The sequence below is a fragment of the Coffea eugenioides genome, chromosome 3 (genome assembly GCF_003713205.1).
Source record: "Coffea eugenioides isolate CCC68of chromosome 3, Ceug_1.0, whole genome shotgun sequence".
NCBI lineage: Eukaryota > Viridiplantae > Streptophyta > Magnoliopsida > Gentianales > Rubiaceae > Coffea > Coffea eugenioides.
The window spans coordinates 48,214,483-48,286,571 of record NC_040037.1 but is presented as its reverse complement, the minus strand read 5'-3'; the positions used below and the strand labels follow the sequence as shown (position 1 = coordinate 48,286,571).

General features: G+C 38.5%; 3 protein-coding genes and 1 non-coding gene across 4 annotated transcripts; 1 reads left to right on the top strand and 3 right to left on the bottom strand.

Annotated features, from left to right (window-relative positions):
* Positions 1-16,548: 16,548 nt before the first annotated feature.
* LOC113767185 lies at positions 16,549-16,655 on the bottom strand. The gene has a single exon (XR_003467905.1). It is a non-coding gene; the product is annotated as a small nucleolar RNA R71 (small nucleolar RNA).
* Positions 16,656-36,368: 19,713 nt separating this feature from the next.
* On the bottom strand, positions 36,369-38,056 carry LOC113766797 (receptor kinase-like protein Xa21). Its single transcript, XM_027310947.1, has 4 exons — positions 37,560-38,056; positions 37,248-37,501; positions 36,577-36,876; positions 36,369-36,469 (listed from the first exon to the last, which is right to left on the bottom strand). Exons 1-4 carry the CDS (start codon positions 38,054-38,056, stop codon positions 36,369-36,371), a joined length of 1,152 nt encoding a protein of 383 aa, XP_027166748.1.
* Positions 38,057-43,987: 5,931 nt separating this feature from the next.
* LOC113766796 (disease resistance protein RPM1-like) lies at positions 43,988-46,866 on the bottom strand. Its single transcript, XM_027310946.1, has 3 exons — positions 46,272-46,866; positions 44,938-46,155; positions 43,988-44,847 (listed from the first exon to the last, which is right to left on the bottom strand). Exons 1-3 carry the CDS (start codon positions 46,864-46,866, stop codon positions 43,988-43,990), a joined length of 2,673 nt encoding a protein of 890 aa, XP_027166747.1.
* Positions 46,867-58,587: 11,721 nt separating this feature from the next.
* On the top strand, positions 58,588-59,100 carry LOC113766795 (S-norcoclaurine synthase 1-like). The gene is made up of 2 exons (XM_027310945.1): positions 58,588-58,785; positions 58,867-59,100. The coding sequence occupies exons 1-2, from the start codon at positions 58,588-58,590 to the stop codon at positions 59,098-59,100; spliced, it is 432 nt and encodes a 143-aa protein (XP_027166746.1).
* Positions 59,101-72,089: the final 12,989 nt, after the last annotated feature.

Genomic DNA, 72,089 nt, shown 5'->3' with positions numbered 1-72,089 from the left:
ATTTTGTTTTTATTCAATGCTTTCTTGAAAGAAAAATGAAAATGAAAAATCATAAAAAATGAAAAAAAAGAGGAAAAAGAGGAAAAATTCAAAAAAAATAGGCTTTAGTTGGGTTGGAAAAATGAAAAAAGAGGAAAAGGAAAAAGGGAAATTTGTTCACAAAAATATGTTTATTTCTTTAAATTCAATCGTTGGGCACTTTAGTTATTTTATTAAGTTATTTTGAGAAAAAGAAAATGATGAAAAATGCAAAATTGGAAAAAATTAAAAATGGCCATTTTTGTTTAGTTTTTGGTTAAAGTTATTTTTGTTTTCTTCTTATTATTATTATTACTTGGTTTTTGTTAATTTGTTATTATTATTATTATTTATATTTTATCATTTATGTATTTATTAAGTTGAAAGTAAAAAAAAAAAAAAAAAAAAAAAAAAGGAAAATTGTTGCCGCAGCATGAAAGCTGCGGACTTGCGCCGTTTGCAAAAAAAAAATCTGGGACGGCTCCTGAAGCTGCAAAATACAGAAAAAGGACAGAGGTTCTTAGGGTTGAACTGGGGATATAAAAGCTAAAGGAAATGGTAGCCGCAAAAAAGGAGAAAAAGAGCTTCATCGTGGGGAGAGTTTTGCAGCTAACGGGAGCGGAAAGAAAAGACGGGAGCAAAACTGGACAGAGGGGAGGATACGGGGATAGAGCATGACGGCTGGAAGTATAGAAAGAAAACGGCCAACAGAGAAGAGAGGGTGGCGGCTGGGTCTTTCGGATAGGGAAAGGGTAGCTTTGAGGGAGTGGCTAGAAAAGAGGGAGGCGGTGAGGAGAACCAAAACCGAGGGAAATCTGTGAGAGAAATCTGGAGAGGGCTAGAAAACAGAAAGGCCGAAAGAGAGTGACGGAAAGAGAAAGGAAAACCAGGAGCGCCGAGAAGGGTTTTAGAGAAAAGGGAGCTTTGTGAGGCAGGGGAAAAGAAAGCCGAACAATCGCTACTCATAACCACCTCCCGCGAACCTCCCACCACCAGTCCGTATTTGTTGCTGCTGCTGTCCGTCGACCACCACCAGCACCACCACCACTCCAGATTCAAGATAGCTTCAGAAACCGAGAAGCATTGTAAGTTTTCTCCTTAAAATTCAGTTCCTGTCAAGCTTTTGAAGCATGTCTTCCGTGATTTTGCTTATGGCTACGTTTCTGTTGGGGTACTCATTCTCTTGGGCTGGGTTAAATAGCTTTAAGGGCTAGAGTTGCAGGTCTGAAAGTTGGGAATGTTTGCTGTTTTGCTGGAAATTTTAGTCTATGCTGGAGTTTAATGTTCGCTGGAAATTCTTAGTTATGCTTAGCAAAGAACTTACATACTTGCACCAAATAACCCAGCGCATGAAGAACAGCTGCTGTTTTGCTTTCCTGTTTGCTCACCTTACGTTGTCCATGCTAGTTCCATAAGCCACTAACCAGATGCGTGAACTGTCAAAACATTTCTGGTTTGATGTTTGAGATCGTAACTTTGCTGTTTGGCTGGAATTTGGCCATGTTTTACATCTGATGATGAACATCATAAGCATAGCTAATCATAGCTGGGAAATTGCAGCAGGCTTCCTCTAGTTTGCTGCATTGGTGTGGAAAAGAAAGTTCTTTATGAATTTGTTTATTTCTTTCTGCATTTGCATTCGGTGGATGTAGAAGCTAGGGGGGTCGTTGCTAGTTCCATGTCTGCATGCTAGGTTCGTGCATTGTAAGTTTCACTTGTTTGGAGTCCAAAAATTACTTGAATCTGGATTGAATGCTTGCCGAAAACATTTTTTCGATTGCTTAAGGAAATTGCAGCAAGCTTCATTCATTGTTGCTGAAAATCCTTTTGTTTGCTGGAATGGTTTTGTACCAGATTTGCATAGAGATCATCTTTGTTTTGGCTCGTGCGCGCATGATAAGTTTGGTAGGAACTTGAAGTTGGGTTTGATTTGAGAGTCTTAGTTTTGTTTTTTTAAAAATCTGTCATGCAAAGTTGTAAAGGCTTCAAAGCCTAAGAAAATATTTGCAGAAGTCTTCTTCACGTGAGGTTGCATGGTTTTGCATGGAAAATAACTTCCAAAAATTGCACTCCAACCCTTTGACTTCCATCTAATGCTGCTATGACCCAATTAATTGAATAATCCCCTCAATTTTGTCCTTGGTAGTTTTAATTCTACAACTTCATTGCTTGTTTTTTTAATTAATCACTATGCTCTGTTTCAATTTCACTCAAGTCATGACTTTAGGGGCTTTACGATTAAGTGAGCTTGTGATTGCCTATTTCCTTTAATTTTTCCCAAATAAATTGGTACCTTGACCTTTTCTTTGATTTTGGAGGATAAATAAACAATTTCATTCCATTAGGGCCCCGACTCAAGGGAGGTACACTCTATCCCTCATTTGCACTACATTTGACCTTACGTGCTCCTACGTGTTATGTGAATATGCATGTCTACTTCGCTTTCCTTGCCCTTCTTTAATTCCTTGCATTTATTTCATTTACTTTACTTTTATTTAAGTTATTCATTATGGGGTATGTGTACACCTCTTGGCTTGTAATAGATAGGGCTCGGAGAGCATCTGGTCCATTTACCCTTTCCCCTTTATGTTTTATGGGGTATGTGTACACCTCTTGGCTTGTAATAGATAGCGCTCGGAGAGCACCTGGTCCATTTCCCCTTCCCCTTGCTTGCTTGTTTTTGTTGCTACATGTTTAATTGCTTTATTAGGCTCTTGCATCTAGTCGAGCATGCTAAGTGCTACATGCTATGTGTTTACGAGTATTTTGGCATGTCTACTTGCTTTCATAGCCATGAATGAATGGAATGGATGAATGTACGTTTCCGCTAGTCCAACGCTAGTCGGAATTCATAGAATGGGCTAGTCCAACGCTAGACCCTTAGGGATTTCCCCTCATTAGCATATCATTTGCTTGTTCACCACATATCATGCATTTTTCTTAGTTTTATCACTTGGCATGCTCCTCGAACCCCCTTTCCCTTCATTTTAGGATTTTTGCATATCATGATAGTTGTAGGGTCCATTTGCTTGAGGGTCCCCTTCTGATAAGGGAAACGAGCGAGTGTGGCTACTCGATAGCCTTAGCACGCTAGTTTTGCCTTCTAATCAAAGGGAAAATCGAAGTCGACAAGTTAGGAGTCATTCCCATACCCGACCTGATGCATTCCCTTAGGTTCATTCATTCTCATTTATCACTCACTCATTCTTTTCAATTCACATTTTCCTTTCCTTATTGTTCATTTTGATTTCTACTTCACAAAATTGCATTTAATTACACCTATATGCACTTATCACTATATTTCATACACTTGCACACAAACACTTGGAATTTTCATACAATTGCACACGTGCACCTTTTCATACACTTGCACACAAACACTTGGATTTTTAATTTCTTTCATACACTTCCACACTTGCACATTTGAGTCTCATTTGCATTAAATCGACCTCTATGGGGGTTTTCCTTTGTTGGCCGCCACAATTCATGTGGTTTGGGACCAAAAGCCTCACGAGAGACATCGTAGAATTTAGGATTGCATTTTCCTTTCCGTTTTGCATTCATATAGTCATATCCAACGTGCGAACATACATTGGGTAGAAAAATTAGGAAAATTGGTTTAAGTCACGCAACTAGCCTTGGCTAGGTCGAAGGGGTGCCTTGGATTTTTATCCTTGCCTTCCCCTTCGTCAAATGTGACCCCCGATCCCTCTTTTGGTTACGCAGACCCAAAAGTTCTCAAAAAGGGTTTATTTACTTTTTTTTTATTCAAAAACAAAAATCATTTTTGGGTGACTTGGTACACCCTAACTCTATACCAAGTGGCGACTCCATTTTTTGATACCAAAACCCTTTTGAACTTCACTTGGCCAAATCGTCGCATTCTAAGTCCCATGGCCTTTTACTTTTCATTCCGCACACGTTCACATGTATATCACACACACTCACACACCATCACACATTCAATCATTTCGAAAAGTGGGGCGCGACAGTTGGCGACTCCACTGGGGACTTCCTAAGTGGGTCCAAGCATTTGATTTAGCCATTCTTTTCCTTTTTCTACCCCTTTTATGTATAGCATGTGGATATTAGGGTTGCATTTCTCATTTTAGGGCTTTTTGTCCTCTTATGTACGTAATCAAACCAATCCCTCGACTCACGAATGTATGTTTGAATGAATGTTTACTTGTTATCTCGCGCTTGCATTGCATTTTGGGAGGTATGGGTCACCCTAGAACCTCGCGTTGGTTCTTGACCCTTCCCCTCCAAACGAGCACTAGCATACGAGCATACGGTTTACTTCTTTTATCCCTTTTATTTTTCTTTAGTGGCTTGTCACGCCACTCCACCCTATTAGGATTAAGTGACTCACTTGGACATGTGATCACGACACGATGTGTGTGTAGCATGTTCCAATGGGTCACTCAATCTTCCGCTTAAAGCTATTGGTTGATAGCCTTTAGCTTTTGGTCGAAGATTGAGGTTTTGATAGATTCACTCAAACACGTAGCCGTGACACGATGTGTGCGTAGCGGTGTTTGGGGAATCGCTCGAGCCACCGACAAAGAATCTTGGGATTGATGACCCTTGATTTCTAAGTCTGAAGGCTCGGGGACCTGAGCTTATCGAGTCTAGATGCATTAGCGAACCCCAACCTCATGCATCCATAGTAGAATTGCCTAAGGTAGAGTCTGCCTTATCCTGTTAGGGACACTATTCACGAGGGGAGGGGTCCAACCCCTTTTTCCTTTTTATTGCTTTGTTTCTTTGATTGCTTTATCTTGTTGTTATAATGTGTTATGTGTACTATCAATTGCACTAACCATTTTTTTTGTTTTCTTGGCCTGCATTCATGTGCCATAGCAATAAGGGGCCTCTTTGGCACTCTTTTAGTGACTCATCCACTAGATAGCTCACATGTCTAAATTTCAGTCTTTGCACTTACCTTTCAGTAAATACATTTCATGTTTAGACCTTTTCCCCCGTTGCATTATTTATATCCTTTAGGCCATATTTGTCACATATTTATATCGCTTTAATAAACTGGCATCACGCATAAACCCTAGAAAGGGAATGCCATTTAGGGGATCCCGTGTTAGGAATAAACCACCCCATGTCTCGGATATATAATCCAAAATGAGACTTGCACGTTTACCTTTCTTGTACCATCCGAAGGGGTAGTGCACAAGGTAAGGTAAAGATCCGATCATTTTCATGAAGCAATTTTTGGAATATGAGCATCTAATAATCACTTTTTGGCCATTTTCTCAAAATTGGTAAAATTCCCTTGCGTAAAAGGACATTAATTCGAAGAAAATTCACAAATGATTCCTCATTGTTGAGACGATAAATATAGAGGCCAAATTTTGATTTTAGAGGCTCATAGACCAAGGCATTTTAATGATTTCTTGAAACCACCCAGTGGGCGAATAATTCAATCGATTTTTGAACAAATCATCCATCTTATCCAATCCATTTTTTCCAATTCATTCAATTTTGGTTCAATCTAATCATTTTTGAATAAATTCATTTCATCCAATTCATTTGACCAATTTACCCTTTTTAGGGTCGCCTGGTCGATTTTTGAATAAATCATCAATTCATTTGACCAATTTACCCTTTTTAGGGTCATTCGGTCGATTTTGAATAAATCGTCAATTCAATTGACCAATTTACCCTTTTTAGGGTCCTTTGACCAATTTACCCTTTTTAGGGTCATTCGGTCGCTTTTGAATAAATTATCAATTTAATTGACCAAATTACCCTTTTTAGGGTCTTTTGACCAATTTACCCTTTTTAGGGTCATTCGGCTGATTTTTGAATAAATCCCTAATTCAATTTCATTCATTTGACCAATTTACCCATTTTTAGGGCAACCGAGCCGATTTTGAATAAATCAAGTTTCGTTCAATCTATTTGATCAATTTACCCTTTTTAGGGTGATCTGATTAATTTTGGATAAATTTCATTCAATTCATTTGACCTGTTTCCCTTTTTAGGGTAATTTGGTCGATTTTAAAGAAATTGTCAATTTCATTCAACCCATTTGCCCTATTAGGGTTTCATTGTCAAATTCCAAATTGGAAAATCTAGTCAATTTTGAAGAAAACCGTCCATTGCATCTAACCACTTGATCAATTAGGGTTTTGACCCGTAATTCGCTGAGAAATTTTATCAACGAATTCCAATCTTTTCGATAGGAAGTTCGTCAAGGTCAAACCCGTGCGTTTTTGCAAATTCTTGTACCGATCAAAAGTGATCCATCCATTCGGACGTTGACCTCATTTTGATAAATATCTCTCGTCACCCTAATTGACCAAATTCTTTCAAAATTATTTTTCGCTCAATGAGTTGATCAGATCCATCAGGTATGGTATGGTGCCTACCTTAGAGGATTGCATTTTCATGCTAGGCCTACCCTTGGCATAAAAAGGGTTCCCCCCATAGGACATGCATACCGATTTTGCAGTTTTGTCTACTAACTCGGGGTATTTTTCTTTTGTTTCCCCCCTCCCTTGCATTCATAAAAATATTTCAATAAGACGAAAATGTTCTTCTATATCTGATGATAATTTTAATCCAATAAAGTTTGAAGATTACAAGTGTTATTTGATTCTTGGGCGGATCCTACGATGAAAACCCTCTGAGAGATGTTGTAATTGTTTTCCAAAGGGAAATTTTGTATATTTGAAAAGGAGACAAAAGTGTATATGTGGAGCTCTTTACAAGTTTCTCCCTTCTCACTTGTATCGTAATTGAATGAGAAAATTTGTTTCAAACTTTTTCAGCAATAAACTGTTTGGACAATCATTGTTTTGTGTATATTTATGTACATTTCATTCTTTATTCTTATTCATTGGAGATTTCATGATGAATTTTAAGAAATAAGACTAAATTGGGATTTTTTTCAACCTCCGACCTGAAAATTCACAATAAGAGTGTTCAGAATTAAAAGAGGTCATTCAGAAGGCCCAATGAGATATCTTTTTTCCTTCACTGAACCCCAAAATAAAATCAGTCACATTGATTGATAAATCGCAAATTGGGGCCATCTTTGCTTGAAAATATCCATTGTGTTTAATCGATTCAATTCACATCTAAGTGAAAGCAAAAATGTGCATTATTCTTGTTTGTTTTGAAAATTTGGAATGATACTTCGAGCATTCTTTTCTCTACCTATACAGATTTTTATCACTTGCTCTCCCATTTGAGCCTATGAAAAGAATAATTTCGTTTCAGATAAGAGCCCTAATGATCACTACCCTATATTGGAAAATTTTCAAATATCAAATAGGGGAATGGATTTTCAATAACCGTTTCGTTACTTTGGTTGTCATGAGGTGTAAGAATGATGCTTTGGCCGTCGTTTCTACAACCTAAACACTGATCACCCCTTGCATCCCCATTTTGAGCTAAAATTGGTGGTTCTTTTCTAATGCACTCATGGTCGTACCCCACATTGGGGAGGGAGATTGGAGAATTTTCAAAAAAAAACAAAAAAAGAAAAAAGGAAAAAGGGAAAAAGCAAAAATGCTAGAATAAGGAGGGAACTGCAAATTGGGGAAATTTGATTCCACTTGGGTTCCAAGTTTGAAAAAAGAAAAGGAAGGGTTTTTGTCCATGTGAATCGCCTATGTTTCACAAATATGGATGAGCAAGGGTCTTCCTCAGTCAATTAATTCAGATACACGCAAAAAATTTCGCATTAACGAAAGTTTCCTTTCAGAGTTGTTGTAAGGAATGGAATACAAGTCAGGCCATCTTCTTTTCCAATCAAACACTTTATCCCTAGTTATCCCTTTTGAGCCATCAGAATAAATTATTTCGTTTGGCAACCCCTGAGAATCGCAAACCCCACACTGGGGGCGAGTTTGAGTTGAAAAGAAAATTTCAAGAAGTGAAAAGTGAAAAGCAACAAGATCAAAAACAAAGGAAGAAAAGAGAACCTCAGTTCAAAAATAAACTGGGGCAAATTTTATGAAAGTTCAAAAGAATGGCAAAAGGCCGAAAAGTCAAAAGGAAAAAGGAAATGAAAGTGAAAAGCCTCAATTGAGCAAAAACCGAGGCAAATTCTGATTTTACCCTAAAATAGGGTTTGGCGCAACAATGCGATCTCAGATTCTTCAAACCACTTTTGAAATCCGTTTTCAGGCCTTAACTTTTCTAAGCACCCCACCTGACCCCATTACAAAGCCGAAAGTCCTGACTCTTGTTCTTTGCAATGGCCCTGTCAAGAAAATTTCTGATGCCGGAAAATTTTAGCTGTATTCTGAATTGATTAGGTGTGAGGTTGACACTGCTCTTCATGTGAAACCCCGCGAAGGGGGAAAAAGAAAAGAAAAATGAGCGAAATGAATGCAAAAGAAAGGTGCAAAAAGATTTGATGCTGAAAGACCCTGTTGGGTGATGATAAAAAGTTAAACAAAGTCCAAGAATTTGGAGTCCAGATGAGGGCAGTGTTGAAAAATGCGATCTTCGGTGCAATATCCTTTGGAAATTATTTCTTTAGCTGTCGTCTTCAATCCACATTACAAGCTAATAAAGTCCATCGTTGACTTATTCCTTCATGACAATCCAAAGTGAGGATTATGCTCATAAAAACCCATCGATCACTCATGATCATGAGGGTATAACCAGTTTCCACATGTTTAGCTATCACTTCTGTCCATACGTTACAAGCCTAGAAAGCTTGTATGTTGACTAAGTTTTCTTGAAAATAAGGGTAACAAACTCTTTGCTTTCACTAAGATGTGACATTGAATGGATTACATACAACTGGGGCACAAAAATGAGACAGATTCTTATCTCCCATTTCCTTAGCCATTTCAAAAATAAAGTCGCTTGATTGGTCCTGAAAAGATGAGTCAACCAGAAGTGGTGACCCGTTACCCTAAGCACCAATGCTAAAAGTAAGGAAGAAATCTTCTTCTTAAATTTGGTGTTATTTCGAGGAATTCATCATGAAATTTCTGCATGAGTTCAAACTTGACGATTAAAGTTTCTTCACAATATTGTATATGTGCACTCTTTTCTAAATTTTAGAAAGTGCGGTTTTTCTTTGTTCAAGTAAATGGGAAATCATCTAAACCAATTTTTGCAATCAAATGGGCCCAAACTGGGGCAAAATTTTTATTTGCAAAATTTCGCAAAATAAGCCCACACAGGGGCAAATATTTTTGTAGTCCAATTGAGGATTTCGTCCAAGAATCAAAATAATGCATTTTTTCAAATCAGTCACGCTTATTTGAGTGCATGTAAGCCCTGTGCAGGTATTCATAGTTGAAATCGACGAAAGAGCGTCTGGTGATATGGAAGGCCGATGCCGAAGAAAGAGAGGAGAAAGAAGGGAGAAGGGCCCTACACTGGGGCAAATTATTTGTGAAAAAGATTCTCTCGAAAAATCAGAAAAATTCAAAAAAATCAAAAAAAACAAGTTCAAAATATTGTTTCTTGGAAAATCAAATTTAATTTTTTGTATTTTGACGAATCAAATTCAATTTCTTCACCAATTGGATGGCAGGATTGGGTCTTATCTCACTGACCATTCTAAAAATCACGTTGGGCCTGGATTTTGTGCCGCCAACATTCCAAAGATCCCGTGGGTCTATCCCAATTTTAAATCATTTTCGGGTCAGTCCCAGGATCAAAAGCATTTTCGGGTCAGTCCCACGATCAAAAAGCTTATTCGGGTCAGTCCCACGATCAAAAGCTTATTCGGGTCAGTCCCACGATCAAAAGCTTATTCGGGTCAGCATGATCAAAATTCGGGTCAGTCCCGCGATTAAAATATTTCGGGTCAGTCCCATGATCAAAAGCACGATCAAAAGCTTATTCGGGTCAGTCCCACGATCAAAAGCCTGTTCGGGTCAGTCCCGCGATTAAAATCATTTCCGGGTCAGTCCCATGATCAAAAGCATATTCGGGCCAGTCCCACGATCAAAAGCATTTTCGGGTCAGTCCCACGATCAAAAGCATTTTCGGGTCAGTCCCATGATCAAAAGCATTCGGGTCAGTCCCACGATCAAAAGCATTTTCGGGTCAGTCCCGATTTTCGGGTCCAGATCATTTTCGGGTCAGTCCCATGATCAAAAGCTTATTCGGGTCAGTCCCACGATCAAGAGCATTTCGGGTCAGTCCCATGATCAAAAGCATTTTCGGGTCAGTCCATGATCAAAGGTTATTCGGGTCAGTCCCATGATCAAAACTTATTCGGGTCAGTCCCGCGATTCAAAGCCTGTTCGGGTCAGTCCCGCGATTCAAATCTTTTCGGGTCAGTCCCACGATCAAAAGCATTTTCGGGTCAGTCCCATGATCAAAAGCTCATTCGGGTCAGTCCCACGATCAAGAGCATTTTCGGGTCAGTCCCACAATCAAGAGCATTTTTCGGGTCAGTCCCATGATCAAAAGCATTTTCGGGTCAGTCCCGTGATTAAAGCTTGTTCGGGCCAGTCCCATGATTTGAATTTCCTATCTCTAGTCAATCCCACTTTTGTCCGGGTCTATCCCGTGGGTCTATCCCAATTTTACATTTTTGTCCGGGTCTATCCCGTGGGTCTATCCCAATTTTACATTCCTGTTTGGGTCAGTCCCGATTTCAAAATTCCTGTTCGGGTCAGTCCCGTTTTAAAATTTCTGTTCGGGTCAGTCCCGTTTTATTTTTCATGTTCGGGTCTATCCCATTTTTTACATTCATGTTCGGGTCAGTCCCGTTTTTTTAGAATTCCTGTTCGTTGGAATCTGTTGCAGCCCAATAACACAGGTAAGTTTTGGTGTGTACTTTCTTTGTCTCAAGTTTTTTCAAAACTCAGACAAAGAGGGGCAAACTGTAGACACCAAATTTTGAATAATTTGTATGTGGCATCTACTTCATGATTTTTATTTTAGATCGCTTGCATTTAGTTCATTGTTGTGTGTTTTGCATTTCTAGTTGTTATTTTATTTTAGTTTTATTCATTTTGCCCTTTTAGTTTGTCTATTCATTTTTATTTTGTCATTTTAGGTTTTTAATCACTTTTAAGTTTTAGATTTTAGTTTCTAGTTTTTAGTTTTTAGTTTTTTTTAGTTTTTAAGTTTATAGAGTTTTTAGAAAGAAAAGAAAAATCATTTTAGTCATTTTTGTTTTTATTCAATGCTTTCTTGAAAGAAAAATGAAAATGAAAAATCATAAAAAATGAAAAAAAGAGGAAAAAGAGGAAAAATTCAAAAAAAATAGGCTTTAGTTGGGTTGGAAAAATGAAAAAAAGAGGAAAAGGAAAAAGGGAAATTTGTTCACAAAAATATGTTTATTTCTTTAAATTCAATCGTTGGGCACTTTAGTTATTTTATTAAGTTATTTTGAGAAAAAGAAAATGATGAAAAATGCAAAATTGGAAAAAATTAAAAATGGCCATTTTTGTTTAGTTTTTGGTTAAAGTTATTTTTGTTTTCTTCTTATTATTATTATTACTTGGTTTTTGTTAATTTGTTATTATTATTATTATTTATATTTTATCATTTATGTATTTATTAAGTTGAAAGTAAAAAAAAAAAAAAAAAAAAAAAAAGGAAAATTGTTGCCGCAGCATGAAAGCTGCGGACTTGCGCCGTTTGCAAAAAAAAAATCTGGGACGGCTCCTGAAGCTGCAAAATACAGAAAAAGGACAGAGGTTCTTAGGGTTGAACTGGGGATATAAAAGCTAAAGGAAATGGTAGCCGCAAAAAAGGAGAAAAAGAGCTTCATCGTGGGGAGAGTTTTGCAGCTAACGGGAGCGGAAAGAAAAGACGGGAGCAAAACTGGACAGAGGGGAGGATACGGGGATAGAGCATGACGGCTGGAAGTATAGAAAGAAAACGGCCAACAGAGAAGAGAGGGTGGCGGCTGGGTCTTTCGGATAGGGAAAGGGTAGCTTTGAGGGAGTGGCTAGAAAAGAGGGAGGCGGTGAGGAGAACCAAAACCGAGGGAAATCTGTGAGAGAAATCTGGAGAGGGCTAGAAAACAGAAAGGCCGAAAGAGAGTGACGGAAAGAGAAAGGAAAACCAGGAGCGCCGAGAAGGGTTTTAGAGAAAAGGGAGCTTTGTGAGGCAGGGGAAAAGAAAGCCGAACAATCGCTACTCATAACCACCTCCCGCGAACCTCCCACCACCAGTCCGTATTTGTTGCTGCTGCTGTCCGTCGACCACCACCAGCACCACCACCACTCCAGATTCAAGATAGCTTCAGAAACCGAGAAGCATTGTAAGTTTTCTCCTTAAAATTCAGTTCCTGTCAAGCTTTTGAAGCATGTCTTCCGTGATTTTGCTTATGGCTACGTTTCTGTTGGGGTACTCATTCTCTTGGGCTGGGTTAAATAGCTTTAAGGGCTAGAGTTGCAGGTCTGAAAGTTGGGAATGTTTGCTGTTTTGCTGGAAATTTTAGTCTATGCTGGAGTTTAATGTTCGCTGGAAATTCTTAGTTATGCTTAGCAAAGAACTTGCATACTTGCACCAAATAACCCAGCGCATGAAGAACAGCTGCTGTTTTGCTTTCCTGTTTGCTCACCTTACGTTGTCCATGCTAGTTCCATAAGCCACTAACCAGATGCGTGAACTGTCAAAACATTTCTGGTTTGATGTTTGAGATCGTAACTTTGCTGTTTGGCTGGAATTTGGCCATGTTTTACATCTGATGATGAACATCATAAGCATAGCTAATCATAGCTGGGAAATTGCAGCAGGCTTCCTCTAGTTTGCTGCATTGGTGTGGAAAAGAAAGTTCTTTAAGAATTTGTTTATTTCTTTCTGCATTTGCATTCGGTGGATGTAGAAGCTAGGGGGGTCGTTGCTAGTTCCATGTCTGCATGCTAGGTTCGTGCATTGTAAGTTTCACTTGTTTGGAGTCCAAAAATTACTTGAATCTGGATTGAATGCTTGCCGAAAACATTTTTTCGATTGCTTAAGGAAATTGCAGCAAGCTTCATTCATTGTTGCTGAAAATCCTTTTGTTTGCTGGAATGGTTTTGTACCAGATTTGCATAGAGATCATCTTTGTTTTGGCTCGTGCGCGCATGATAAGTTTGGTAGGAACTTGAAGTTGGGTTTGATTTGAGAGTCTTAGTTTTGTTTTTTTAAAAATCTGTCATGCAAAGTTGTAAAGGCTTCAAAGCCTAAGAAAATATTTGCAGAAGTCTTCTTCACGTGAGGTTGCATGGTTTTGCATGGAAAATAACTTCCAAAAATTGCACTCCAACCCTTTGACTTCCATCTAATGCTGCTATGACCCAATTAATTGAATAATCCCCTCAATTTTGTCCTTGGTAGTTTTAATTCTACAACTTCATTGCTTGTTTTTTTAATTAATCACTATGCTCTGTTTCAATTTCACTCAAGTCATGACTTTAGGGGCTTTACGATTAAGTGAGCTTGTGATTGCCTATTTCCTTTAATTTTTCCCAAATAAATTGGTACCTTGACCTTTTCTTTGATTTTGGAGGATAAATAAACAATTTCATTCCATTAGGGCCCCGACTCAAGGGAGGTACACTCTATCCCTCATTTGCACTACATTTGACCTTACGTGCTCCTACGTGTTATGTGAATATGCATGTCTACTTCGCTTTCCTTGCCCTTCTTTAATTCCTTGCATTTATTTCATTTACTTTACTTTTATTTAAGTTATTCATTATGGGGTATGTGTACACCTCTTGGCTTGTAATAGATAGGGCTCGGAGAGCATCTGGTCCATTTACCCTTTCCCCTTTATGTTTTATGGGGTATGTGTACACCTCTTGGCTTGTAATAGATAGCGCTCGGAGAGCACCTGGTCCATTTCCCCTTCCCCTTGCTTGCTTGTTTTTGTTGCTACATGTTTAATTGCTTTATTAGGCTCTTGCATCTAGTCGAGCATGCTAAGTGCTACATGCTATGTGTTTACGAGTATTTTGGCATGTCTACTTGCTTTCATAGCCATGAATGAATGGAATGGATGAATGTACGTTTCCGCTAGTCCAACGCTAGTCGGAATTCATAGAATGGGCTAGTCCAACGCTAGACCCTTAGGGATTTCCCCTCATTAGCATATCATTTGCTTGTTCACCACATATCATGCATTTTTCTTAGTTTTATCACTTGGCATGCTCCTCGAACCCCCTTTCCCTTCATTTTAGGATTTTTGCATATCATGATAGTTGTAGGGTCCATTTGCTTGAGGGTCCCCTTCTGATAAGGGAAACGAGCGAGTGTGGCTACTCGATAGCCTTAGCACGCTAGTTTTGCCTTCTAATCAAAGGGAAAATCGAAGTCGACAAGTTAGGAGTCATTCCCATACCCGACCTGATGCATTCCCTTAGGTTCATTCATTCTCATTTATCACTCACTCATTCTTTTCAATTCACATTTTCCTTTCCTTATTGTTCATTTTGATTTCTACTTCACAAAATTGCATTTAATTACACCTATATGCACTTATCACTATATTTCATACACTTGCACACAAACACTTGGAATTTTCATACAATTGCACACGTGCACCTTTTCATACACTTGCACACAAACACTTGGATTTTTAATTTCTTTCATACACTTCCACACTTGCACATTTGAGTCTCATTTGCATTAAATCGACCTCTATGGGGGTTTTCCTTTGTTGGCCGCCACAATTCATGTGGTTTGGGACCAAAAGCCTCACGAGAGACATCGTAGAATTTAGGATTGCATTTTCCTTTCCGTTTTGCATTCATATAGTCATATCCAACGTGCGAACATACATTGGGTAGAAAAATTAGGAAAATTGGTTTAAGTCACGCAACTAGCCTTGGCTAGGTCGAAGGGGTGCCTTGGATTTTTATCCTTGCCTTCCCCTTCGTCAAATGTGACCCCCGATCCCTCTTTTGGTTACGCAGACCCAAAAGTTCTCAAAAAGGGTTTATTTACTTTTTTTTTATTCAAAAACAAAAATCATTTTTGGGTGACTTGGTACACCCTAACTCTATACCAAGTGGCGACTCCATTTTTTGATACCAAAACCCTTTTGAACTTCACTTGGCCAAATCGTCGCATTCTAAGTCCCATGGCCTTTTACTTTTCATTCCGCACACGAACTTCACTTGGCCAAATCGTCGCATTCTAAGTCCCATGGCCTTTTACTTTTCATTCCGCACACGTTCACATGTATATCACACACACTCACACACCATCACACATTCAATCATTTCGAAAAGTGGGGCGCGACAGTGGCGACCACCATAATTGATTTTATATTGGGGAAATGCAAGATCTAGTTTAAATAAACACTCTTAGCGTGTTTATTGATCAGGGTTGGGTTCTTTTAGCTTTAATGCAACTGGATAATTAAATTTCTACGGTCGTACCTAGAGTTATTTTCTGGTTAGGGAAGCAATCAACGGTCGTACCTTGATTGTTGAAAAAGTAAGGAAGAACTAATTGTCAGAACTTGTTGATAATTATAACCAACCTAGCAACGAATGAATGAAATATCTTTGCATCGATGATCATTTAATTGGACCGTGCCTGAGAAGTTGATCCTTTGGGTAGAATTTCATTAATTGACATTTTTAACAAATTGTACTTGTTGAGTTAGCTTGTGAATTTTGTTTATTTTATTTTTATTTTCATTCCATTAAATATCCCTCAATTTTGTTCTATTGATTTGGAAAGAAACAATTTCTTATCCGTTCCCTGTGGAATCGACCCTACTTGCCATTGTATGCAAATTTAATACTTTTATAAACAATTCTGGTATATCGAATCAAACAAACTCTTCGAGAACAGGGTGAATCAAGTAACCCATTGCACACCTAGAGTCCCTGCTCCAATACTTGAATTTGTTCTATAATTAATTGTGGTGGTAATTAGGACTTTTTAGTAATTATTATTGCACAGGTTCGGCTTTTGTCAATTTTTTGGTGTCGTTGTTGGGGAACGGTGTTTTAGTTAATTTTGTTTCTTTCTAAGTTATTCTCTTTGAATTTGTCTGGCACATTTCTAGTTTATGCCCCGTTTTTCTAGTACAGGTGAATTGATTTTTGACCCGAAAGTAGAGAAGATTGCGCGCCGAACTAGGAAAAGAACTAGACAGTTCAGAGAGGAGCAATCTAGCACTGCATCTCAGGGACTGGATCCTGAGATTGAATCAACAGATTCAAGTTGTGAAAATTAAGTGACCCAAACCAAGAGAACATCCCTATGGCGAATGCAAGAATACTAAGGGAGTTGGCTGCTCCGGAATTGCCCTAGCAGCCTTTGTGCCTTACATGTTCAACTCTATCTGAAAATACCTCTTTCGAATTGAAATCAGGATTAATTCACCTCTTAGCCACGTTCCATGGCCTCTCGGGTAAGGAACCCCATAAACACATCCAGGAGTTCGATGTGGTATGCTCCAGTATGAAACCTCCAAGAATTATTGAGGAGCAGATCAAACTTAAAGCCTTCCCCTTCTCCCTCAAGGATGTAGCAAAGGATTGGTTATACTATCTGCCTACGGATAGCATCACAACATGGGTTCAACTGAAGAAGAAATTTTTGAAAAAATTCTCCCCTGCGTCTCGGGCTGCAAGTCTAAGAAAAGAGATATGCAGCATTAAGCAATATCCTGGAGAATCCTTATACGACTATTGGGAGAGGTTCAACAAGTTGTGCACTAGATGCCCACAGCATCAAATTAGTGAACAACTATTGATCCAATATTTTTATGAGGGCCTCCAGTCGTCTGATAGGAATATCATTGATGTTGCGAGTGGGGGAGCGTTGGCGAACAAGACACCAAAGGAAGCATGGCTACTCATTGAATCGATGGCAGAGAATTCTCAACAATATGTTTCCGTGAGAGTAACCCTACCCGTAGAGTTAATGAGGTAGAGACGTCGTCCATTCAGCAGCAGCTATCGGAGCTAACTTCCTTCGTTCGACAATTAGTTGTGGGAAATGGACACCAAGCAAAGGCCGGTGGAATCTGCACAAATGTGGGCCACCCCACTGACTCATGTCCTATGTTGCAAGAGGTGGGGCTGAGCAAGTGAACATGGCTGGAGGCGTGCCCACGTCTCGTAGGCAGTACGACCCATACTCCAACACGTACAATTCAGGTTGGAGAGACCACCCTAATTTCAGCTATGGTAATAGGCCACAGAATGCATTCTCCAATCGTCCACCAGGATTTCAGCAGCCATGACAACAAAAGTCTCAACCTCATCCTCCAACTCAGGAAGTTCCTTGGAGGAAATTGTCAAGAGCTTGGCCACGACTACCACTCAGCTCTAGTAGGAGACTAGGACCCTAGTCGCAAACACTACTCAATTCCAGCGGGACATCAGAGCAGGCATGAAAGACACGGAGACTCGAATGAGTCAAATGGCAACTGTCATTAATCGCTTGGAGTCCCACGTTTATGGGAAACTACCATCACAACCCGAGGCGAATCCCAAGAATGTAAGTGCCATGACATTAAGGAGTAGCAAAGAGGTGGAGGGACCTAAGTTGGTAAATTCGAAAAGTAAAAGTGAGGAGGAGATAGAAAAGGAGATTGAAGAAGAACACATTCATGGAGACCCTAAGGTAACTCTTATTTCATCAATACCTATTAAATCTAATTTACCTTCATTTCCATGCAGGTTGGAGAAGATGAAGAAGGTGGAAAAAGAGAAAGAGATCCTGGACGTATTTCGAAAAATGAAAATTAACATCCCCTTACTGGAAGCAATTAAGCAGGTACCGAACTACGTGAAATTTCTAAAGGATTTATGCATCCATAAGAGGAAATTGAGAGGGAACGAAAGAGTAGCGGTGGGAGAAAACGTATCAGCCATACTCCAAAGAAAACTCCCACCCAAGTGTGGAGACCCAGGTATGTTCACGATCCCGTGCAAAATAGAAAATACACCGATTAGAAAAGCAATGTTAGATTTAGGAGCATCAATTAATGTGATGCTAAAAATCATTTTTGCTTCTCTAAACCTTGGGCCACTAAAAGAAACAGCCATCATAATCCAACTAACTGACCACACAAATGCTTATCCAGAGGGGTTGGTTGAGGATGTCTTGGTTCAGGTAAATGAGCTGATTTTTTCAGCAGATTTCTATATCCTAAGTATGGGAGATAAGAAATCATTAAACCCGTCACCTATTTTGTTTGGTAGACCATTTCTTAGCACGGTCAGAACTAAAATAGATGTGAATGAGGGTACTTTATCAATGGAGTTTGATGGTGAAATTGTGAATTTTAATATTTTTTAGGCGATGAAATATCCAGAAGGATCTAACTCAGTCTTTATTTTGAGTGTTATTGAGCCCTTTGTGCATGAAACTTTTGAATTGGATGGTGAAAACGCACTGGAAGTGACCTTGACTAAGCATCTTGATTTGGGAGTAACCCCTGATGTGGACATAAGGGATGAGTTGCCCCATGCAGTAGAAGCATTACACTCACTTCTAACCGTTTTCCCAAGGTATGAGTTTACTTCTCTTTTTGTACCAGAAATTCAGACAAAGTTGCTTCCTTCAGTTGTGCAAGCACCGGAGTTAGAGTTTAAATCTCTACCGAAACATCTAAAGTATGCATTCCTGGGAGACCGAGAGACGCTTCCGGTGATCATTTCTGCACACTTATCTCCAAGTCAAGAGGACAGACTGGTGCGAATCCTTAGGGACCATAAGAAGGCAATTGGGTGGAGTATAGCAGATATTAAGGGAATAAGTCTGTCCTTATGCATGCACCGGATTCGACTCGAAGATAATGCGAATCCCGTAAGACAGGTACAACGGAGGTTGAATCCCCTGATGATGGAAGTTGTAAAAAAGAAGATACTTAAACTCCTGGAGGTGGGGATCATTTTTGCTATCTCGGACAGTCCGTGGGTGAGTCCTGTTCAAGTGGTTCCGAAAAAGGCGAGAGTGATCGTAGAGGAGAACCAGGAGGGTGATATGGTTTCGGTTAGGAAAGTTACTGGCTGGCGTCAGTGCATTGACTACCAGAGACTAAATTCTGTGACGAAAAAGGACCATTTTCCTCTCCCTTTTATTGATCAGATGGTAGAACGATTAGTTGGTCGTTTTTACTATTGTTTCTTGGATGGTTTTTCAGGTTATTTTCAGATCGCGATAGCGCCAGAGGACTAGAAAAAGACTATATTCACATGCTCATTTGGTACATTCGCTTACCGTCAGATGCCTTTCGGTCTCTGTAATGTTTCAGCAACTTTTCAAAGGTACATGGTAAGTATTTTCTCTGAGTATGTAGAAAAGATTATTGAGATGTTCATGGATGATTTTAGTGTATACGGGAATAGCTTTGATGAATGTCTTGATAATCTAGCTCTAATTTTGAAAAGGTGCATAGAGATGAACTTGGTTCTTAATTGGAAAAAATGTCACTTCATGGTAGAGCATGGTATTGTCTTAGGGCACGTTGTGTCGGTTAAAAGAATAGAGGTGGACAAAGTTAAAATATATCTTATTTCTGCTATACCTTACCCCGTATATGTATGGGAAGTTCGTTCCCTTTTAGGCCATGCAGGATTTTACAGGAGATTCATCAAGAATTTCTCAAAAATTGAAGCACCCTTGTTCAAGTTGCTACAAAAGGATGTGACATTTGATTTCATCAATGAGTGCAAAGTGGCCTTTGATAAATTGAAAGAGTCGTTGACATCGTCGCCCGTCATTCAACCCCCAGATTGGGGCCTTCCGTTTGAAATCATGTGCGACGCGAGTGATTATGTCGTAGGAGCCGTGTTAGGGCAAAGGATAGGTAAGGCGGCGCACGCGATCTACTATGCATTGAGAGTATTGAGTGGAGCCCAACTTAACTACTCCACGACGGAGAAAGAATTACTAGCCGTTGTTTTTGCACTAGAAAAATTTAGATCATATTTATTGGGTGCAAAAGTAATTATTTTCTCTGATCATGCAGCCTTGAGGTACCTGTTAGCTAAGAAGGATGCGAAATCGAGGCTCATAAGGTGGATCTTGCTCCTGCAAGAGTTCGACTTAGAGATCAAGGATAAGAGTGGGGCTGAGAACTTGGTGGCTGACCATTTGAATCGGTTACTCACAAATCAAGAGGACCTGCCATTGAGAGAATCATTTCCCGAGGAGCAATTACTAGCCATTGATTCGTCAGTACTTGGTATGCTGACATTGTCAATTTTTTGGTAACGAATCAACTACCTGCAGGTTGGCCAAAAGTTAAGAGAGATAAATTGAAAAGTGATGTCAAGCACTCTATTTGGGACGATCCATACCTGTGGAGGTAACGCTCGGATTAAGTGCTAAGAAGGTGTGTAAGCACAAGTGAGTTTCACTCTATTCTAACTTTTTGTCATTCATTTGTATGTGGAGGACACTTTGGGCCAAAGCGGACAGCTCGTAAGGTGTTAGAAAATGATTTTTACTAGCCTACTCTATTTAAGGATGAATGCTTATTTTGTAAATCGTGTGATAAGTATCAAAGGGTGGGAAATATTTCTCGTAGAGACCAAATGAGTCAAACTCTCATGTTATTTGTTGAAATTTTCGATGTTTGGGGTATAGATTTCATAGGTCCTTTTCCCTCGTCTTTTGGTTTCTTGTATATCTTACTTGCTGTCAATTATGTTTCCAATTGGGTGGAAGCAAAAGCGACCCCGACTAATGATTCGAGAGTGGTTGCAGAATTCATAAAGTCTAACATCTTTGTTCGCTTTGGAATGCCAAGAGCTATAGTTAGTGACAGGAGAATCCATTTCTGTAATAAGACAATCATTGCGTTGTTTCGTAAGTATGGCGTGCTCCACAAAGTATCGACATCCTACCATCCGCAGACGAATGGTCAGGCCGAAGTGTCGAATAGGGAGGTCAAGTCAATCCTGGAGAAGATGGTGCGGCCCGATAGAAAGGATTGGAGTTTGAAGTTGGAATATACTCTATGGACTTACCGCACTGCATATAAGACTCCGATTGGAATGTCCCCATACAGATTAGTCTTTGGAAAGTCATGCCACCTACCAGTAGAATTTGAACACAAGGCGTTTTGGGCGCTTAAGCGGTGTAACATGGACCTTATGGATGCAGGGGGCATAGAAAGTTCCAATTACAAGAGTTAGAGGAACTAAGGAACGAAGCCTATGAGAACGCAGCAATTTATAAGGAGAGGAGCAAAATCTTTCACGATCAACAAGTCTCAAGAAAATCATTTGTAGTGGGGCAAAAAGTCCTTCTTTATCACTTAAGACTTAAGCTTTTTCCGGGTAAGTTGCGTTCGTGCTGGATTGGGCCATTTGTCATTTCTAATATTTTCCATTATGGTGCAGTGGAAATCCAAAGTCTGAAGACAGAGAAGAAATTCGTAGTCAATGGTCACCGTCTAAACCTTATTATGAAGGGTTTAATAGTGAGCAAGTGGAGGTTATATCTCTTGATGATCCAAGTCGTGAGGTCTAAACAGTTGATATTCATGTCTAACCAAAGACATTAAAAAAAGGCGCTACTTGGGAGGCAACCCAAGGATTACAGTATTAATTGTAGTCACTTTTCGTTACTTTGCATTTTTTCAGTTCTATCTTTCAAGTTTAATTGCTTTTGTGGTGATAAACAGAAGAATAGGGGTTCACCAGGTGCCCACGCCTTGGAAGGAGTGCACCAGGTGCGCTAGTCGCCGGCGCTCGAGACGCCGCCCCTATCTCTCTCCCACTCTCTTAGTCGCGGCCACCGACTTCATCCTCTTCTTATCCTTTTCTTGACTTCCGTACGTCGCCCTTTGGAGGTCCGCTGCCATCGCCGTCGTGCGCCGCCGCCACCGTCCTGGCATACCACCTCAGCCCTTGCGCGCTGCCGTCCGCGAGGCCAAGCAGATACACAACACGAAGCCACGCGTGCGACCTGCCTGCCTGCCCAGTTTTTCAGCCTACCTGCTCGCCTCGTCAGTCGCGCGCGAGACGCCCAGATCCAGCGCACCCTCTGTGCGCAACTCCAGTGCACGACAGCCCGCGTGCGAGCTTCGCCCCAGCCGCGGACCTCCCCTGTGCACAGCCAGCATCTGTGCGACCCAGCAGGCGCGGTCTTCCTCCCATCGCGACCTCAAGCGCGCAACCCAGAGCGCCTCAGTGCGCACGACCCGTGCACAGTAGCACCTGCAGCCGACCCTCACCGTGCGCACAGTCGCGTGCGCCGCACACCCGCCAGCCCCTCTCGCCGTGTGTCACTGCCTCGGCCTCCTCTTGCGTGAAAGAAAACAAAAAAAAAAAGTGGTACCCTTATTTCTGTCATTTTGCATTGGTGACTAAGATTTGGGATTTTTATTACTAAACTTCCGTTTCTTGTTGGGTTGACATAATTGTTAGTTTTCGGGGGACCATTTTATTATTACCTGCAAGTGAGAGACCTCATATCTGCCTTTCATTGATTATCTATCTTGGGACATCTGTGGGCTCTGGTGACCTGATATTTGGTACACGTGGTCAGTCACTAGCCAATTGTTGACTATTATTGACTGATATTTCAATTTGTGGGGTCTTGGATCTGGTGCCTTTACTATTATTTGTCAAGTGACGCCAGTGAAAATTTTCTGTGTTTGTTACCTTGTCGTCGTTTGGTGGGGTAATTGTGTTCCATCTCTGCTATTGGATTGTTGATTTTTGAGTATTATTCATTGACTGTGGTCCCCTGCCCTCTTTTGGTGGTTGACTGGTTGTCTCTGTGCTCAACTATACTCTATCTGTGGTCTCCAAATGCCTCCGAAAAAAGCAACAACTTCTGGGCCATCTGGGTCCCAACATGGTAAGAGGCGAGCCCCAATTCAACGCCCTATTCGATCTCGTTTGGGCCTGAATAAGAGTACTATGTCTCCTGGGGATTGGGGGGAACCAGTCACTAACCTTACACGGGCACAACAAGACCGGTTTAATAGCTTAGTGCACCGTCCTTTTTCTCCTTGTAAGTGTTTCCATGCCCCGACCCTAGATCATTTGCAAATTGCACGAGAAGTTGAACAGTTGTTCTCGGCAATAGGTTTGCAGCGCTATCTCAATATTGATTACCCTACGTTTGAGGAGTTGTGTTGTCAATTCTACTCCACTTTTGAGTTCATAAAAAATGAATGGATCACTTTGGATGAAAAGGGGGTTATTCAATTTAGATTAAGAGGTACCCATCATGATATGTCCATTAATGACTTTAATGTGACTTTGGGGTTTGTTAGTGAGAATACCATTTCATCTGGAACATATATAAACAATGTGTGTGACTACACTAGACCGTTTTCTAGTGACTACATTGATATATGGAGGGAGTGGTCCACGGACACTCAACTTTATGATCCGAGTCAGTCCAAGGTATCTTATGTGAAGGATCCGGTCCTAAAAGTCATCCACCGTTTCTTGGCTTATAACTTCTCGGGCCGGAAGGACTCCTCTGACACTCTTACCAAGGCGGAATTTTATTTTCTATGGTGCATGCGAAACAAAGTTCAGGTTAATTTTGGGTGTTGGGTGGCCACTCAAATGCAATCTGTCATCCAAAAACGGCATAAGCCGCTGATTTTGGGCTTGCTCATCACTCACCTGGCCGTTCGATTGGGATTGCTTGACCTCAACAACGAGTATAATTTCGCTCTAGCTCGCGAGATTGAGCCACTAGATTTGCGAAACTTGGAGCGAATGGGGGTTATTTTCAAAGTAGGAGATGTCTATCAGATGACGCCTCCTGGCGAGGGCAGGCCACAGTCTCGAGTCCCTCCTACTGACCCCCCGACTGGGTCTCCACCTCACCCGGATCAGGTGGGTCCATCCTCCTACCATGCTCCCCCTGCTTGGGAGTCCCAATATCACTCCCTCCAGGATTCTATCCATGTGCTAGGGGAGCGAGTTGACGGACTAGGTGACCGTCTTAGGGCGTTACAGGTTTTTTCCTGTATTCAGATGGAGAATCAGGCAGCTTTCTATACTCATATTGGATTCCAACCGCCACATCCTCCGCCTCCTTAGGCTCTCGTCGCACCTTCTCAGTAGTCAGGGAAGTTTTCGCTCCCTTTGTCCTTGCACTTTATTTGTCTAGGTTACATTGAGGATAATGTAGGTTTTAGGTGTGGGGGGATAGTTTCTATTATTCCTGTTTGTTTCTATTATTTCCTTTTATTCAAAAAAAAAAAGAAAAAAATGGAAAACAAAAAGAGAAGAAAAATGGGAACAACTAGAAAAGAAGAAAAAAAAACAAGAAAGAAGAAAAAAAAAGGGGGATGTAGTTAGTTGACTTTCTTTCTATTTCTACGTTTGTTAACTGTTAGAGTATGTTGTTGTGATGGATTGCACAATCAAGGTGCACGAGTATGTGGTCATATATGCTAGCTGTGCATTTTACTTTTCCTTGGCAATATCATTGAATGTTGGATATGCTGGATTTGACCAATTCTTGAAACTTTTGTGAGCTTTTGGGCCATGCATGAGCACGTTATTCTTATTTGCTCTATTTTTATTTGATTGAGTGGGGATCACATATGGTATTGGCATTCTAGAACTTGCTATTTTATACATGTTGAGGCCACGTTTTGTTTAATTGGATGCATTTGAAATGATAAGGGCATTTAGGATTTAACTTCCTTTAACTTTCTAAAAACCATGCATTCATCTTGTCTCCCAATAGTGAACCAATTTGAACTTTTATCATTCGCTTTTGTTTGTTAGCCCTATTTGATAATCCATGACCTTTTTAGACTTTCTTGTTCAACCTTGTGTCATTAAGAGATGTCTGAAATTCATTACTTGCGCAAGGCAAATAAATCTATGGTCGCAAGTGTTGTCAGAATAGATGCTGTATGGTGCTGTTTCTATGCATCTAAGATCGTAAGAAAAGAAAAAGAAAAAAAAAGGAGGGGGAAATTGTCAATAAGATGGTGAACAGAAGACTCCAGCCTACAAGACGTGTCACATCTTGCAAGCCGCTTGTTAAAAAAAAAAAGAAGATGATGATGATGAAAGGGACGAGTTTCGACACTTGCATAGTGGAAATAGAAAATGAAAATGCCGTGTTATGAAATTTTCCCGGTAAAGCATTGTGGTTATGTAGTGGATATTGGACATTCTCTAGACACATTACACCTTATTTTTACCTTTTTATCCCACCTTTTACCTAAGCCCCATTACAACCCTATTAAAGCCCCTTTGATTTGTGTATTGAGTTCACTTTCGAGTGGTGGAGATTTGATAAGTGTGCAAACCTTTGGTAATGCCATTCCGTGATGTTGATTTGAGCGTTCCTAGTATTCATATATTTTCTTTGAATTACCACCTGTCCGGCGTATTCTAATTTTGGCAACATTGTCAGGAAGAAGGGATGCTTGTGTTAGTGTAAAATTCTGCATAACCTTTGTTCTCTTGGTTGTACTTCTGAGTTCCGAAATGCTTGAGAACAAGCATTGTCTAGGTGTGGAGAGATTTGACAGAGCGATTATTGGGCATATTTTGCACTATTATTCTGTCCTAATTTTGGCTACTCATGATGCTAAGAATTGAGATTTTGCTCATATTTGATAGTTGTGTGAATTGTAGGTGGTTGGTGTTAAAAGTAATCTCTTGAGACAAATTTCCAGAAGACCCTTCTTCTCAGGGAGTGCCCACGCCAGAAATTGTAGGAGGTTACCCAAAAGTCGGACCCGCGAGATTGGTAGCAGCAAAAAGTGGGCAATTATGAGGTTAGGTCCACGTGGACCAGATGCAGGGGATCAGAACCCTTAGACAAAGCCTTGCTCCAGACGTCTTTTCTTCTTTTTTGGGCGGCGACTACAAGGGATTAATTAGAAAGCCAGATTCACGTCTAATGAATAGATTAGCTTTAGTTTTCTTTTCCAGGCGCCAGTTGTCTTTTTCTTTTTGACTTTTAGCTCTAGTTCTAGGCAATTGGGAGTAGCTTTCGGTGGCTACCCCTGGAAGACGACTTGGAGTTTTCGGTTTTTGCTCCTTGTGTTTCGTACGCCTTTTGTGAGACCTGGGCTTCTACCTTTTGCTTGGGTATAAACACGAAACAAAGTGAAAGGAGGCTTTTCTCCTCGGTTCCTTCGTTAATTCATCTTTACCAATCTTTGGCAATTGTATGGATGGAATCAATCGAACCATGCGAGATTGATATGATGAGGAGCGGCTAGGTTTCTTCTCTACCCAAAGGTTAACGTGAGGGCACGGTCCATAATATCTGTGAGATCTAATCGAATTTTCATTATTTCTTTCAATTTGTTACTATTCGTGCATTTCCTGGATTAATTGTTTATGATTATTTTATTAATTGAGTATCAATGGTCGGATATTTAATTTAATCTAATAGCCTACTGCCACGTTAGTTGAATTGAATCCGTAATTGTTCGTTTAGTTAGCAACTAGTGACGACCACCATAATTGGCTTTATGTTGGGAAAACGTAAGATCTAGTTTAAATAAACCCTCTTAGCGTATTTATTGATTATGGTTGGGTTCTTTTAGCTTTAATGCAACTGGATAATTAAATTTCTACGGTCGTACCTAGAATTATTTTCTGGTTAGGGAAACAGTCAACGATCGTACCTTGACTGTCGAAAAAGTAAGGAAGAACTGGTTGTCAGAGCTTGTTGATAGTTATAAACAACCTAGCAACGAATGAATGAAATATCTTTGCATCGATGATCATTTAATTGGACCGTACCTGAGAAGTTGATCATTTGGGTAGAATTTCATTAATTGCCATTTTTAGCGAATTGTACTTATTGAGTTAGCTTGTGAATTTTGTTTATTTTATTTTTATTTTTATTCCATTAAATATCCCCCAATTTTGTTCTATTGACTTGGAAAGAAACAATTTCCTATCGGTTCCCTGTGGAATCGACCCTACTTGTCATTGTATGCAAATTTAATACTTTTATAGATAATTCTGGTATATTGGATTAAACAAACTCTTTGGAAACAGGGTGAATCAAGTAACCCATTGCATACTTAAGGTCCCTACTCCAGTACTTGAATTTGTTCTATAATTAATTGTGGTAGTAATTAGGACTTTTTAGTAATTATTATTGCACAGATTCGACACCTGTCAAGATGCATAGAAACGAACTTGGTTCTTAACTGGAATAAATGTCACTTCATGGTAGAGCATGGTATTGTCTTAGGGCACGTTGTGTTGGCTAAGGGAATAGAGGTAGATAAAGCTAAAATAAATCTTATTTCTGCTCTACCTTACCCCGTATGTGTGCGAGAAATACGTTCCTTTTTAGGCCATGCAGGGTTTTATAGATGGTTCATCAAGGATTTCTCCAAGATTGGAGCACCCCTGTTCAAGTTGTTACAGAAGGATGTGACATTTGATTTCACGAATGAGTGCAAAATGGCCTTTGATAAATTGAAGGAGTCATTGACATCGCCGCTCGTCATTCAACCCTCAGATTGGAGCCTACCGTTTAAAATCATGTGCGACGCGAGTGATTATGCTGTAGGAGCCGTGTTGGGACAAAGAATAGGCAAGGCAACGCACGCGATCTACTATGCATTGAGAGCATTGGATGGAGCCCAACTCAACTACTCCACGACGGAGAAAGAATTACTAGCCGTTGTTTTTGCACTAAAAAAATTTAGGTCATATTTATTAGGTGCAAAAGTAATTGTTTTCTCTGATCATGCAGCCTTGAGATACCTGTTGGCGAAGAATGATGCAAAATCGAGGCTCATAAGGTAGATCTTGCTCCTGCAGGAATTTGACTTAGAGATCAAGGATAAGAGTGGGGCCGAGAATTTGGTGGCTGATCATTTGAGTCGGTTGCTTACGCATAAGGAAGATCTGCCGTTGAGAGAATCGTTTCCCGAGGAGCAATTGCTAGCCATTGATTCGTCGGTACCTTGGTATGCTGATATTGTCAATATTTTGATAACGAATCAATTACCTGCAGGTTGGCCAAAGGCTAAGAAAGATAAATTGAGAAGTGACGCCAAACACTATATTTGGGATGACCCATACCTGTGGAGGCAATGCTCGGACCAAGTGATAAGAAGGTGTGTAAGTGCCAGTGAGTTCCATTCTATTTTAAATTTTTGTCATTCATTTACATGTGGAGGGCACTTTGGGCCAAAGTGAACAGCTCGTAAGGTGTTAGAAAGTGGTTTTTACTGGCCTGCTCTGTTTTAGGATGCATACTTGTTTGTAAATCGTGTGATAAGTGTCAAAGGGCGGGGAATATTTCTCGTAGAGACCAAATAAGTCAAACCCCCATGTTATTTGTTGAAATTTTCGATGTCTGGGGTATAGATTTCATGGGTCCCTTCCCCTCATTTTTTGATTTCTTATACATTCTACTTGCTGTCGATTATATTTTCAAATGGGTGGAAGAAAAAGCCACCCGGACTAATGATTCAAGAGTGGTGGCAGAATTCATAAAGTCTAACATTTTTGTTCGTTTTGGAATACCAAGAGCTATAGTTAGTGACAGGGGCACTCATTTTTGCAATAAAACGATCACTGCTTTGTTTCGTAAGTATGGCGTGCTCCACAAAGTATCCACATCCTACCATCTGCAGACGACTGGTCAGGCCGAAGTGTCGAATAGGGAGGTCAAGTCAATCCTGGAGAAGATGGTGCAGCCTGATAGAAAGGATTGGAGTGTGAAGTTGGAAGATGCTCTATGGGCTTACCGCACCGCATATAAGACGCCGATTGGAATATCCCCATACAGATTAGTTTTTGGGAAGCCATGCCACCTACCAGTAGAATTGAACACAAGGCATTTTCGGCGCTTAAGCGGTGTAACATGGACCTTATGGATGCAGGGAGGCATAGAAGGCTCCAATTACAAGAGTTGGAGGAATTAAGAAATGAAACCTATGAGAACGCGTCAATTTATAAGGAGAAGAGCAAAATCTTTCACGACCAACAAGTCTCACGAAAGTCATTTGTAGTAGGGCAAAAAGTCCTTCTTTATCACTCGAGACTTAAACTTTTTTTCCGGTAAGTTGCGTTCACGTTGGATTGGTCCATTTGTCATTTCTAATATTTTTAATTATGGTGCAGTGGAAATCCAAAGTTTGAAGACGGAGAAGAAGTTCATTGTCAATGGTCACCGTCTGAAGCCATATTATGAGGGGTCTAATAGTGAGTAAGTGGAGGTCGTATATCTTGATAATCCAAATTGTGAGGCTTAACTAGCTAATGATGTGTCTAGCCAAAAACGTTAAAGAAAGGCGCTGCTTAGAAGGCAATCCAAGAATTTTAATTATGTTTTAATTCATATTTGTGTGTTCGATATCAGTAGGTCTAGGTTATTATTAACAAACAACTTGTATTGTAGGTCATGTGTGTTTCTGTGCAATTTTATTCTAGGTTGAAAGCAAAAATTCGTGGGCAGAAGACTACAGCCTATAAGGCGTGCCTACGCCTTACAAGGGTACGTCAGGAGTACTGTACAAATTGGGGACTATCAGTTACAAGGCATGCCCACGCCTTGAAAGGAACTCTTTTGGACATTTGTAATGCAATGGTAAGAAGACCATGTCCTCCAAGGCATGCCCGCGCCTTCCAACCTTTCCGATAACGAAAGTCAAAGAAAAAGTTTTTGACCAGAACCTATCCAACCCCACTTTTCTACTTTTCTCTTTCCCTTGTCGTGTCTAGGTTAGTTAATGTCCGATGTTTTAGCTTTTGCTCTTTTACTTCCTTTGTTTTGTATTGATTTCACTTTCTTTTTTTCCTTTGCTTTCTTGGTCCGCCGCCACCTCCCCATCATGCGCCGCCCTTGGATCTCCGTCGCTGGCCGTCGCCGCTCGAGCACAATCCCGCGCCACCCCCCAACGCCGCTTGCCACACTCTCTCTCTCCGTGAGCCTGCCCCATTATAATCCGCCGCTGCCTGCGCGCCACCGTCGTCGCTGGCCGCTGCCGCTCGAGCACCCGCTCCTCCCTTCGCTACGCGCTACTACCAACGCTTCCTCCTCCTCGCGCAACCAGCGCGCCTAGCGCCTGTCCAGCGCGCTATAGCCTGAGCGCTTCTCAAGTACGCACGACCCACCAGATCCGCTCGCACATCGCGCGCGCGAGCATCGTCCAGCAACGTGCGACCAGCAGCAGCGCGCGCCCCTTCACCTGCCCAGGGCCAACACCTACGCCTGCTTAGTGCTCGACCAACGCGCACCTTCGTATTCCTTCCCTAGCGCACGCAGCGCCGCACGGCCAGCCGTCCGCACGCGCGCCACAGCAGCAATGCGATCTCCTCTCGCGCGTGTCTCCCTTGCGAGCCTCTCTCTCGCCTTGCGTCTTCACCACGGTCTCTTCCAGCGTGGTGGAGTGGTAACTCTATTTTATTATAACTTTTGCCACTGGTCGTTGAATTTGGAATCTGTGCTATATTTGACTCGAATTTGGGTTTGAAATATCTGTGGGTTCTGGTGGGTCTGGTGTGATACTACCTCCCTGTTGGTACACGTGGCTAGTGTTTCCCTCTCTGTTGAATAGAATTATCTGATAATTTCAATTTGTGGGGTGGTGGATCTGCTTTCTTTATTGTTGGCAGCCAAGTGACGCTAGTGGGGCATTTTTCTATTTGTCGCCTTGTCATTGTTCTGGTAGGGTAATTGTGTCTCTCTCTGCTGCTGGGCCGTTGATTTTGAGTATTATTTGTTGGCTGTGGTTCCTTATCCTCTTTTGGTGGTTGATTGGCTGCTTCTGTGCTTATTTATACTCTATCTGTGGTTTCCGAATGCCTCCGAAAAAAGCAACAATTTCTGGGCCATCTGGGTCCCAACCTCGTAAGAAGTGAGCCCTAATTCAACGCCCCATTCAATCCCGTTTAGGCCTGAATAAGAGTACTATGTCTCCTAGGGATTGGGGGGACCGGTCACTAACCTTACAAGGGCACAACAGGACCGGTTTAATAGCTTAGTGCACCGTCCTTTTGCTCCATGTAAGTGCTTCCATGCCCCGACCCTGGATCATTTGCAAATTGCCCAAGAAGTTGAACAGTTGTTCTCAGCAATAGGTTGGCAACGGTATCTAAACATTGATTACCCTATGTTTAAGGAGCTGTGTTGTGAATTCTACTCCACTTTCCAGTTCATCAAAAATGAATTCATCACTTTGGATGAGAAAGGGGTTATTCAATTTAGATTAAGAGGTACCCACCATGATATGTCCATTACTGACTTTAATCTGACTTTGGGGTTTGTTAGTGAGGATACCATTTCATCCGAAACATATATAAACAGTGCGTGTGATTACACTAGACCGTTTTCTAGTAATTACATTGACATATGGAGGGAGTGGTCCACGGACACTCAACTTTATAATCCGAGTCAGTCCAAGGTCTCTTATCTGAAGGATCCGATCTTGAAAGTCATCCACCAATTCTTGGCTTATAAGTTCTAGGGCCGGAAGGACTCCTCCGGAACTCTCACCAAGGCGGAATTTTATTTTCTTTGGTGCATGCGCAACAAAGTTCAGATTAACTTTGGGTGTTGGGTGGCCACTCAAATGCAATCCGTCATCCAAAAGCGGCATAAGCCGCTGATTCTGGGCTCGATCATTACTCACTTGGGCTTTCAGTTGGGATTGCTTGACCTCAACAATGAGCACAACTTCGCTCTAACTCGAGAGATTGAGCCACTGGATTTGCGAAGGTTGGAGCGGATGGGGGTTATTTTCAAAGGAGGAGATGTCTATCAGATGACGCCTCCTGGCGAGGGCAGGCCACAGTCTCGAGTCCCTCCTACTGCCCCCTACTAGGTCTCCACCTCACCCGGATCAGGCGGGTCCGTCCTCCTATCATGCTCCCCCTGCTTGGGAGTCCCAATATCACTCCCTCCAGGATTCTATCCATGCGCTAGGGGAGCGAGTTGACAGACTAGATGACTGTCTTAGGGTGTTACAGGTTTTTGCCCGTATTCAGACAGAGAATAAAGCGGCTTTCTATGCTCACATTGGATTCCAGCCGCCACATCCTCTGCCTCCTTAGGATCTTGTTGCACCATCTCAGTAGTCAGGGAAGCTTCGCTCTCTTTGTCCTTGCACTTTATTTGGTTAGGTTACATTGAGGACAATATAGGTTTTAAGTGTGGGGGGTGGTTTCTATGATTTCTTTTTGGTTTCTATTATTTCCTTATTTCCTTTACTCAAAAAAAAGAGAAGAAAATGAAAAATAAGAAAAAAAAGTGTAGTTAGTTGACTTTCTTTCTACATTTGTTAACTGTTAGAGCATGTTGTTATGATGAACTGCACAATCATGGTGCACAGGTATGTGGTCATATATGCTAGCTATGCATTTTGGTTTTCTTTGGCAATATCGTTGAATGTTGAACATGTTAGACTTGACCAATTCTTGAAACTTTTGGGAGCTTTTGAGCCATACACAAGCACATTATTCTTGTTTGCTTCGTTTGTTTGATTGAGTGGGTGTCACACATGGTATTCGCATTCTAGAACTTGCTATTTTATACATGTCGAGACCACATTTTGTTGAACTAGATGCATCTGAAATGATAAGGGCATTTAGGATTTAACCTTCTTTAACTTTCTACAAACCATGCCTTCACCTTGTCTCCCAATAGTGAATCAATTTGAGCTTTTGTCCTTCTTTTTTATTTGTTAGTCATGGTTGATAACCTAGGACCTTATTAGACTTTCTTGTCCAATCTTGTATCGTTAAGGGATGTCTGAATTTCATCGTCTGTGCAAGACAAATGAATCTAGGGTCGCAAGTGTTGTTAGAATAGAATTTGTATGGTGCTATTTCTGTGCATCTAGAACAAAAAGGGGAGAAATCGTCAATAAGCTAATGAGCAGAAGACTCTGTTCTACATGGCGTGCCCACGCCTTGTAAGACGTCCTCTCAAAAAAAAAAAAGAAGAGAGAAGCTCGTGAACAGAAGACTCTGACTTACATAGCGTGCCCACGCCTTGCAAGCCGCCTGTTCAAAAGGAGAAAAATAAAAAAAAAATAAAAAAAAAGAGAGAAAAGAAAGAATTAACCAATGCTTGCACAGTGGATAGCAAATGGAAATGCCTTGCTTGTGAAATTTCTCTGGTGAAGCATTGTGGTTATGTGGTGGATATCGGACATTCTCTTGACACACTACACCTTATCTTTACCTTCTTAGCACACCTTCTACCTAAGCACCATTACAACTCTATTAAAGTCCCTTTGATTTGTGTATTTAGTTCACTTTTGAGTGGTGCAGATGTGATAAATGTACAAGCCTATGGTAATTTCATTCCGTGATGTTGATTTGAACGTTCCTAGTATTCATACATTTTCTTTGAATTACCACCTGTCCGGTGTGTTCTAATTTTAGCGACATTGTCAGGAAGACGGGATGCTTGTGTTAGTGTAAATTTCTGCATAACCTTTGCTTTCTTGGTTGTATTTCTGAGTTTCGAAATGCTTGAGGGCAAGCATTGTCTAGGTGTGGGGGGATTTGATAGAGCAGTTATTGGACACCTTCTGCACCGTTATTCTGCCCTAATTTTGACTACTTACTGTGCTAAATGTTGAGATTTTGCTCATATTTGGTATTTGTGTAAAGTGTAGGTGGTTGGTGTAAACAGTGCTCCCGCGGGGCAAATTTCCAGAAGACTTTTCATCTCAGGGCGTCCCCACGCCAAAAACTATAGAAGGATACCCAAAAAAGCCGGACCCGCGGGATTAGTAGCAGCAAGGGGCAATTTAGGAAATGAGGTTCACGTGGGCCGCGGAGGTGCGGAGGATAAAAACTCTAATCCTACAAAGCTTTAAGCTTAAGGATCCTGGAGCTTCCATTGTGATTGGCGGAGGCTACTTTAGGTGAATTGGCTAGAAAAAGCCAGATTCACGTGTAATATAGAGATTAGCTTTTAGTTTCTTTCTTCGGTCAAACGATTTACTCTTTGCTTTTGGCTTTTGTACGATTTTCCTATTAGACTTTTGCTTTAACTTTCGCTCCAGTAGTACGAACATGAAACCCAACAAAGGAAAGTAAGGCTTTTCAGCCATTCCTTCGTTAATTCATCTTTTCTAATCTTTGGCAATTGCATGGATGGAATCAATCAAATCACGCGAGATTGATACGATGAGGAGCGGCTAGTTTTCTCCTCTACCCAAAGGTCGACGTGAAGGCGCGGTCCATAACATCTGTGAGATCTAATCGAATCTTCATTATTTCTTCCGATTCGTTACTATTCGTGCGTTTCTTGGAATAATTGTTCATGGTTATTTTATTAATTGAGTATCAACGGCCGGATATTTAATTTAATTTAATAGCCTATTGTCACGTTAACTAAATTGAATTTAATTTAATAGCCTATTGTCACGTTAACTAAATTGAATCCGTAATTGTTCGTTTAGTTCACAACTAGTGGCAACCACCATAATTGGCGTTATGTTGAGGAAACGTAAAATCTAATTTAAATAAATCCTCTTAACGTGTTTATTGGTTAGGGTTGGGTTCTTCTATGTTCAATGCAACTGGATAATTAAATTTCTACGGTCGTACCTGAGGTTATTTTCTGGTTAGAGAAACAATCAATGGTCGTACCTTGACTGTCGAAAAAGTAAGGAAGAATTGGTTGTCAAAACTTATTGATAGCTATAACCAACCTAATGACGAATGAATGAAATATCTTTGCATCGATGATCATTTAATTGGACTGTGCCTGAAAAATTGATCATTTGAGTAGAATTTCATTAATTGCCATTTTTAGCAAATTGTACTTGTTGAGTTAACTTTTGAATTTTGTTTATTTTATTTTTATTTTCATTCCATTAAATATCCCCCAATTTTGCTCTATTGACTTGGAAAGAAACAATTTCCTATCTGTTCCCTATCGAATCGACCCTACTTGCCATTGTATGCAAATTTAATATTTTTATAGACAATTCTGGTATATCGGATCAAGCAAACTCTTCGGAAATAGCGTGATCAAGTAACCCATTGCACACTTAGGGTCTCTGCTCCAATACTTGGATTTGTTCTATAATTAATTGTGGTGGTAAATAGGACTTTTTAGTAATTATTATTGCACAGGCTCGACACCTGTCACATTGATAGGTTGTCGAGTCTATGCAATAATAAATTCCTACTCAAATTAAATATAAATTTTGTATCTAGTGGTAAGTAAGGTCGAATCCTCAAAGATTGAGTGAAATTAATTTCTTTTAGAGTTCAAGATATGGGGGATTTTATAAAACTAAACTATACCACTTGAATATAACAAATAGATAGAAATTAAATCGCAATTATAAAGACTCAAATAATATTGGACAAGCTCTAGTCAAGAAGCAACTTCGGAAATGGTTCTCCTAATTGATCATTGATGCAAGAATAATTCCCCTTATAAACTGATAAACAACTTATAACTGCCAAACAAGTGATGACAGTCAATTTCTCCTTAATTATCGATAGCCAAGGTACAACTGTTAGCTATTACCCTAATTGCGAAATAACTCTAGGTACGACCGTAGGATTCAATTTTTTAATTGCCTTGCGAATTATAGAAATCCTGTTCTAATCAAACAACACGCTACGAAAGTTGTTTCAAATTAGTCTGTATGTTTCCTTGACACAAACCCAATCATGCCAATTATCACTAATTTAGAACAATTAAATAATTACAAATTTAACTACTCTAATTGGTTCTATGTTATCAAATTAATCTCAAATCCGGGCCCAGGATAATTGAATAATACAACAACCATAAGAACATAAAACAGGAAATATACGAATACCAGAAAATAATAGGAAAATGTAAAATCAGTTCAATCTCAGAATTTAAGTTGAACCAAGTCTTCCGTTTTTCCTTGACTAGAAATAAAAGCTTAGTTCATCTCTGTTGAGAAAATCTCGCGTAAAATTGCAATATCCATTGTTGAATGCATTGCGTTCAATTAAGATGAAGCAAGCAATTCGATGGAATAAGAAAAAGAGAAACGATAAAGTCAAAAGATGACTAATGTCTCTTAATTGAGATTGTCCACCCGATGGAATAACACTCCAGCAAGACTAAAAGCAAGTCTATATCTTACTTGTGGCGGCTGACTTCCCAAAAGCCAAGTTCCCCCAAAGAATAATAGTCCTAATCTTAGTTGACTTCTATCTACCCTACTCAACCACAAGCAAAAAGAAAGGAAATTTGTTAATTGAGAAGTTTCTTGTTCTTGCTAAGCTACTCTTCCCAATTCAAATCAAATAATCAACTCATGGAATATTTGCGGTCCCATGTTACACTTCCAATTGACAGTTAGGTATCGTGCGTCTTTCCTAAATTTCTTGACGCGATCACGCCAAACAGCAATTGTAGTGAGAAATTTGTACCTTTTTACTATATTTTGTTCCAACTCCTTGCGATCAGTACAAATTTCCAAAAATAAGTAGAATCCACCAATTAACGTACATTTGGTAAGAGGGAATTAATTATAAAATAAATAAAAAAATTGTGACTTATCAGTCATTGGTGTATGCAGTGTTCTCCCCACCAGTCAATATTTTTGCAGCACCAAAACCAGTCACACAGGCAACCATATCTTCATTTAGAAGGACATTACCTGGCTTCAAATCACAGAGAACAACGGGAATTGAGTAACTATGATGGAGATACTCCAACGCAGATGCCACTAGGATGATACTTAAGCAATTATTGTAAGAATACAACCATTTCTCAAGTCAAGGCTCCCACTGGGCATGTAATCATGTATTAATCCCTTGAAGTCATCATTAGAGCATACACCAACGACTTTGGTCAGATTTCTGTGCCTAAGACTGTATAAGACTTCACATTCTCTGGTGAAACTCTTGAATGAATATTCCAACTGTAAATTGAACACCTTTATGGCCACACAAATTCCATTAGCTAGAATCCCTTTGTAAACAGATCCAAAATTTCCTAGTAAGTTGCTTTCATCATAACCATTGGTTGCTTGTAGGAGTTCATAATACGAAATCCTTCCTTTTGCTGTCAAGGAGAACAAATTAGTTCCATTAGGAACCTTCTCCTTCTTTACGTATCAAAAGAACAAAAATGCCAAGGCTATACTAGCAATTATTGCTTAAACTCCAAACACTATCAATTTAGTTTGAAGCACTTTCTTTGTCCTTGATCTGTGAATTGGAGTTTGGCTTGGTGGAACATGAAACCTAGATGATCCACATAATGCATCATTGGAGATAAAAGATTCACTAGTGAAATTCTTGAAAGGGCCGTTGATGGAATTTGCCCCAGTAAATAATTGAAAGAGACATTGAAGTAGCTGAGAGATTGAAGTGTTTGTGATAGGTCCAAATATTCCAAACTTAGCATGTTACTGATTGATTCAGGAATGGTACCTTCAAAGTTGTTATATGGCAAAGAAAGATGATTCAAGTTTTCTAAATCTCCAATTCTGCTAGGAATAATAATGTTATTTGAGAATTGATTCATTGACAAATCTATCCATGTTGCAACCTTCAATAGTCCAATCTCTGAAGGTAGAGAGCCAGTAAAGAAATTCGAAGACAGGATAAATCCCAAGAGATCTTTGAGGCTCCACAAACTGTCAGGCACATAAGAAGTTATTCTGTTGGAAGCTAGATAAAGATACCTGAGAGAAGTAAGATTACAGGAATTGATTTCCAATCCGATGTAATAAATTCAAGTACTGTAAGCTACACAAACTATCAGGGATAGTTCCACTAACATTGTTACTTTCTATAGATAATCCTTGAAGCATTTGCAACCCTTTGATTGTACTTGGAATTGATCTAGACAAGGGATTCTCTTGTAGACCTAGCACTCTCACATTGCTTAGATTGCCAACAGTTTTTGGAATTCTTCCCTTCATTTTACAGCCACCTGCATAAATCTCTTCTATAGAAGAAGAAAGATTTCCTATAGAAACTGGAAGAACACCAGTGAATGGGTTATTAGCCACTGAAATTTCTCTCTGGTATCTGCATTCTGTTAACACAGTGACAAAGCTTAACTCCACCGAAAAAGATTCATTTGTTAAATTGTTATCAAACAGCACTAAACATTCAAGAAATTTTAGATTCCCAAAGACTATGTAAATTGGACGAGTGAGTCTGTTTCGAGCAAACTCTACATGAGTGAGTTTAGAGGAGTTTGAGATTGAATCAGGTACAATACAACAGTCCATTGAGGTTATTAGAGTTGAGGTGATAGGTGTCGAGTCTGTGCAATAATCAAAATCTAACTACCATCAAAAGCAATTAACAATCAATTCCAGGTACTGGAGCATGGACTCTGAATGTGCAATGGGTTACTTGATTCACCTTGGTTCCGAAAAGTTTGCTTAATCCGATATACCAGAATTAATTAGCTAACAGAAAATTATTAACTCGTAGACAGTGGCAAACAGGGTCATCTCCTCAGGGACTGGGGATAAATTCATTTCTTTTCAAGTCAAGGCGAAACCGGGGGTTTCAGAATTAAATGCTAATGAATTGTTAACTAAATTAATCAACTGTGAAAAATAATTAATAGAGAGAAATAATTGGAAAAACTCTAACCAAAGATACACTTCAGAAATGGTTTATGCGACTGATCGTTGATTCAAATATAATTCCAATATTCATTAATAAGTAGGTTTTTAACTACCAATACGATCTGACAGTCAATCTCTTCTTACTGTCTCGATAGTCAAGGTACGACCATTGACTATTTTCCTAATTTAGGAATAACCCTAGGTACGACCATAAGATTTAATTCCCCAATTGCATTAGAAACTAGAGAAACCCTACTCTAATCAATAAACATGCTACGAGCGTTTATTTAAATTAGATTGTACGTTTCTCTAACATAAACTCAATTATATCAGTTGCTATCGGGATGAGAGTAATCGAACAATTACGGATTCGACTACCCCCAATTAGCGAATAGACTATGTGAATAATTAAATATTGCGCAACTATTCAATCATACACAATAGTTATAGCCAATAAAAGCAGAAAACATACAAATACCAATGAATGAAAGAAGCAATTAAAATAATTTAGATCTCATAGTTATTGTTGAACCAAATCTTTAGTTGTCTCCTTGACTAGAAGTTTGAAATTAGTTCTCCATTTGTGGATAACAAGCCATGCTTACAAGAAAATCCGTTGGGAGCTTGCAATTGTCTTTTCCCCTCAAACTAATGAAAAGGCCAGCCGACAAGCCAAAAGCAAGTGGCGGCTCCCCTCCAAAAGTCATGAGAAGAAACCTAATGACTACTAATTAATTGGTCAACCGAGACTAGAATTCTAATTGACTAAGGTAACTCCAAGAATAAAGCAAATGGTTTCCTAATAAGACATCTAATAAAAAGTGGTAGTTTTCTAATCTTCAACCAATACTCCACGTAGATTCCATCTTGAATTGAGAAACTTGCGCTTGACAATCAACTCCAAGAAAATCACCCATTTTAGCACTTTTTACTCCAATGCCCTACAATTAACATAAAACACCAAATATAAGTAGAATCTGACAATTAAAATAATATTTGGCTAAAATCAAGGGAAAAATAATTATAAATTTAGCAACAAATTATGACCTATCAATTTCCTTCACACCTGAACCATGCTTGTTCTCAAGCATGAGAACACAAATCAAGCAATCAAATTCAAACAATGGTTATTATTCAAATCTTCTATTGCCAAGATACAATTAAAACATATGTCAAGTATTAGTGGCAATTTTTAATAAATACCTCTCCAGTTAGTTTCCAAGATTAAGGGCTCTTTCAATTTATGACTAACTAATCTAAAAATATAAAATATTCAACCAGCATCTATCAGCAAATGATTTGACTATTAAACAAAATCTCAACATTAAAATTCATGAATCAACTGGCTCTTTCCACATTTTTTTTCAGCGGGAATGCTTAGTCTTTAGCCATTTAAGCATTTTGATGCGAACTCCAACACTGGCCAAATGCAGAAGCCCGGTTACTCAGCCATCATCGCTTAAAAACCACATACTCATAGCTATTATCGCTTTTTGATGCGAAAATCGACACTTGTGGTGAAGACCTCCGGTTACTAGGCAACGATACTAACGAAGTATAGTCGAATACTATTCATAAATAAGCACCAAATTAAAATTAACAATTATACAAACCCTCTTCATTTCTTAAACATGGAGAACTAAGATTAATAGTTGAACCAAATTGCACAAAAAATGCTAGACAAATATTTACAATACTTAGAGAAGTTAACCAAAAAGTGTAAAGGTCACAAAATCTCAAATATTCACCAAAGAGATACCTTAAACTTAACCATGTCATACTTAACACCTTAGAGTGTAAAATCTTAGCAATAGAAAAATTTGAAACATCTAACCATTGTTTATCAGAAACAAACACAAATATGCACAAAGATAGGCAAAAAATGGATAAAATTCGACTAAGTCAAACAAAAAATTCCAACAAAAATGCCTACACTTACACTTAATAAACATGCTACGAGGGTTTATTTAAATTAGATTATACGTTTTCCTAACGTAAAGACAATTATGTCAATTGCTACCGGTATGAGAGTAATCGAACAATTACGGATTCAACTACCCCCAATTAGCGAATAGACTACGTGAATAATTAAACATTGCACAACTATTCAATCATACACAATAGTTATAGCCAATAAAAGTAGAAAACATACAAATACCAATGAATGAAAGAAGCAATCAAAATAATTTAGATCTCATAGTTATTGTTGAACCAAATCTTCAGTTGTCTCCTTGACTAGAAGTTTGAAATTACTTCTCCATTTGTGGAGAACAAGCCATGCTTACAAGAAAATCCGTTGAGAGCTTGCAATTGTCTTTTTCCCTCAAACTAATGAAAAGGCCAGCCGACAAGCCAAAAGCAAGTGACGGCTCTCCTCCAAAAGTCATGAGAAGAAACCTAATGACTATTAATGAATAGGACCCCGACTAGAATTCTAATTGACTAAGGTAACTCCAAGAATACTGCCAATTGTTTCCTAATAAGACATTTAATAAAAAGTGGCAGTTTTCTAATCTTTAATCAATACTCCACGTAGACTCCATTTTGAATTGGAAAACTTGCGCTTGACAATCAACTCCAAGAAAATCACCCATTTTAGAACTTTTTACTCCAATGCCCTACAATTAACATAAAACACCAAATATAAGTAGAATCTGACAATTAAAATAATATTTGACTAAAACCAAGGGAAAAATAATTATAAATTTAGCAACAAATTATGACCTATCATGAGGTAAAGTTCTTCTAAATTAGGCAGACCTAAACCCATATTGGATGGAAGATTGCCTGAAAGACTGTTGGAAACAAGTGAAAGCACTCTTAAAGTTGAGATGTTAAAGATCCTGGTTGGTATGGAACCTTTTAAACTGTTAAATCTTAGGTTCAACACCTCCAAATGTTTGTAGGTTTCCAACCTCATAGGGAATTACACCTGCCAAATTAAAACGGATGGAACTCCTGAAATGGAATGTTTCACAATCCTGAAGAAACACATCATTTGTAAATGGAAGCATGTTTATTTGATTATGAAAGTTTCAGTTGTCTCATGATTGCTATTCTCAAGTGCCATACTTGTTAAATTGTTTACACCAAGGTATAGTTCTTTAAGTGCAGTCAAATTTCCAATATCTCTGGGTATAGAGCCTTCAATCTAGTTATTCTCTAGACTAAACAGCATTAGCTTTAAAATAACACCAAGCTTTTGCATAATTATACCTGCCAAATTCAAGATAAAGCAAGGATATATATGTTGGACCAGAACAATCAATTCTTTGTAACAACAAAAGATGCTGGACTGCGAGACTGGCTTTGTTAATTTTTTAACTTGACAAGAGGAGTAAACAGAAATACATAGGAGTTCAAATTGTTACCATCTCCGTAAGCAAAGCAAAACTTATTAATATTTCTCTTGAAGTAGTTAGTAAATTGTCACACCTGTTAAGTTATTATGCCCAAGATAGAGCCGCTGAAGCCGAATCAAATTCAAGATTTCTCTTGGAATGGATCCTATAATCTGAGGTTATAATCCATGACTAATAGTTTCAGGTTATAAAGATTACCAATCTCTTGAAGGATTGTACCTGCCAAATAAAGCTAAAGTCTTGAGTTAATACACGAAATTGGAACTAGGCATTGGTCCCCGCGGTGTCGCGGGGTGCCCATATTGTATGTTTTTTTATGTATTTTTGGGGTATGATAGGTTTTTCTATTATTATTATTTTTTTATAAGTTGGAGGTTTTGGGTTCAAAATCTCCTACTTACCATTCCTGTCATCTAGCGATCCAATCCAATTCTTCTCCGTTTGTTTATCAATTATATGTACATGTATTTTATATTGGAACATGTGTAAAGATTTGTCATATAATTTTTTTAATGTAGTATGAATTTGTCATATTTTGTATTGTTTTGAATGATTATGATTTTGATATGATTTTCTATTGGTAATGTAGTGGTTAATTGTTTCGCATTTTTATTTTTTTGGTATTTTTATTGTTTACAGTATATTTACGATTTGTCTAATTGTGATTTGATTATTGGTTCTGATTAATTTTATGCTAGTGAAAGTTGTGAAAGTGGATTAATTGAAGGATTTCTCAGTGTGTATGATAGTATAATTTGAGGTGTATCATTCTTGGTTGTGTTGATTTTTGTAATATTTAGTATTGATTAGTAATGTGTAAATAGTATAAATTTTTTTATTGTTTGGTGTTGGTACTATTTAACTTGTGATGAATAATTTAGCAGCTAAAGTTGCTATTTTGTTTGCGAATCATATGATTTTTTGCTATATATGAACGGATATCGTGGTTTTTTTCTTGTACCTGAAACCCAAGCATAGTGGGCTAACATAAGACGGCAAACCAAAAAGATTTCGCAGACAATGTTAGAGGTCCAAAGAAATCGAGGTAGACATATGAAGCAAGCAGCTGCCCAACCCTAAAAATACTATTCACAATAAAAAGACGAGAAAGGCCAAAATCTGTAGAGAAACAACAGCGAAACCAGCGCAAAAGGGTAAACTTGGAATAGGGACACCAAAATTAAGAACTTATGGCCGACAAACATGAAACAGAGATGACCCCACAATGAGTTACATCATACCTAAAAAGACAGATGAGGACCAAATCAACACTCAAATGAAGCGGAAATCCCTATTCTCAGCCCTTGGGCGGTTTACGTATTTAGAGATATGTAATTTAGAAGCCAATTATGAGTCAGAGTCTTCCGAAAGAAGAATTTAATAGGATTTAGAAAGAAGAATTTATCAGGACTTAGTACTAAATAGTTTAGTGACTTCCAACAACTTCAGTTTATTCTTCATAACTTCAGTTATTTTGCTACGAAGTACATAGAGTGCTTATTCTCCATAATAACTTTGGACTATCCATTTACTCTATCTTATGGCAAAGATATGGTTGTAAGTGTGAAGTTTTTAATTTTAATTAGCAATAATAGAAGAAATTTTTAATTTTAATTTCAATGTAAAAATGTTTTTAAGAAACATGATACACATTGTAGGTTTATTGGCACAAGGTAATTATACTAGTTAATGATGAATGATCTCACATCATATACAATGTGAATTGAACAGTGGCAAATTTGGGAAGAAAAGAACAAATTGTGGGATATCTATTACGTAAAAGGAGTCATATAATAAACTTGGTGTATGTCCAATATTCGCTATATTTACTGGACAAAACATTATTAACATAGATTTGTACAAGCACAAGTGAAGACAAGCCAAATTGGGTTTACGTATTGTCTCTGACCAGAATTTAAAAGCCAATACTTGGAGTTTTCAATGAAAATTTTTTGGTAGATATTATTAATACACTTCTGACATGCCCACCTCTTGATCGTTTGCTAAATCAAATATAGAAAAGATCAAGAAACAAAAAGATAAAGAGTTATAGTATACAATACATTAACAACCTCACACATTATACACGATACAAATAATAAATAAGAAGGCAAGACACAGAAGATGATGAACAAAAAAAAATAAAAACAAAAAAGAGGAACCAGTTTTGTCCACAAACTAGAGAAAGGGAAGCCACGGCAGTGGCTACTGCTAGGAATGATTATGTTTTCTTCTCCTCCTCCTCCCATAGCTGGCACTCTCTCCATTCCCCATCGTCTGTATAGTAACCAATGAGAATATAAGGAATGTGTGCGATTCTTGTGTAATCTTCACTTTCTTCCTTCTGATTCTCCAACAGCTTCCCTCTCAATTGAGAACTCAACTCATACAAAACCAGCCGTTGAAGCTGGCTCAAGTGCTGAATACCCGATGGTAACTCCTCTAGTAATGGAAGTTGTTCCAGAAATAGTTTCTGGAGACGAGACAATGCACCCTCCTCCACTCTCATCCATCTCAACCCTTCCATTCCCTTTAGGTGCATCCTCTTGAGATTTAGGAACCCTCCAGCCGTGAAACACAACCCTTCTCCTTGGTAAGATCCACAGAAATTGATTTCACCCAAATTGGGCAAATGCTGGAGGGATTCAAGCGGATCCTCCTCACCCCTTAACCCACTCCAATTCAAATCTATTCTTACCAAGCCGTGAAGACGAGCTACCCATTGTGGCATCTTTTCTAAGCAGCCATACAAAATCAGCATACGAAGAGATTGAAGAAACGACGAAGAAGAAAGAGGAGGATGACGATGATTTAAATCGATTATCTCATGATCATCACCTTTTCCAATCGAAGCAACGCTTAATTCCCGAAGATTGGTGAGGTTGGCAAGGGAGCAGCAGAGCACTTTTCCATCTTCTCTTCTCAACTTTGTAATATATAGCTCTCTTAATTGGGTCAGCTTTCCTATCTCCTTGACTATTGTAGATCCACTACTTGCATCTATGCAGCTTAATGTTTGTAGGGCAAGAAGCCGTCCCATATTTGATGGAGCTTTAAATCCATGAGATCCATAATCATCATCTGAAGAATCAACTAGTTGATATACTTCGAGAAATCAAAGTTTTTGCAGCTTTAGGATTTCCATAGGTAATTTCCTAACTCCAGTGTTACCCAAATTCAAATACTCCAATTGCTGAAGTTTCCCAATGGCTTTCGGTACTCTCTCCACTCTTGTACCATATAGGTTCAGATGCTTGAGATGAAACAAGTTGAAAATCTCATTTGGTATTTCCTCCTGTGCCTCTTGACCTCTCAAATCCAAAACCTTTAACAACTTACTGCTCCTTAAAACTTCGGATAACAACGTTTTGGATAGTAGCAGGTCCGTGGATCCAATTGTAACGAATGACCGAAGGCGGTCAAAGCAATAATTTGGTCTGTGTTGGTGGTGCTGGGCGTTGTTACTGCTACTACTATGGACTACTAGACGGCGTACCTTGTCGAACGGCCACGTCATCGGCTGTCCAGTAGTAACTGTGACCATGTTTTGTTCCCTTGACTTGAGAAGAATAACTTCTCTCAACAGGTCATGGATTCGACATATTTGGGGTATTCCTTCAAAAAACACCTTAGTCACTTGAATTAGACTTCTATTAACAAGTTCACTAAGATAACCCCAAGCTACATCTTCAATACTCCTTCCTTCTCTCCATTCGACAAACCTTTCAGCAATCCACAAATTAATTAGTTCATAGCATTCTATTTCATAATCCTCTGGGTAGATACTTGTGTACAACAAACACGTCTTTAGATGCCAAGGCAAATCACTATAACTAAGAGAGAGTATCTTTTTAACTCTGTCCAGCTTACCTGCGCCTTCTAATTCACCCCCAAGACTGCATCGAACCATTGCCCATTCCTCTGTTCTGTTTACATCTTTCAAAGCCAAAAGCCCACTGATTGCAAGAATCGCAAGGGGCAAGCCCTCACATTTATCCAATATACCTTTGGCAACATCCATCAAATGGCCAGGGCAACTATTTCCCTTAAAGATCTTGTTACAAAACAGGGTCCACGAATCTTCAAAGGACAGTGGCTCCATTCTGTGGATATAGCCTAGAGATTCTGTATAAGAGGCAGAGGCTACATCAGCTTTTCGAGTTGTTAGCATGACACGGTTGCCGTGGCTACTCTCAGGCAGTGCAAATTTGATGGTATTCCAAAATTCCACGTCCCATACATCATCAAAAACAATTGCATACCTTCCAGCTTGTTGAAGAAAATCTTTGACAAATTTTTTCAGCTCAATGGTAGCCATAGACTCGATCGATTGTGGACTGGTTTCTTCCCTTCCTCGTGTAACTGCCGAATCAAGTCTTTCAGGAGATCCTGAAACTCGCATGTTTGAGAGACAGTTACCCAAGCACGAACTGGGAAATGCCTTCTAACGTCCGAATCCTCATGGACTCTTTTCACTAGGGTAGTTTTGCCAAGTCCCCCCATACCAACCACTGAAACAACTTTTAGTTGGTAATCATCCCCTTCCAGGAGCTGAGAAATTAGATGCTTCTTGGGCTTGTCAATACCAACTAATTTAGCTTCTTCCACAAGCAGTGCGTCATCTCTGCTATAGCGCCATGTTGTGTTGTTCACAACAGAAATTGAGTTGGACGCTTGGGCAGAGATACCATATTCGGATTGGTATCTTTGATGACCTTCAGAAATACTTTTGATTCTTGACTTGATGCTTTGTATTTCGTTAGCAACTCGATGACGAGCTCTCAAATTCTTGATGGAGCTGAAACTTCTCCGAACAGAGCCGTAGAATCCTGTTGCGCGATGCCGAGCAAAGCGAGCTACAAATTCATCAAGAATGTCTTCAGTGTCATAAGCAGCCTCTCGCACTTGCTTGATCCATTCTTGGAACCTGGGTTGAGCGTCTTCTTCTTTTGCTTCTGCCTCTCTTAGGAAAGCTCTCATATGCCCCAACGAATCCCTGATGTATTGGACCTCTTGCCGAAGCCCTCCCAATAGTCGTCCCTCCTTGCGCAGAAAAGTTGAGAGTTGATCCAGCACAAAAGAGAGAACTGTTTCTGCCATTTTCAGTCTTTCTCTTTAACTTAAGAATGTCGGGGAAGGCGGCTTCTCGTTTATGGGACAGTCCACTTGTAGTATCTTGAAAGGAAGATGGAAGAGGAGGTTATAGATTCATAAGCTGATGAACTTCGATGCTATATTGTGCAGTATTTATCAAAAAGAGAAAGAAAGAACTAACCAACTAGAAGAAACTAAAGCAAGAAATAGGGTTAATTTCACATACCTCCTTTGAGGTTTTTGACAATTATAGAAAGCTCCCCTCAAATTTTAAAAATTACACTTACCTCCCCTATTTTCACTATTTAGATAACATTTTAGGCCCAAAAGACTATACTTTTTCTCAAAATTCTTATAATGCCCTTGAGTTATAATTGACAACAAAAATGTAAAGGAAAAATATGGTCCACAATCTCTATTTCATTTATCTTTACTTATTATCACTATTACCTATTCATCAACATTCAAATTACTATTAAATAAATACTTATCTTTGTTCTAATGTTTCTCTTTTACCTAAAAATTTCTGATATAGACCATTGTATCAACTATAAACGCTACATCAGATACCAAAAAACTTATTAACAATCTCATATCAATCTCAAATTTTACTTAATACACAACAATATTCATCAATATCTCTAAATTTCAATTCCATAACTGCCACATTTCTAATACAAAATAATCTAAGTCATTACTACCAATATCAATATCCAATATACTCCATTGGCATATAGTTCAAAATCAATCAAATTCTTTCTATAGGAATAACATCAATAATTTTAAATCAAAAATAGAAACACAATGCAGTTATAAATATATATCAAGAACACCTTTTTTCATGGCAACCATAATAATATAACCTATATTTAGTTCCCATTCCATTTCCTATCCTTAATTTTAACTTCTTTTTATCACTGTCACTATCTTTATCTCCATCTAATTTGGTAATGAAATTAGCACTCAATTTGTCATTTGACAATTTCAATTTGCCAATGCATATCAAAAATTGGGAAAAAAATGGGTGTAAGGAAACCATTTAATAATAATGAAAAATCGAGAATTGGAAATAGATACCAATATATATATGTATTGGTGGTTTGGTGTATATGGTGATTTTATTAGTGGCGACAGTACACAATTAGTTGATAATAATAAATAAATAAGTTTAAAAGAAAAATATATGTAGGAGAAAGAGAATAGATAGTTAAATGGGAAAAACTATAATTTGAATTATTGGTTAACAATAGATGAGAGAGATTTAATATTTGATAGAGTTTTTCAATGAGTTGACAATTATTGAAGGGCATTGTTGTCTTTTTATCACACCAAGGGAGGTTTTTGCAATTATATAAACCTCAAGGGAGCCGAGTGAAATTACCAAAAATCTCAGGGAAGATTTCTGCAATTATCCCCAAGAAATGTGACGGAAATTGAAGACGTGAAGATAGACGGCAACGTGATTGTGAAAGACGAAGCTGCCTTACAAAATCATGGAAGCTCTTCAGAAGACTCTGCAAATGGTGGGTTGCACGTCTTCAGGACCGTCTTGCAACTGTGGGTCCTTTGGTCGGATTAAGGAGTGGCTACTGCAGCATCGTACAAAAACAATGATGTCTTATCGTAAATGAATTTAGGTTTTTGAAAAAACGCACGCCTCACTTTACTTTAAAAGAGGTTGAAATTTTAAAATATGTTAATATTATTTTTATTTTTAGTTAAAAATAATAATATATATATTGCATATATATATATATATATATATTACACAGGTGACATATTGAAATATCTTTTCATTATGTACAAGTTGGATGATTTATAATGTTATAAAATATTTAATCAAAAGTTATTTCTTATCCTAATTTTCGTTATGACTATATTACATAATTATGAAATAGACAAAACCTTATAATTAAAGTTAATATTTGATATTTTTTAGGTGTCATATATTTAAATATATAAAAATTATTTTGAAAATAACACATTAAAATAATTTTGTTAGAAAATTTTTTGGCCTCCCACAAAAAATAAAATAAAATCGTGGCTTCGTCACTTTAAGTTGATATATTGAAGTTGATCAAATCTGATGATACTAATTAACCAGACTTGGCTCTGTAGATAAACAACAATTCGGTACCATAAAGGAATGCCCAATATTCCTAGTATTTTGCAGCGTTTTATTACAAGAATTTGATCACCATTCCCTTTTGTTAATTACCTGCAAAATTGAGAAAAGAATCAAATCATTGTTCTGACATTTCTCAAATCATCGCGTTATGGTCTGATTGGAGCGGAGCTACTGAAGCATGATGCGGACTTTGGCACTTCTTTCATGGACGAACAACAGATGAGTATGGCTTGACTGCGCCTCAAATGTCAAGTAAGATCAGCATTTGGGGTCCTATCGAATGTGATCACGTTTGAAACAAAGAAAAGAAAGAGCACGAATGCCTATCCATACTTCCCAGCTAACTAAAGTTAAAGTTCCAGGAACTAGAATTCTAAATTCAGATCTCATTAAATCTTGGTATTTTCTACTAGTTTGTACCAACATTTTGCGGGCTATTTAGTATATTGCATGGTAATTTTCATTTTGTAGTTCATGCCGCCATTGTAGGTTAATTGTGGTCTTATCAGAAATAAATAAATATGACCGTATTCTAACTGTATATATACAGGTCAATGGTGCTCGATGGTACTCAATTACATTTGCCCGTCGTTTCATTGTATTCACTATTCATCCATGTCAGTTCGTATTTGTTGGGATGTATTCAATTTCTATTGATCCTACCATTTGTAAGCGTAATTTAACCCTCCATAGATACTTATAACCACCAATGCTTTTGGTACATTCTACGTGTATGCTTATTTCAAAAATATATAATTAATTTTTTTTACAATAGGTTATTGTACGGACAACGGAGAATCATGTTAGAAGTTTAGAGCGCATATGTTTTTTTAGAACTATATTAATACTTTGCTTTTTTATTTAGGAAATTATTATATTTAAAATCAACTTAAGTTTAAATACTGACTTCAGAGGGCATTTTTAATATATCATTAGACGACATTTTTAATATTATATTAAATGATATCTGATAATGAGAATTGTGCACTTAAATTAGCATTGTACTTTGTCCCTTCGGTTAGCATTGTACCTTATTGCACATCATTGTTCTTTTTCCCACTCAATGTATCAATTCCTCCTAACAAAAACCACAGCCAGATAAACATTTCGATGCTGGCATTCCCCAAATTTGATAAACTCAACAGAACAAAAATTGGTATAATTTAAGTCAAGAAAATGCAAATTATTTTAGAAAAAAAAAAAAAAAGAAGCAGCCCCCCAAAATATTTGTTTTGACAGAATGCAACATCTTTTTTCTTTTTTTTTTTGGGGTGACAGAGTGTGTGAGAATTAGTATCTAATGTGTGAGAAACCCCACATCGATACAGCTATGGAATATACATCTTATATGTTTTTCCCGCATCTTAAAGTTGTGACTGCCTGCATCTCTACGTACAGGTCCTGGCGTTAATCCATAGCTGAAGGTAAGATGCAACATTTCGCCGATGTAGATTTAACCAATTCAGTTGCCCAATTGATCTATATGAATATGAATCCTGTACAAAAATTGGTTAATTAAGTCATTTGAATTTTGATAGGCCAATTGGTTTAACAGAGTGTACAAGTGGATGCTGCTGCGGTATTAGTGAAATGACTTATCCTTAAATGACATTTTTAGTTGCTCGTAAATGACATTTTTATCCTTAAATGACAGCTTTAACTTTTAGGCTTATACAGTCTAGTGACATGTACGTGTGAAAGAGATATATAATTGTTTTATAATGATTGTTTTCTAGCATTACAACTATAGTTGCTGTTATTCGATATGTACATAGTAAATTGGTATTAACCTCACACTTATTTTACTAACTACGGTTAGTCAAACTCTTCCTTCTTCTCCGTTAGAATTTTGTTAGTTTTCAATTCTTTTTTACTTTAATTTTTTTGGTTTCAGTTTCACTTTCTGACAGGTGCCGAACCTGTGCAATAATAATTACTAAAAAGTCATAATTACCACCTCAATTAAATAATTATAAAACAAATCCAAGTACTGGAGCAGGGACCCTAGGTGTGCAATAGGTTACTTGATTCACCCTGTTCCCGAAGAGTTTGCTTGATCCGATATACCGGATTTGTCTATAAAAATACTAATTTTGCGTACAATGGCAAGTAGGGTCGATTCCACAGGGAGCAGGTAGGAAATTATTTCTTTCCAAATCAGTAGAACAAAATTGGGGGATTTTCAATGGGAGAGAAATAAATAAAATAAAAGTAAAATAAAAATAAAGCGAACTAAATTCAAAACTAACTCACAAAGCACAATTCACTAAAAATAGCAATTAATAAAAGTTCTACCCAAAGGATCAACTGCTCAGGCACGGTCCAAATAAATGCTCATCGATGCAAAGATATTTCATCCATTTATCACTAGGTTGGTTATAGCCATCAATAAGCTCTGACAACCAGCTCTTCCTTACTTTTTCGACAGTCAAGGTACGACCATTGACTGCTTCTCTAACCAGATAACAACCCTAGGTACGACCGTAGGAATTTAATTACCCAATTGCATTAAAGCTAGAAGAACCCAACCCTAACCAATAAACACGCTAAGAGGGTTTATTTAAGCTAGATCTTGCGTTTCCCCATCATAAAACCAATTATGGTGGTTGCCACGAGGTGTTAACTAAATGAACAATTACGGATTCTATTTAATTAACGTGGCAGTAGGCTATTAAATTAATTCAAATACCCGGCCGTTGATATTCAATTAATAAAATACCCATGAACAATTAATTCAGGAAACGCACGAATAGCAATAAATTGGGAGAAATAATGAAGATTCGATTAGATCTCACAGATGTGATGGACCGCGCCCTCGCGCCAACCTTTGGGTAGAGGGGGGAATTAGCCGCTCCTCATCATGTCAAGCTCACGCAATTTAATTGATTTCATCCCCGCAAACATCAAAGAATCTAGATTGGTGAAGTAGCGCAGATAGAAAAAGTGAAAAGTCTCGCTTGACTCTGCGTGGGAGTCCGTACTGGATTCCCCAAGTTCAATGCCAAAACCAACGGAAGTTGAATCAATTCGAAAGCGAAAAGCAAAAGATTCAGACGCAGACGCCAAAAACAAGGGAAAGAAAAGTCTTCTGTGTCTGACCCATTCGGCCGCAGAAGAAACAAAAGAAAAATAAAAGCGTCTGACAAATCTTGCAAATAGGTAAAACTAAGACTAAAAGTAGTGATGCTTTGAATCTTGCTTTTTCCTTTCTTTATAGCCGCCGCAGGAACTCTCAAACGTCTGGCCCAATTCAAAAGCTAGCCTTTTGGAGTTTTTATCCCATGCTTCTCGCAGTTCACGTGGACCGCAGTCCGGCTTTCGGTTTCGTCCACCTTCTAAGGCGTGGCCACGCCCTGAGACGAAAAGTCTTCTGGAAATTTACCCCGCGAGATCATTTTTCATGCCGACCACCTACAATTCACACAAATATCGAATATGAGTGCAATTCCAATTCTTAGCACCGTGAATAGCCAAAATTAGGACAAAATAACGGTGCAAAATGTGCCAAATAACCGCTCTATCAAATCCCCCCACACCTAGACAATGCTTGCCCTCAAGCATTTCGGAGCTCAGAAGTACAATCAAGAGAGCAGAGGTCATGTAGTAGTCTATACTAACACAAGCATCTAGGGTCCCTGACAATATCACCAAAGGTAGAACACACCGGACATGTTGTAATTCAAAGAATATATATGAATACTAGGAACGCTCAATTCAACATCACGGAATGCCATTACCATAGGCTTGCACATTTATCACATCTCCACCACTTAAAAGTGAACTAAACACATAAATCAAAGGGACTTTAATAGGGTTGTAATGGGGCTTCGGGTGAAAGGCGGGTTAAGAAGGTGTAGATAGGGGGTAAAGTGTCAAGAGAATGTCCGAAACTCACCAATAACCACAGTGCTTTACCGGAGGGGTTTCACAAACAAGGCAGTTTTCATTTGCTGTACACCCTGTACAAGTGCCCCAAAATTTTTTTTTCTCTTCTCTCTCTTTTTTTTTTTTTTGATTGAATACTGCTCGCAAGGCGTGGGCACGCCTTGTAGCCCATAGTCCTCTGGTCAGTCCTCTGGTCACGAGGTCTCTTCAGGAAATTTTTTTTTTTTTTCAAGGAGAAAGTCCTGTAAGGCGTGGGCACGCCCTGTAAGCCAAAGTCCTCTGGTCAGTGGCCTTTTTCCAATTTCCCCTCCTTTACACAAGGATAGTATCATATAGCTCCTAATCTATCAGCACTTGCAACCCCATTTCTGTTTGCTTTGCACAAATGATGGAATTCAGGCATCCCTTGACAACACAGGGGTAAACAAGAAAGTTTAAAGAGGTCTTGGGTTAACAAACACGGATATCAACCAGAAACGAAGGACAAAAGCTCAAATTGGTTCACTATTGGGAGATAAGATGAGGGCTTGATTTTTTAGATAGCTGAAGAGGGTTAAATCCTAAATGCCCTTATCATTTCAAATGCATCCAATTCAACAAAAATGTGGCCTCGACATGCATAAACTAGCAAGTTCTAGAATGCCAATACCATGAGTGATACCCACTCAATCAAACAAAATAGAGCAAACAAGAATAATATGCTCAAGCAAGGCTCAAAAGCTCCCCAAAAGTTACAAGAATGGGTCAATTCCTGCATATTCAACATTCAACGACATTGCCAAGGGAAGCAAAATGCACAGCTAGCATATCCGACAACATACCCACTCACTTTGATTATGTCATTCATCACAGCAACATGCCCCAACACTAACAAGCATATAAATAACCAAAAAGCCGACTAACTACAATGTTTTTCATTTTTTTTCATTCATCCCATGTTTTCATTTTTTTTTTTTTGAAAAACAAAGCAAAAAGAACTAGTGAAAAAAAAGAACTAATGGAAGCCACTCCCCCCACACCTAAGACCTACATTGTCCTCAATGTAGAAGAGACAAAATAAAGTAATAGGAGGAAAGAAGAGAAACTTTCCTGGCTCCGGGGAGGGAAAATGAGATACTAAGGCGGAGGGGGGTGACACGGCTGCGTGCACAAGGTGGTGTGGTGGCGGCGGACGCAACACCAACAGGAAGGAGAAGACTGAAGTTTCTTTTTCGGAAGGGTTGGAAGGCGTGGGCACGCCTTAGAAGTTATAGTCGTCTGACCGTCAATTCCAAAACTCCATTCCTTAGGTGTGATGACCTAGCATGGGCATGTCTAGCTGCCAACTCCTGTCACAAAATAACAACCCACTAAATGACACTAACACTTAACAAAAACTTCAAAAATATAAGAAAACTAAAACAAAAGAAGCCTTGGGTTGCCTCCCAAGCAGCGCCTTTCTTTAATGTCTTTGGCTAGACATAGCACCACTCTTTAGTCTGGATGTAATTGAATTTTCCTTGTAATTGGTGGCCCTCCTCCAGGATCCACATGGCCATTGAGTGCAACTTTTTTCCTAAATTTTCTCTCCATTTTTACCTCATGAATTGCTTTCATCCTATAGGACTTGTTCGCAGCAACCTTGGATTTACCCCTATAAGCAAACTTAGAAAATTCTTGCACAGAGGGATTAGTGGTATACATAGCAAACACAGAATGAGAGTTAACAGGATGTTTCATTGTATCAAAAATATTAAAGTGGACTATTTCTCCATCAAATTCCATCGTGAGAGTACCCTTACTAACATCAATTTTAGTCTGGGCAGTACTCAAAAATGGTCTTCCTAATATAATGGGTGATGGATTTGGGGCACTTCTATCATCCATGTAAAGCACATAAAAATCAGCAGGAAAAATTAATCCATCTACTTGCACTAAAACATCCTCAACTATCCCATCCGGATAAGCACATGTACGATCAGCCAATTGAATTATTATCCCCGTTTCTTTTAAAGGTCCTAAATTTAGGGAATCATAGATTGACTTAGGCATCACATTAATAGAAGCCCCTAAATCTATCATGGCATTTTTGATACTAGAATGACCAATCTTACAGGGGATAGCAAACATACCTGGATCTCCGCATTTGGGTGGGAGTTTCCTTTGAAGTACAGCTGATACACTCTCTCCTACCATCACTCTTTCATCACCCCTTAACTTTCTTTTGTTAACGCACAAGTCTTTCAAGAACTTTGCATACTTGGGTACCTGCTTGATCGCGTCCAATAGGGGGATGTTTACTTGAATTTTGCGGAAGACATCCAGGATTTCTTTTTCCTTTTCTGCCCTCTTTGTCTTTTCCAACCTGCAAGGAAAAGGAGCTATATTAGATTTAATAGGGATCGAAGAAATAGATGTTACCTTAGGCTCTTCGCGAATGCGCCCTTCCTCTTCAATTCCCTTTTCTATCTGCTCCTCACTTTTGCTTTTCGAAATCGTCAACTTAGATCCCTCCACCTCCTTGCCACTCCTTAATGTCATGGCACTTACATTTCTGGGGTTTACCTCAAGTTGCGATGGCAATTTCCCATAGACGTGGGACTCCAGGCGATTAATGGCAGTTGCCATTTGACTCATGCGAGTTTCCATATCTTTCATACCTGCTTTGGTGTCCTGTTGAAACTGAGTAGTGCTCGCGACCAAGGACCTAGTCTCTTGCTGGAGTTGAGCAGTGGTCGTGACTAGGGTTCTAGTCTCCTGCTGGAGCTGAGTGGTAGTTGTGGCCAAACTCTTGACAATTTCCTCCAAAGAACTTCCTGAATTGGAGAACGAGGGTTGGGACTTCTGTTGCCAAGATTGCTGAAATCCTGGTGGACGATTGGGGAATGCATTTTGTGGCCTATTACCATAGCTGAAATTGGGGTGATCTCTCCAACCAGGGTTGTACGTGTTGGAGTATGGGTCGTACGGTCTTTGAGGCGCGGGCACGCCTCCAGCCATGTTCACTTGTTCAGCCCCATCCTCTTGCAACATAGGGCATGAGTCAGTGGGGTGGCCCACATTTGTGCAGATTCCACAGGCCTTTGCTTGATGCATGTTTCCCACTGCTAATTGTCGTACAAAAGATGTCAGCTCCGATATCTGCTACTGAATGGACGACGTCTCTACCTCGTTGACCCTACGGGTAGGGTTACTCTCACGGAAGCCAAACTGTTGAGAATTTTCTGCCATCGACTCAATGAGTAGCCATGCTTCCCTTAGTGTTTTGTTTGCTAATGCTCCCCCACTTGCTGCATCAATGATACTCCTGTCGGACGTCTGTAGTCCCTCATAGAAGTATTGGATCAATAGTTGTTCACTAATTTGATGCTGTGGGCATCTAGTGCACAACTTATTGAACCTTTCCCAATAATCATATAGGGACTCCCCGGGATGCTTAATGCTACATATTTCTTTTCTTAGACTTGCAGCCCGGGATGCAGGGAAGAATTTTTCCAAAAATTTCTTCTTAAGTTGGGCCCATGTTGTAATACTACCTGCGGGTAGGTAGTATAACCAATCCTTCGCTGCATCCTTGAGGGAAAAAGGGAAGGCTCTCAGTCTAATTTGCTCTTCAGTGACCCCAGGAGGTTTCATACTAGAGCAAACCACCTCGAATTCCTTGACGTGTTTGTGGGGTTCTTCGCCAGAGAGACCATGGAAAGAAGGTAAGAGATGAATCAGCCCCGACTTCAGTTCGAAAGCAGTATTCTCAGCCAAAGTAGGGAATGTGATGCATAAGGGCTGGTGAGTCAGCTCCGGAGCAGCCAGCTCCCTTAATGTTTGAGTGTTGGCCATGCTTACTTCGACTTATGCAATAATAATTACTAAAAAGTCCTAATTACCACCTCAATTAAATAATTATAAAACAAATCCAAGTACTGGAGCAGGGACCCTAGGTGTGCAATGGGTTACTTGATTCACCCTGTTCCCGAAGAGTTTGCTTGATCCGATATACCGGATTTGTCTATAAAAATACTAATTTTGCGTACAATGGCAAGTAGGGTCGATTCCACAGGGAGCAGGTAGGAAATTATTTCTTTCCAAATCAGTAGAACAAAATTGGGGGATTTTCAATGGGAGAGAAATAAATAAAATAAAAGTAAAATAAAAATAAAGCGAACTAAATTCAAAACTAACTCACAAAGCACAATTCACTAAAAATAGCAATTAATAAAAGTTCTACCCAAAGGATCAACTGCTCAGGCACGGTCCAAATAAATGCTCATCGATGCAAAGATATTTCATCCATTTATCACTAGGTTGGTTATAGCCATCAATAAGCTCTGACAACCAGCTCTTCCTTACTTTTTCGACAGTCAAGGTACGACCATTGACTGCTTCTCTAACCAGATAACAACCCTAGGTACGACCGTAGGAATTTAATTACCCAATTGCATTAAAGCTAGAAGAACCCGACCCTAACCAATAAACACGCTAAGAGGGTTTATTTAAGCTAGATCTTGCGTTTTCCCATCATAAAACCAATTATGGTGGTTGCCACGAGGTGTTAACTAAATGAACAATTACGGATTCTATTTAATTAACGTGGCAGTAGGCTATTAAATTAAATCAAATACCCGGCCGTTGATATTCAATTAATAAAATACCCATGAACAATTAATTCAGAAAACGCACGATAGCAATAAATTGGGAGAAATAATGAAGATTCGGTTAGATCTCACAGATGTGATGGGCCGCGCCCTCGCGCCAACCTTTGGGTAGAGGGGGGAATTAGCCGCTCCTCATCATGTCAAGCTCACGCAATTTAATTGATTTCATCCCCGCAAACATCAAAGAATCTGGATTGGTGAAGTAGCGCAGATAGAAAAAAATGAAAAGTCTCGCTTGACTCTGCGTGGGAGTCCGTACTGGATTCCCCAAGTTCAATGCCAAAACCAACGGAAGTTGAATAAATTCGAAAGCGAAAAGCAAAAGAGTCAGACGCAGACGCCAAAAACAAGGGAAAGAAAAGTCTTCTGTGTCTGACCCTATTCGGCCGCAGAAGAAACAAAAGAAGAAATAAAAGCGTTTGACAAATCTTCCCCTAAGAAAAGTAGAAAAAGAGAAACTAAGGCTAAGAGTAGTGATGCTTTGAATCTTGCTTTTTCCTTTCTTTATAGCCGCCGCAGGAACTCTCAGACGTCTGGCCCAATTCAAAAGCTAGCCTTTTGGAGTTTTTATCCCATGTTTCTAGCAGTTCACGTGGACCGCAGTCCGGCTTTCGGTTTCGTCCACCTTCTAAGGCGTGGCCACGCCCTGAGACGAAAAGTCTTCTGGAAATTTACCCCGCGAGATTATTTTTCATGCCGACCACCTACAATTCACACAAATATTGAATATGAGTGCAATTCCAATTCTTAGCACCGTGAATAGCCAAAATTAGGACAAAATAACGGTGCAAAATGTGCCAAATAACCGCTCTATCACTTTCAAAGTACATCAAAAATAACAAATAATCGTCCTACTAATCTCATCTTTTTTATGTTCATTTTTTTTTCAATCCAAAAGTTGCCGATTGTTGCCGATTGGCTTAGAGTTGCTTTAGGTTACACACAAATTCTCCTCTTCTCTTCTTTGTGTTTTTAGTATGATCGTATTCAAATGCTAAAAAATCTGTTTAAACTTCAAATGCACAAGGTTTGCATGAACCTGTTTAAACTTATGGGGACGAATCTTGGGGTAGACCCAGACAAATGATGCAGCATCTATCAAGATGGCATACGAGGAATAAGACCTTATGCAACTTGACTCCGCACTCTGATGCAACAGGACTGACCTTATTAGTTCAAGTCAATGATGTTCAAGGCCTGCAAATCAAGAAAAGCAATACATGGGTGCCTATTAAACCCATTCCTGGAGCAATCATCATCAATATCGGTGATACTATGGAGGTAAATGACCACCAACCAAATTCCTACTTACTGAGCATCTGTAGATATCATTGAGTTGATGTGCTTCAATGATTTGTGCAGATAATGAGCAATGGGGAATATAGCAGCATTGAGCATAGAGCTGTCGTGGATTTCCACAAAGAAAGACTTTCAATTGCTGCATTTCACAGCAAAAGTTGGTCCTCTAGCAGATCTTGCCAAAGAAATTGGAGCACAATACAAGACAATAGAAACCGAGAGCCTTCTCAGACTGAATCTAAGCACCAATCTTGTTGGCAAAAGCTTACTGGATCACACGAGGATAAAAAAAAATGAAAGAATGAGCACATTTTCACTTGCAGTATTACTGTTTTTTTTTCTAATCCTCATCATAAACCAAGCTTAATGAATTACCAATATGCCTTCATGGAAGTTTCTAGTTGCATGTCATTAATCTGTTTGATTTTTTATGTTATGGTCGGTTGTCCAACCCTGGTCAAGGCCTTAGAGCAAATTTAATGTCCCATTTTCCACCTTGCCCCATTGTCAGCAAGTTATAATTAATAGCATAACTTATCCATTTTCAGTGCTAATTCACCCACCAACTTGTTCAACTCATCATTCCTTCTCCAACTGAATATGCCTTGGCAGTATCCTATACAATTTTTTTTTTTTGACACACGAAGTTTAGAACAGATCACTTCAGGGGCTTCTAGTATCCTATATGTCTTATTGTCTCTCCCCCCCATTCCCCGGCAAACTCCAGCACATTCCAAATTACTTAACCCCAGAAAACAAAAGAATAAAATTATTAAATACCATACGAATATTTTAACCTGAAATTTTGTTTCGATTTCTTTGTACCATAGTGAAAGATGTTCAGAGAGTTCTATGAGATCTGGAAATCGATTCTAGTGCTTGGCTTAATTGTTGAGCATTCTTTTGAACTCATTTTCCTTGATAAGTTAGAATTTCTTGGGTTGTAATTTGGATCATAGATTTAGATTATGGATTACCCAATTTCACCTTTTTGTCCCATAAATATGTGCATTTGTATTTTGGGAGTAAAATGAGAGCATCATTTTAGAAGTAATAGACCGAAAATGACAAAACACGAAAATCACGAGTTAAATGTATGATATTTGTTGAATAACACATAATCCAGATAGTAGTTTATAGACATTTTAAAAAAGAGCAAAAAAAAAACTGTCAAAAGCAATGTCCCATGCATTCAAAGCTAATTTTTTCTTTTTCTTTCCTCAAATGCATATGATTAAGTCCCTTTTCAGAAATTTCAGGTTAAACACTTCAGTGTTGAAAGAGGAGTGATTTTAGCTTCAATGATCAAAGTATCATGCACAAGAAAGCCTTTGGAAGAATCTTCAAGATCATCCAGCGGCAAGAAGGCTGACCAACCCCAGATTGGAGTTGAAGCAGAGAAAAATTGATTACCTGCAAAGTAATACTTTTTCAAAACCCGGGCGATTATGAAAATACTTCCAAAAAAAAAAAGAAATATCAGAATCTGTATATTCAAGAATGCAGAGTGCTAAGATGACCTGTAAACTTCTTGTGCTCCTTATCCTTTGGGTAAATTCCACTTTACCCCATTGTGGTTTAGCGTTTTTTCACATAACCCCCCAGTGGTTTCAAAAGTTATACATAACCCCCTTATGATTTGGATTAAAGTGTCAAAGTGACGGAAATGATCATTCGTAACGGCGTCACCTAAAATGTCAAAATTATCCTTATGTAAAGTTAAAAATTATTTATTAACCAAGGGGGGTTATGTGTATATTTTGAAAATCATAAGGGGGTTATATGGTAAAGTACTAAACAATAAGGGGGTTATATGGTAAAATATAAAAAGCATACGGGGTTAATGTGTCATGTATTTATAAGGGTAATTTCAACATTTTTAGAAGTTCCTGTTGGGATATCAAGTGTGAATCAATATTCCACATCGGAAAGAGATGAGTAGAATGAGGAACATATAAGTGGGAATGATCCATAGACCCAATGCCTTAAGATTTTGGGTTGGATGTGGTGTCAAGCCCATGGTTGTGGTTCCCATTCTAGCTCATGGTTAAATTCTCCCCGAGTTTGCCTCTCTCAGAGCCCAACAAGTTTGCACAAAATTGTCGGTGGCCATCGTAATTTACAATTCTCACAACTCACTTTTGTTTTCACTCACTAGCCTAGCTCATGTTCCAGAGCAAAAGAGGACAAAACTAGACAACAAAGGGGAGAAATGCATTTTTCTTGGTGTTAGTGATCAGTCAAAAGCTTATAAGCTTTATAATCCTATCACCAAGAAAATTGTCATCAGTCGGGATGTAATTTTTGATGAGGAAAATTTTTGGCCATGGAGCAACAATATTATTAAACAACAAATACCCGCTGATTTTGATGGAGTTGATGAAGAAAACAGGCAGCAGTTGACAGAACAAATTCCATCAAATGGTCCAGATAATGTATCAAATTCCCAAACAGTAGCAGAAGATGAAGGACGGCCTCAACGTATTAGAAAAAGACCTGCATGGATGATTGATTATGAGGTAACTGGAATTGATCAATCTGAAGACCCACTTACATATTTTGCACTATTTTCCGATTGTGATCCTACAGTTTTTGAAGAAGCTGTCAAAGATTTGAAGTGGCAGAAGGCAATGGATGAAGAAATTGCAGCTATTGAACGAAATAACACTTGGGAGTTAACCAATCTTCCAGAAGGACAAAAATCTATAGGTGTCAAGTGGGTGTACAAGACGAAATTAAAGGAGAATGGAGAAGTTGACAAGTACAAGGCACGTCTGGTAGCTAAAGGCTATAAGCAAGAGTTTGGGGTGGATTATGGAGAAGTCTTTGCTCCAGTCGCAAGGCATGACACGATTAGGATGGTGATAGCATTGGCAGCTCAAAATTCATGGCCTATCTTCCAATTGGATGTGAAATCAGCATTTTTACATGGTGATTTACAGGAACAGGTATTTATTGATCAACCTCCTGGTTATGTGAAGGTTGGAAGTGAACATAAGGTATACAAACTCAAGAAAGCATTATACGGATTAAAACAAGCCCCGCGTGCTTGGTATAGTCGTATAGATGCTTATTTTTCTAAGGAGGGATTTAAGAAATGTCCATATGAGCATACACTTTTCATAAAGATTGGAGATGGAGGTAAATTGCTGATTGTTTGCTTATATGTTGATGATCTTATTTTTACTGGGAATGATAGTGCCATGTTTGAGAAATTCAAGAAATCTATGATGGCTGAATTTGATATGTCTGATCTTGGAAAGATGCATTATTTTTTGGGTATTGAAGTGGTGCAATCTGCTGATGGAATTTTTATCTCTCAAAGAAAATATGTGCAAGAAATTCTGAACAGATTTCAAATGTCGAATTGTAATTCTGTTAGTACGCCAGTTGAAGTGGGTTTAAAACTCATCAAAGAACCAGGAGGAAAGAGGGTTGATAGCACCCTTTACAAGCAAATTGTGGGAAGTTTGATGTATTTGACAGCAACTAGGCCTGATATTATGCATGCTGTAAGTCTTATTAGTAGATACATGGAAAGTCCAAGGGAGACACATCTTCTAGCTGCCAAGAGGATTCTTCGATACTTGCAGGGAACCATTGAGTATGGATTATTTTACAAGAATGGTGAAAAATCAAATTTGTTTGGTTTTACTGACAGTGACTATGCAGGCGATTCTGATGATAGAAAGAGTACGTCTGGGTATGTGTTCATGATGGGTTCAGCAGCTATTTCATGGTGTTCAAAAAAGCAACCAATTGTTACGTTATCAACAACTGAAGCAGAGTATGTAGCTGCAACCGCCTGTGCCTGTCAAGCAATTTGGTTAAGGAATATTCTTGAAGAGTTGCATTTTCAGCAAGAAGGAGCTACTACAATTTATTGTGACAACAGTTCTGCCATCAAGCTCTCTAAAAATCCAGTTCTACATGGAAGAACCAAACACATAGATGTGAGGTTTCATTTTCTAAGGGAGCTCACAAGAGATGAAATAATTGATTTTCTCTACTGCAAAAGTGAAGATCAGATTGCTGATATAATGACCAAGCCATTGAAGTTATCCACGTTTCAGAAATTAAGGAAGCTGCTTGGAGTCTGTGCAGTTAATAAATCATATTAAACTGAACGTTTGATAAACTTTCAGTTTAAGGGAGGAATTGTTAGAAGTATTTACCGTTGTTAATTAATCATATTTGTTTATGCTACCTAATTAGTGGAGTTAGTGGAATAACTAGTGGGATTAGTGGAGTACCTAGTGGAGTTAGTGGAGCTAGTAGTGGAGTGAGTGGAGTTATTGGGATAGTTAGTGGAGTTAGTGGGATAGTTAGTGGAGTTGGTTTAAACTCTATAAATAGAGTAATTTCATGTTATAAGCAGTGTGAGTTTTACAAAGAAATAAACATTTGTCCTTTGCTTCTCTTATTATTTGCCTCAATATTTGTATCAGTGGTATCAGAGTCGATGGTTCGGCTGGGCAGTGACTCCAGGGTAAAAAGCCAGTGGGAGTGGTAAGGTGTGGCTTGGATAAGAGCAGGGAAAAAAAAAATCATGCAAACCTGCAGTGAGGCAAGGGCATGTGGGCTCTTGAGCAAGAATCGTACACTCCAGATTGAAGTGGGCTTGATGGAGTGGATGGGCTAAGGAGAGAGGTCCGCTGTGGAAGATATTCACAATTGAGGGGGAGATTGTTGGGATATCAAGTGTGAATCAATATTCCACATCGGAAAGAGATGAGTAGAATGAGGAACATATAAGTGGGAATGATCCATAGACCCAATGCCTTAAGGTTTTGGGTTGGATGTGGTGTCAAACCCATGGTTGTGGTTCCCATTCTAGCTCATGGTTAAATTCTCCCCGAGTTTGCCTCTCTCAGAGCCCAACAGTTCCATTACGAGTGACTATTTCCGTCACTTTGACACTTTAATCCAAACCATGAGGGGGTTATGTATAGCTTTTGAAACCATAGGGGATTATGTAAAAAAAGGACAACCACAGGGGGGTAAAATGTAATTTGCCCTTATCCTTTTGATTCTTTATGCTTAGTGCGAATTCTGCGTGCACGCTTGCAGCAGTTTTCACGTCTGCTAATGTTAGAAAAATCGAAAGATTTCTGCGCCCCTCCTGCGTACAGTCTCCCTTGGGATAAAGAAATAATTTCCTGAAATCAAAAAAGTATGCAGCTACATAAGCCTAAGCTGGAAATTAAACCAAATGGCAATTAGGTAAGACTAGATTGGGAAACAGGAAAATGGAGTAAATACCATTTGTAGCTCCCCATTGTGAACTCATCAGAAGAATACGTTGCATTACTCAAAGTAGAAAAGCATTTACTTTCCATGTGTAAGGAATGCTATCAAGTTTCTCAGGAAATGCCAGACATTCTCCTCTACCGGTGCAACGATTGACAAGAATCTCCACACCAAACATACATTTATCTTGAACAAGGTACCCTCTTTTAGCGTCGTTAAAAAGATTTTGCGACAACAACCGAGCAATGCCCCATTCTTTGTTCATTTCATTGAATCGTCTCGCCTTTTCACCAGCATCTAAATGTAAGAAAAGAGTAGATATTGTTAACGGAGCAAAGGGATGTATGGCTAATTTTGCTAAATAAATAAAAGCGAAAAAGAAATAGTAACAGAAAATGGAAAACATTAAACGGTCCGTTTGGTTGGACTGAAAATATTTTCCCTAGGAAAATATTTTCCATCGAAGTCATTTTCCTGAAAAATCACTTCCTTTCCCATAATTTTCCAATGTTTGGTTATTAAGTGAAAAAATTTTCCAAATTCCTTTTTTCATAATTTTCCGGTGTTTGGTTTGTCAATGAAAATATTTTGATTTTTCATATCTCATTCTTATTTTTATTATATAATTATCATTTGTTAGACTTTACATTAAAAATAATAGTAAGAGTGTCATTATAAAAAAGTGAAATGCGATGAACATTTCATTTTTGGTTATCAAGACACAAATGTTTCAAGTATAATTCTTTGCATTGAAGCAAAAAAAATCTTGCTTTAGTTGGACAAATGGCAACTTCTGGTGTCAAAATGGGAACGAACAACAAAACAAAAAGTCGAGTTCCCTGTATCCAAATTTATATTTATATGCTAAGAGTATATATATACACATATATATATATATATTGGTGTAGTTGGTGGGGAATTGGACGGCAATGAATCATCAAGTGTAGTAGCAACTGCTGCTGCTACTCAGCATTGCAAATTTGCAATATACACATTACAAGCCAAGAAGACAGTTGATCCCCCGATCTTCAATCAATCTCTAGATACATAGATTCAAAAGAAAAGTAAAGTAAAGAAAAAACATAGTCTTGAGTAGATATCAACTCAAGCACTGATCAGCTAGAAAAACAAAGCTTTGAACAAATCCAGTTGGCGTTCACCTACAAATTCCCAAGGCCACGGCAAGTGGCAAGTCAGCCCTGCTTTTTTCCACTTCTTGATCACCTCCAAGGTTCAATGGTGCTGAAACACAACAGGAAAAATAAATATCTTAATATGTGAAAGAAACATCAAGTCCACTCGTGAAGCACAACCTATTATAACTCATAGGCCATACAAGAAACAATTATTCTGACAAGGCAGTTGCATAATTCAGTTCACGTACTTTATTCGACACCCCAATCTTTCATGATACACACTAGGACTGGCAGTTATCATCTTCAAAGTATCATCCCAGCCAAATCCACTTTTTTCAAAGTATCATTCGCTTGCTGATATTGTTGTTGATTGATATTTCCATAAAGTATTGTCGGATGACTTATTTATATGCAAACTTTCTTACAACTGAAATTTTCTTGTCCTGTTTTCCATTTTGCCTAGTCAGAAAACTAGGCTTTCTAGCCTGAAGCTCGGATCACATTAATCTATACTCAACTGAAGCTTGGCTGATTAACAGCTGATACATATATGCAGTGATCTTGTAAACCAATCAAGCAAACTTGAACTGAAGGTTTCTGGCCTGGGAGGCTTTCTAACCAGTGGTCATTCGTTAATGCTATTTCTAGTTCAAATGTCTAACAGGATTGAATTAAAACCTAAAATGAAAAGAAATTCCCCCTTTTGCCTTTTCTTTTCTTTTTTTTTTAATTTGGGGATAAACAGCAAGATAATTTTCATTCAATGAAAATTGCACTAATAGCAGTAAATAACATCAAAATGTGCAAGGAATGCAACAGACAGAAGGAATTTTCTTCAATTTCGAAGAACTAAGAAAATCCAAATTGTGATTCTCAAGTAGACCAATGCAAGTGTCATAAACTAATTAGCATTTTGAATTATTAGCTCTATTTGCTAGTAAAAAAAAAAAACACCTAGACCAAAACAATAGAAGAGAAAGAACAAAAGGCCAACTAGAAAATTATTATCAAATTAAAGTTGTAAATTTCCGTTGATATTATCAAATATTATCAAGTTTCATAAACTAAAGTTGTACGCTTCCTTTATGTGTTGAATCATTCTGCAAGTAAAGCCAATGACGACTAGTCGATCAATCAGACATCCAAAGAAGTTAACCTTCTTTGATATCCATTAATTAGAGCCTACAAAGACCAGGTCTTTTTTCTTGCCAATTTTCTTTGAGGCCAAACGTCCAACAGCAAAACAAAGCATTAAGATGGAAAAGAAAAAGAAAAATTTCCCTTTTATAGTTTTATTAGGTCAAGCAACTATTCTGATTCCAAGAATCATAAAACCCCCAAAACTCAGCAGCCAAATTAATTCATTAGCATCAATCAAATCAGATTTAACCCTAATCAGGTAAGAACAAACTAAAACAAAAGCAACCCACAAAAATTCATTCAAATCCAACTTCAAGAATCTACACCAGTAATTCTAGACAATTTTTCAAAGGAAAAGGGAATAAGAGACCACCATACCTCTGGAAATACTTAAGGAGTCTTCACCCTTGTTGGAAATGCTATTGTAGCAATGGGAATGAGATGTCGCTGCCAGAGCGGGGATGAGCCAGAGTTGGAGATGCCGCCGGCGAAGAAGAGTGGGTCTTTCCCTTGGATTTGTTTGCTGATGTCGAAAATCCGATTTGCCGAGATAGTGTCGCCGGAGGAGGTGATCGCCACCGAGGACTGACGCCGGAGGAAGCGGGAATGGGGGTTCTTCGGGAATGAAAGTAAAAAAACTGTGAGAGAGAGAGAGAGAGATGCTGAAGTAGTTTACCTGATGTCGAAAATCCTTGCGAGGCTGTGAAAAGAAGGCTGAGGAAAATAACTTCACAATAAGAGATAAGGAAGTTATTTTCCTTCGGTGAGTGTAACTTATTTTCAGTAGGAAAAAATTTTCCCAAAGTAAAAACCCAACCAAACAATAGAAAATCAGGAAAATGTTTTCCGGAAAACCTTTTACACCCAAACAAACAGACCCTAATTGTAAAGAAACATGAAGAAGGCAACCTTGGATGGTCAAGTACTTGTCCCGAACTTGATCAAACACAAAAATTTGAAGTTTGCGTTGATCTCCCAACCAAGAGGTAGAGCACTTGTCTCTTGAAGAATAAAAAACAGGGACAAGTATCCAGCTCCATTTCTTTCTTTGTCACCATTTGGATAGAGAGACAATTTCCTTCCAAAAAAAAAAGAAAAGATAAATTTTGATAATTTTGTGTGTGTATATATATATATGCGCGTGTCTAGATGTGTCATGCATGAACTTTCGTACATTAATAGTTTATACATTAACAGGATCAAATACATGCCAAATATGCAAAATATAGAGTTTAAATATGAATGTTATCTATGTATCATACATCCAAAATTTGTCGTTGTATAGATTGTCATGTATGAATGATTAATTCATGCAAAATAGTACTTCAGATAAATAAAAAGGTAATCACAAATGATATAGGGGAATTAACAAAGTGTTCCAGAATGACTTCTCTGTTGAAGTAGATTCAGCGCTTTTAGCCATTTTTGTCCAAGTTCAACAACTTATTAACAAAAATAATGGGAAGTAAATGAAAGCTTGAGAAAAAGGATTCAACTCAACCATTTATGGCCGCAAGCTTTTAAAGTCTCTGATTTGTAACTGTTTAATCCAGTTTTTTTCAGCATCTCAACAAAAGATGAGAACGAGTCAATCTTTAATGTGTAGTGGGCTGGACGCATATCTCTTTTTGATCTGACAATACCTGAAATATCCAAATAACTTTTGTCATTGACTATTAGGATTAAGCTCTGTAAAAAAAATTAGGAGATTCATATTATTAGAGAAAACATTTTCCAAATTGAGTGAGCAATACTAAGCAATAAAAATTTAAAACTGCTATGCCCTGCTCTTTCATTTGTTAGACGCAGTTGCTTGTTATTTGTTCAGTGTGAAATTTGGAGTTATAGGATTATTTATTATTGTTTGGATCCATATTTGTTTTAAGAAGTCCTTCTCCTTCTCATATGCCTAAAAGAATAAAAGAATTTCATATGCAAGTTAGGGGTACTAATAGTGAGACAACTAAATTTACTATTATATTGTTGGCGCCGAGCTTATTTTATTTTTTATCTTAGATTACACAAATAAAATATTTATGGTGTTACAATATAACATATAAATTTAGCTACTACTATTATATATTTAGAAAAAAATGGGTGAAAATATTGTAATGGATATTAAGCACTTCTTATTGTAGTTGATAGGGATATTAGAAATGTGTTGGATTGTTTAGTAGACTTATTCCACAGTTTGATTATGAATTAGTGCATATTAATTGACAAATAATGTGATCACCATATTAATTCAGGTTTGTGAAGCACCACTTACACTTTGATAACTAGCATTGCTGGCATTTCGAGCAACAGGTATTAGCTTGCCGGTGCAACTGTGAATGAAAGCCTAACAAGAAAACAAGAAAAAAAGTTGAATTGGTTGATATGACAATTTGTAATTTGTACATAAAGCTGAATACTGTGTATATACTTTGGAAGCTAACTAAAACTCGTGTTATGGTTATATAATACACGATTATACGTATAATCAAACGAATTTCCTAATTTTTGTTTTACATTTCGTACTTTTGCATCTACATTTTCTAATTATTTACCACATCACATTTCAAACTTTCGTTTTGGATACGTTGAGGCCTAAACTTACCTATTCATTCCAAATTTATTTAATCTTTCCTTTTGTAAATGAAAGTTGTATAACAACAAATTCTAGTATATATATACCCCACTAATCTTCCAACCTATAGGTAAAAACTTGCTTTAATCCTAAAATTCAAAAGAAAAAAGAGTAAAGGCTCATATGTTCCTCTAATTTGATTAGCAGTTTCAGTGGTTGGAGTAACTTAGGATTGCTAGATATCTTTAAGGTGCAAATAATTCAAAAAAAATTATATAGGTTCCAAAAGAATATATTTGATGGAATATTTTTGGGGTGAAAAGTGAAATTAGTCTTTTATAGTTTGGATCCACAAATCACAACTTATTTGTGTGTTTCATGTTGCTATTATAGGCCGATTATCTTTCCTCGTTGGGAGTTGTTGCCGCTTGCGGTACCTTTTCTTTGCCTTTCATATTAGATTCACTGTCTCTTTATAATTTTATTGTTCTCCATGAGTTCATATTATAATAAACCCTTCTGAATATAAACTAAATTAATGCATTTTACTTTTAAAGAAGTGTAACAAGAAGTCTAATGGTAATTTTGTAATCTGATTCATGCTATTGCTTAGTTTGCACTTATGTTTTGTGTATTTACACCTTATGATTCTTCTGGAATTAGACCTAAAACTTTGAAAGTTCTTGGAGAAGACTAATGTGTCTTCTCCTTCCTTTAATTTATCTTTGTAAAATCAATGGGTCCTGAGCTTCTATAATTGCTTCTGCGGGAGCTGCTGCCATTACGTGTCATCAAATCCTAGCAAGTGATAAAGAATAGAAATTTCATTGCAAATGACTAGCAATATACTTTTACTATTGCCAGGAGAGCTGTAATTACTTTGGTATCTCGTTAAATTTTTAAGATTTCCAACAGTAGCAAAATGTTTGAGGGCATGAGCTACTCAAAATTGATTCATAATAAGCTTTACTTTATGTTTCACTTAAGGGGAAAGTCTTAGGGTACTTTTCCTTGAAGGCAAGTCTTTGTTTAGCCTAATCATCTTGTATAGATTAATGTCCTTCATGAATAAATGCTGCATTCTGTTGTCTTGCTTCAAGTTAATAAGAATGCATTCACTAATTATAGTTCTTATTTAATTTTAAAAAAATTCTTGATATTACTAACTTTTAACGTAATCAAAATTTTTCGTTTGCTTAATAATTTTAGTATCTTCACAAAATTAGATAAAACACTAATTTGCCCATCAGTTCCTAGCAACAAGTTTGAAGTTATTTTCACCATTACAAGACAAAAGGATTACGATGTAGAAGGACAATGTTGTAACCTAACTCTATAAGCAAGTGCTCAAGTCATTCTTTTGTGGTCATAAAAGGGAAAAAAGGAGAAAAAATAAAACAATAATTAATATGGATGGGGCACTTTTGCATAAAACATAAAGCAGGGTAGCCAAGTGTCTATTTATCGAGGTGAGAGGGGTAAAGTGCAACTAAGGGTAAAATTCAAGGGAGTTTAGTTCTTTTAACCCTAAATGTTATTTTTATCGCCAAAATGCTTGTACTATCTTTCAAGAGGCAAGGACAGCTTGAATGGTACTTGGGAATCAAGTGTAAGTGAGAGATTTTGGGTTTGAATCCGTTCATCAATATGAAATCTTATGCAGGTGTTATTGAGAATAATCCTCGTAGAAAAAAAAAATCTATTCATCAATATGAAATCTTTTTTTTTTTATGAAATATATATTTATTTATTTTAAGAAAATTTTGACAGAATTTCCCCTTATAAATGGACGAAACTTCCTGCCAACAAACCCAAATTCAAGAAAAATATCACATAGAGTATCACATATGTTAAAATTCGCGATTCCTCTCCACTATTTGCAAGACGTTGAGCAGGTATATCTAACCCTTCGAAAGCTCGGAAGACCCATCCGATCAAGCACTAGGTCAACTCTAACCAAGCCCGGCAGATCGCAGAAAGATTCATATGTCAAGGTACTACCCGAGTCCACTCCAATGTTTGCAAGACGATTGACAGGTTTATTAGCTTCACGAAAGCAGTGAGACACTACATGAAAGTAGCCTCTATCCTCCAATAAATCCTGTAGCTCCCTTCGCAACCTCCATGGACACTGTACCATCCCCTTAATGATCTGAACCAATCCCAAAGAATCAGACTCTATGTGCAAGTTCACATACCCTCGAGAAATAGTCAGCCTAACACCAAATATAAGAGCTTTCAATTGTGCATGTAAGCTAGTCGTCTCTCCAAAGTAGCACGCATATCCTAATATGAACCTGCCCTCCGAGCACCGGAGTACGCCCCCACCACCACTCTCTCCTGGGTTACCCCTCGCGCAACCATCAGAGTTCAGTTTGACCACATGAGTCAACGGACGGTTCCAATGAACCACCAAGGTTGTGTACTCTCTTCTCAGACCAGCCACCAAACCTAACAAGCTTGGCCAATCAGGTACAACGGGAACGGAGCCCTTAAATTGCAATTGCATAATGTCCGTGAGGTCAACAAAAATATTTCCATGCACCTGTGGCACCGGCAACAGTTTCCCTTTGAATAAAAATGTGTTCCGCATCTTCCATAGATTCCAACAGATTAAGGACGGCAGGAGACGAAGTAGGTACTGGAGATATGGATTCCGAGCAGGCTGCAGCCACCAACTAACCACCTTATGTCGTATTGTAAAGGCCGACCCAAACCTACCAATCAACCCTTCGAAAAACCCCCAAATGCTCCTTGCCACCTCCCCAGTGCAGAAGATATGATCAATAGTTTTTGGACATGGGTAAAGGCAGCAAAAACAGCGAGAGGGACCCAATATGCCAAGCCTATGCAATCTGTCCATCACCGGCAGTCGACCGCCTATCAATCTTAACATGAAGAAAGAAATCTTGAGTGGCAAACCCTTAATCCAGAGCCTCGAGTAGAGCCAGGAGCTATTGCCACCTCCCCGAGCAATTTGATAGGCTGACGCTAATAAGAAATCACCTGATATACTTGGAGCCCAAACCATAGTGTCCTCCTGATCCAGAGAAGGCGGCGATGTTAGATCCTTAATCCAACATTGGATTTATATGTGAATAATTATGTATTGCAAACTGTCAATTAAGGTTAAACCCAATTAAAGTGATCAAATATAGTTTGGGTTTAATGTATCTAATAGGATGTGGGCC

Bases quoted from the DNA above. Each gene is read 5' to 3' on its own strand.
- LOC113766795 (XM_027310945.1), top strand. From the start codon at position 58,588: ATGATGCAGCATCTATCAAGATGGCATACGAGGAATAAGACCTTATGC. The intron at 58,786-58,866 runs GTAAATGACCAC...TGATTTGTGCAG, and splicing joins ATATCGGTGATACTATGGAG to ATAATGAGCAATGGGGAATA.
- LOC113766796 (XM_027310946.1), bottom strand. From the start codon at position 46,866: ATGGCAGAAACAGTTCTCTCTTTTGTGCTGGATCAACTCTCAACTTTT. The intron at 46,156-46,271 runs GTATGGGGGGAC...TGCGAGTTTCAG, and splicing joins AAAAGTTGTTTCAGTGGTTG to GATCTCCTGAAAGACTTGAT. The intron at 44,848-44,937 runs GTAACACTGGAG...TTGATTCTTCAG, and splicing joins ATTGGAGTATTTGAATTTGG to ATGATGATTATGGATCTCAT.
- LOC113766797 (XM_027310947.1), bottom strand. From the start codon at position 38,056: ATGGACTGTTGTATTGTACCTGATTCAATCTCAAACTCCTCTAAACTC. The intron at 36,877-37,247 runs GTACCATTCCTG...TCTCCTTGACAG, and splicing joins GCCATATAACAACTTTGAAG to CAAAAGGAAGGATTTCGTAT. The intron at 36,470-36,576 runs GTTGTATTCTTA...ATTTGAAGCCAG, and splicing joins GAGCCTTGACTTGAGAAATG to GTAATGTCCTTCTAAATGAA.